The sequence below is a fragment of the Podarcis melisellensis genome (genome assembly GCF_964234715.1).
Source record: "Podarcis melisellensis genome assembly, chromosome: 13".
Classification (NCBI taxonomy): Eukaryota; Metazoa; Chordata; class Lepidosauria; order Squamata; family Lacertidae; genus Podarcis; species Podarcis melisellensis.
In genome coordinates, this window is record NC_138545.1 from 48,726,144 (window position 1) to 48,798,232 (window position 72,089).

General features: G+C 44.0%; 1 protein-coding gene across 1 annotated transcript; it reads left to right on the forward strand.

Annotated features, from left to right (window-relative positions):
* Positions 1 to 17,918: 17,918 nt before the first annotated feature.
* Positions 17,919 to 59,559, forward strand: TECRL (trans-2,3-enoyl-CoA reductase like). Its single transcript, XM_081884319.1, has 12 exons — positions 17,919 to 18,270; positions 19,820 to 19,871; positions 26,592 to 26,636; positions 29,210 to 29,313; positions 36,173 to 36,288; positions 39,037 to 39,142; positions 44,563 to 44,635; positions 48,006 to 48,049; positions 49,329 to 49,386; positions 51,170 to 51,255; positions 56,119 to 56,164; positions 59,367 to 59,559. The coding sequence occupies exons 1-12, from the start codon at positions 18,043 to 18,045 to the stop codon at positions 59,492 to 59,494; spliced, it is 1,086 nt and encodes a 361-aa protein (XP_081740445.1). The 5' UTR covers positions 17,919 to 18,042; the 3' UTR covers positions 59,495 to 59,559.
* The last annotated feature ends 12,530 nt before the right edge of the window (positions 59,560 to 72,089 follow it).

A 72,089-nucleotide genomic window follows, 5' to 3' on the forward strand; every position in this document is an offset into this window, starting at 1 on the left:
CCACCACACGATTTCTGTTCTCATCCTGAAGCAAAGTTCTCAACCCGAGGTACTATTTCTGGGTTAGCGGAGTCTGTAACCTGAAGCGTATGAAACCCGAGGAACCACTGTATCTTTAGTTTTAGATCATGGGTAGGCAAACTAAGGCCTGAGCGCCGGATCCGGCCCAAGCACCTTCTAAATCCAGCCTGCGGATGGTCGTGTTTTTACATGAGTAGGGTGTGCCCTTTTATTTAAAATGCACCTCTGAGTTATTTGTGGAGCCTGCCTGGTGTTTTTACATGAGTAGAATGTGTGCTTTTATCTAAAATGCATCTCTGGGTTATTTGTGGGACATAGGAATTCATTCATTTTTATTTATTTTTTCAAAATATAGTCCGGCCCCCCACAAGGTCTGAGGGACAGTGGACCGGCCCCCTGCTGAAAAAGTTTGCTGACCCCTGTTTTAGATCTTATGATTTATGTGGGAAATGTTTCCATTAGGTTGTGTACTTTTTGATGTGTTTTATTTATAGTTTATGACTTCTGTCATGTTTGTAATTATGTAAATCTTGTCATGTTGTAAACCGCCTTGAGCGTAGTTTCAACTATGGAACAGTAGCATACAGAAGTTGATGGCCAGCACTTGAACGTTATTTCAGATAATGGAAGTGGAATAAAGTTCAGTGGGTAGGGAGATCATTTCACATTAAGAAGGCATCTCTTTCGCTGGCTGTGGTGATATTTAAACTGTTTCCCACAAATCAGATTGTTGCCATGTATCAGCATTGCCATCTAGTGATTCCGAAAAGCTTTTGCAACTTTAAGCTGGTTAGTGAATAGAAGAGAATCATGAGTTTGCCTACTTGGTTTCAGTTTTCCGATCAATTTTATTTTTTTAATATGACCAAATGGAGAGAGATAATGCATTAAATTAATGTGATTCCTGCTTGTTGCCAGAGGTGTAGCAATAATAATATAAAATAGACCCACTACAGTGGACTAGAGTTTCTCTTGTTCCTGTGTCACCCATTGTTGGAATAGGGAACTTCAACAATAATGTGTGACAGAATGTAAATTTCCCATATTTTTCCAGGAGGCAGGACAGCAGAAATTCCTTAAAAACCTTTTATTCCAAAGTGATTGCTTTTTTTAAAAAAAAGGTCAGCCAGGATGTACTCCCTTACTAGTTGTTCTCCGCACACAGCCTTTGCATAAGAATCAAGCCTCATCCACTCATCTCATGTTCTTCTTACATTTTTAGAAATGCCAGATTTTCAGAAAGTATTGACCCGTTCCCTTCTCCCTGGCTCATGCAACTAGATAGCTCAGTCTGTTGGGCAATTTCCTACCCTCTGGTGCACCAGGTAACATTCCATGTGAATCATGTATTGCGTGTTGAGTCCCACAGTGCCACCCCCCAAAATAATTCAAACTTCACACTTCAATTTTTGTTTAAGGTTTTTGGCATAATTTTTGGCCACAACTTTAATCAAATACAAAAAAATGTGAGTGGTTGCTTAGGCATTGGTTATGACTATCTGTCCTTGCCCCCCAAGGACAGAGCTGGCCCTTCTGGACACCAGCGGAAGCTAGCGTGGGAAACAAGTATTGGGTGAGAAAATGAAGCTGGGACACAGACCCTCATCTCTCACCCTCATGTTCCGGTGGGGCTTGCACGGCCCAAGTCCGGCTCCACGGACAAGGACGAAAAGAATGGCAAGCCCCTGGATTCCTTTAACGGAATTCCCTTTCCACATCATTTGGAGGGATAGGCACTTACCCCTCCAAGCACCAATTTAACCAATGCCTAACCGCCAACCTTACAAGTTGTGACGATTTGCTACGCAGTAGGCAAAAACCAAATGGCACCAGCCAATCAGCCAAATGGAAAAATTCCTACCAGGCCCCCGCTCCAAGGCGAACGACTCCATGACATGCATAGCAAGGTCAAGTGAGCAAAACCACCCTATTAAAGGGAGGGGGTGGGTGATCCATTGCAAAACGGCCAAGAGGACGTCCCATCGTCTGGCCCCTATATTTAAAGCCTCTGACCCCTCCTCCAAATTGGCAACAATCAAAATTCCCCAGCAACCCAATTAACCTCTTAAAGGCTGGGTTCCACCAAATTTGCCTAGTCATGACAGGGTGGCCTGTTCCCCCAACCGCAACACGTGCTCTCTGTTAGGGAGAACACGCTTTGTAAACAAGTACTCAAAGTTCCCCGTCTCTTTTGAGGGAAGAGAACCTCACAATCTGGAAAGAACCTCAGGAACTGAGTGTCGATACACAAGCCAGGGGCTTTGCTGAACAGCCAGCCTAAACCCCTCTTGTTTCTTTAGGAGAAACACCATACCAAGCTGGGCAGAGGATACATCACAGTGAGCAATATTTTGGTGTTTTCATCCAGTGGTGAATTTGAGGGTTGTGGGTTTGGGCAATTTCCTCTTTTTTAAAATCATTTTTATTTTATAAATATAAATTTATAACAATCCAAATACATATCCATATATAGTGGTACCTCGGGTTACATACGCTTCAGGTTACATATGCTCAGTGGTGTAGCGTGGGGGGTGCAGGAGGGGCCGGCCGCACTGGGCGCAACATCTGGGGGTTAGGGGGCGCAAATCCACAGGTTAGGGGGCACAAATTACTTGCCTTGCCCCGGGTGCTGACAACCCACGCTACGCCACTGCATATGCTTCAGGTTACAGACTCCGCTAACCCAGAAATAGTACCTGGGGTTAAGAACCTTGCTTCAGGATGAGAACAGAAATCGTGCTCTGGTGGTGCGGCGGCAGTGGGAGGCCCCATTAGCTAAAGTGGTGCTTCAGGTTAAGAACAGTTTCAGGTTAAATCTGGACCTCCGGAACAAATTAAGTACAGTGGTACCTTGGGTTACATAAGCTTCAGGTTACAGATGCTTCAGGTTACAGACTCTGCTAACCCAGAAATAGTACCTCGGGTTAAGAACTTTGCTTCAGGATGAGAACAGAAATTGTGCAGTGGTAGTGGGAGGCCCCATTAGCTAAAGTGGTACCTCAGGTTAGGAACAGTTTCAGGTTAAGAACGGACCTCCAGAACGAATTAAGTTCTTAACCCGAGGTACCACTGTAATTTAGTATTGTTTTCTCAAAGATCTTTTTGAAATCATGTTGGGCAATTTCCTACCCTCTGATGCACCAGGTAACATTTCATGTGAATCATGTATTGTAAGGAAGTACTCAAAGTTCCCCGTCTCTTTTGAGGGAACAGAACCTCACAATCTGGAAAGAACCTCAGAAACTGAGTGTCGATACACAAGGCAGGGGCTTTGTTGAACACCTAACTTAAACCACTGTTGTTTCTTTAGAGAAACACCACACCAACCTAGGCAGAGGCTACATCACAGTGAGCAATATTTTTGTGTTTTCATCCAGTGGTGTCCAAACGTTTTTCAAAGAGGGCCAGATTTCATGAAGTGAAGGGCCGTGGGAGCTGACCAAAGGGCCGTTGTTGAGCTTTTTATTTTAGGATTTTACCCCATGGTTGTTGAGATTTTTTTAGGATTGAAGTTTAAGGTTTATAAACAGGAAGTGAACTACCACAGGGGACGGCGGGTCGGATTAGGCCCCCAAAACGGACTTTGGACATGCCTGAAAGTCTGTCAAAATTCCTAAATCCACAGCAGTACTGCATGGAACCTTACTACAGTGAGTTGACTGAGTAAATCTGGAAATTGAAAGTGCATTCAAAACAAAAGTGCTTTTGTACTGAGGAGGAAACTATTATTAGAACTATTATTATTTGGCCAGGGAAAACAATTTTTGAGGAGTCAAAATCTATTTTGTCGCTGTATTTGGCTTTTGTTCAAATTGCACGCATGTTTCACCCTTGGCAGTTCACTGAGTGTGAGCGTCCCTCATTCCTTGTCATGCCAAATCATGGATACGAGAATGAGTTCATGCAGTCCATTCTAAATGTAAACCAGGACTTAAGGTCATGGGCTTCAGAGATTCAATCAGCTGCCTATTCGGCGATATCTTGCAATCAGATAATTTAGTGGAAAGGGGACACACAAACAGCTTAATTGCTGCCCGACAGCCTGCATGGAATAAGAAAATGGCCTCGAGTGCATTAGCATTCCAAAGACCAAAACACAAAATATTATTATATATGAAGCCCTCCTAATGCACTAAGTGCAGCACAGCAATAAAATTTGTTTCTGTTTCTCAGTATGTGCATGTTTGCGTGTTTATGCGTAGAATGTGGTTAGCAGACCTCTTAATATTTGTCTGAGCCTTTGTTAACTGCATGTGAACAGAAGCAGCCCTGGATGAAATCAGTACCTTCTGTAATATTTTCCAAGTTTAATATAGATACAGCGGTACCTTGGTTCTCAAATTTAATCCGTTCCAGAAGTCTGTTCGAAAAGCTGATAAGATGAGATGAGAGTTTGTTTGCTGCAAATTAGACCTCATATAAATTAGGCTACCTAGCAAAAGAAAACTCACACCTCTTGTTGAATCTTGTTTATAATTGAATCTTGTTTATAATTATATTTTGAGAAAGATTCGTGTTCTTATGTAGCTGCATTGTTTTATACTTTCTGGAGGTCCCCTGATTATATTATAAAGCAGTTGTGTTCTATGGTATAAATCAAGCACTGCTAGGCATTGCTTCTTTTTGTTTTCCAGTGTATTTCTTATCAATAAGATACTGGTGTACTGGTGTGGCATGAACAAGTTTTTATTCTGAAAGATTAAAAAAAAGTTTGAGAACCACTAATCTAGAGTCCGGTAGGCTGAATTGGTTTGGTAGGTCTCAAGTTATTTCACATTACTATGTGAGATTTGCCCTTCTCTAGATTCCAAGCTCTGCAGAACCCTGGGCTCCCCCATCCCCACCATAGCTGTCGGCTTTTCCCTTTTCTTGCGAGGAATCCTATTCGGAATAAGGGAATTTCCCTTAAAAAAATGGAAATGGGGAGCACGTGTTGCGGTGGGGGCCGACAGGACGCTCCAAAGTTGTGGGGTGGGCTAATTGATCGTTGGCCACTGTTGTGATTGGGCTTCCCTTGTTGTTGAGAAGATGTTAATGTTGCCATTTGATGATTGACAGCCAGAAATGCTAAAACTCCCTGCACAAGGTGAAGAGATTCCTCTTTCTGCTCCGTGCATCGGATTGCCCGTCCCCCCCCCCCATATTTAGGGTTGTTCGCTTGACCTTGCTATGCCTGTAATGGGGTCGTCTGCTTTGGGGCAGGGGCCCAGTAGGAATTTTGTCCATCTGGCTGATTGGCTGGGGCCATTTGGTTTTTGCCTACGGCGTAGCAAATCGTCACAACTTGTAAGGTTGTGGTTAGGCATTGGTTTATGGTTTGGTTGGTTGAGGGGCATGGATTGGCTGTGCCTGCCCCACTAATGCTGCGGCTGCAAGGGATTCCATTAAAGGAATACAGGGGCTCACTATTGCTTTTGTCTGAACCCTGTCAAGGGGCTAGGGCCACGCAAGAGCCCCTGGTTGCATTTGGGGGAGGCTGAGGGCAGCTGCCCTGTTCCGTCGCTACCCCCAAGTGTATTCCCCTTTTCTGACTTTTGCAGGCGTGCGGAAATGTCAGTCTATGCCCCATTGGGGGGGGGCAGATAGTCACAACCAATGCCTAAGCAGCCGCTCACATTTTTGTATTTTAATAAAGTTGTGGCTAAAATTATGCCGAAAACACACAAAAATTATGTGTGAGCTGTGAGTTATTTTGAGGGGTGGCTTGGGGACCTCCACACACAACCACTGATCTAGGGTCTGGTAGGCTGAATTGGTTTGGTAGGTCTCAAGTTATTTCACATTACTATGTGAGATTTGCCCTTCTCTAGATTCCAAGCTCTGCAACACCCTGGGATCCCCCATCCCCACTGGCCAACTGCAAACTTCTGGCCTTTGCTGAATCTCTTTGCAGATTCAAAAGACATCATAAACAAATTCTTCCATGTTCAGTGGAGGGTTACTGCTGCCTTACTTTTGGCCATGTATTTACGAAGAAATAGACAGCTCTGTGCTCCTCGTTTATCGATTCTGCTTGCATAAAACAGCAGCTTTTCTCGCAAAAGCCACCTTCTTTCAGAAATTCAAAGTTACTGGGTGGGTTTGAGTTCCATGAGAGCATAATCACACAGCCTTCATTTTTCAAGCCCTATTTATTTGGGGAAATGGAACCAACCATCCAGCATTTGTGTTGCTTTGAGGCAGCAAAGAAAAGAAGAAGAACTGTCTGACTTCCAAAAAGTTCAATATTCAAACTGTCAGAGTTTACAGTAATTTTCGGCACGTGATAAACACAAGTTAATGTGCACCATAAAATATTTTGATTCAACAATTATCACAAAAATGTTATAAAGTGATGGGAGCAGGACATCACTGTAATTTGAATGAATAAACCAATGAATCCTCCCCCCCCCCTTAATGGCAGTACTATATTGCTGTGTATGGCTGTTCTATTGGCTTTGTTTGTTTAGTGGTTTTATTTTACGATTTTGACACATATTTTAATGCAAATTGTATTTGTTCGAATTGTGACATTCTTGTAACATACGCTGAGACCATTTGGTGAAGGGTGGGCTAGAAGCACAAATAATAAAGGAAATAAATAAGTTTTGCTTAAAAGGTAAAGGTAAAGGTACCCCTGACCTTTAGGTCCAGTCACAGACGACACTGGGGTTGCGGTGCTCATCTCACTTTACTGGGTACAGCTTCCAGGTCATGTGGCCAGCATGAGTAAGCCACTTCTGGCGAACCAGAACTGTTTACCCACCTACCTATTTGGCCTCCCACCGATCCGGACGAAATAGCCAAGCTAATAGCGCAGCTGAAACCGGGTAAAGCCCCAGGGCCCGATCTGATCCCTGCTGAAGCCATTAAACTACACCCAAAATGGTGGGCTGGCATCTTGGCCAAAACCTTTGATGCAATCAACGCTTCTGGCCTCATCCCCAAAATATGGAAGGAGGCCATTATAGTACCAATTCACAAAAAAGGTTCTCCAATGGAGCCGGAAAACTACCGTAACATCAGCCTCCTTTCGATCATAGGGAAAATTTATGCCAGCTTTTTGCTGACTAAACTATTGCGATGGGTAGATGAGACTAATCAGATTGGCCACGAACAAGCAGGGTTCAGAATTAAACGCTCTACAACCGATCATGCGATAGTTCTTTACCATCTGGCACGAAAGTACTCCTCTCCCCCCCGGGGCTACCTCTGTGCTGCCTTCTTAGACCTAAAGGCAGCCTTTGACAGCGTTCCTAGAAATATTCTATGGGAGAAACTTGCGAAACAGGGCATCGATAGAAGACTCCTATGGCTTATAAGTCAGCTCCATGAAGGCACCCTTGCTAGAGTGAGACTTACCCCTGCGGGCGATCTCACAAATTCGATACCAATAAACAAGGGAGTGCGCCAAGGATGCATATTGGCTCCCTGTCTATTCAACCTATTCATCAGCGACATGCGAGCACCCCTAGTTAACTCATCTCCAAGTACACACACGCCTAGACTTGCGGACTATCGCTGCCCACTCCTTTTATATGCGGACGACGCGGTAATTCTATCCTATACACGTGTTGGACTAACCAGAGCTTTGAAGATCTTTGCCACGTATTGTCAACTCAACCAATTAACCATCAACCATGCTAAATCCAAGATTCTGATTTTCTCCAGAAGCCGGAGATTATACGAATGGAAGCTTGGTGGAGCAAAAATAGAGCAAGTCCTAAAATTTCAATACCTAGGAGTTATTTTTCAACACAACTTGGGGTGGAAAGCTCAAATTCAACACCTACTTAACAAGGCCAAAACTTTGTCATATGCGCTCCTCCGATTCTTTTTTTCGGATGGAGCTTTGCATGTTCCCTCGGCCCTAAAGGTGTTCAAGGCAAAAGTGGTCGCCGTGCTAGCTTATGCTGCCCCACTTTGGGCCGTGATGACAGATCTTGCTCCTCTTGAGACACTGCAAAATCAATTCCTGCTGCGGCTCCTAATGCTCCCCCTGTGCGTAAGCAACGCAGCCATGCGACTAGAACTGAAGATCGCATCCTTAGAAACTTGCCTGTGGAAGCAAGTCTTCAATTATTGGTTATCATTGTGGCATAGATTACCAAACCACTACCTTGTCCAGTGCTTATGGCGAGATGAATTCGCTAGCCTTTGGACTAGTAGAATTCATGCCAAACTCCTGAGCTATGGAATCTCTCCTTCAGATTCCCTAAAACTAGACCAAATTACTGCTCAAAGACTGATCCGCCAAAGACTGGATGACATCGATCTACAGCGAAATTATATGCTGGGGGGAGGTGTTTGTTCGCCCCAGAACATTGGTATCACTTTAACTTACTGCGTTCCATCATACCTCTCCTCCCTCTCGACTGTTGCCCATAGACTGGCCTTCACCAAAGCGAGGTTCAACGTTTTCCCCTCCAACGTCCTGAGACATAGATTCTCAAAGGGCCAAGCCCCCGCCACGTGTGAATGTGATAAGGAGACGCCGGAGTCGCTCCAGCACATCATGTTCACTTGCCCCCTGTTCAATGTGCCACGGGTAAATCTGTTGGGATCAATCATACAGAAACTAGAGGGTACCCCACCAAAATTCCACCTTGCTCAAATTTTGCAGGATAAGGATACCCATACGACCCTGAATGTGGCTAGGTTCCTGGTCGCTGTCCTTACCCAAAAGCGACGCCAAGGAGCACTACAAACTAACTAAGGCGTAGTATGCCATTCCATTTTATAGTATTTTATTGTTACTGTGGTGTTTTAGCGACTGTTTTTTTTTTGTTTTTTTCCCATGTGCACAAGCTGTTATTTATGTGTTGTTTTTACCTGTATGGGCCTATGGCTGTAATAAATATTGTTGTTGTTGTTGCTCCAGACTTCTGGCGAACCAGAGCAGTGCATGGAAACACCGTTTACCTTCCCACTGGAGCGGTACTGATTTATCCACTTGCACTTTGCCGTGCTTTTGAACTGCTAGGTGGGCAGGAGCTGGGATTGAACAACGGGAGCTCACCCTGTTGTGGGGATTTGAACCACCAACCTTCCGATTGGCAAGCCCTAGGTTATGTGGTTTAGAACACAGCGCCACCCATGTCCCATGTCGTGCAATGGAGCTGTAATCCAAAATCTGTTTTGCTTTCTCTCTTTCTTTTCTAGGGTTGTCATGCAGCGAGTTTGTGCAAATCACGTGGCCGTCTCAAATCCCTTTGAAAGTCATGTGCATTGCGGGGAGTTCTTCAGTTTCAGTTTGAACTGTGGAGGTGGTGAGTGAGTGATAGTCAGCCACCCGAATGTTTAGAGTGATGAGTAGTCTCTATTGGCAGTGTGAGATTGCATCCATTTCCTGCCAAGTTTTTAGTCTCTCTAGCAGCCGTGGTTTGCCTTGCCACATGCTCACCCAAATCAACTAGGAGAGGCACGTCCAACTCCCAAGAGATTGCAGTCTACTCCCAGTATAAAAAATACTGGCTGTGATCTACCCATTGTCATTGGAGAGAGAAGGAGCATGTGTGGGTTGGGTGGATTGCCCAGAGTTGTTGAGCCCATAGTTGTTGAACTTTTTTTGGGTAGGATTGAACTTTATTTAATCCCACGATCGATAAAGGTCCTGCGATCTACCAGGATCAGCCGGGGATCTACCGGTAGATTGCATGGTTGCATGGTTGGACATGCCTGAACTAGGAGACTCCTTTCTCCTTTGTGTGAATGGCCATCTTCTTTGCTAGATGCTTCCTCACTCTTTCTATAATACAAATTGTTTCCAGAACAAAGCTTTGTATCATAATTGTTCTGCGTCCTGTAAACAGATCAAGGAAGTGGGTGGTTGGCAGACAGACATTAATAAAGGCCAGATTTTATATTGTGCTGCCCTGGTTGTAGTATAATTTCTATATCTTTTAAAATTGCAGTATACAGTGATACCTTGGTTTTCGAACGTCTCAAAAGTTGAACGTTTTAGTTTTCGAGCGCCAAAAACCTGGAAGTAACTGCTTCAGTTTTCGAACGCTTTCTGGAAGTCGAACGTGCCATGTTGCTTCTGTATTGAGTTTTCCGGAAGTAAATGCTTCGGTTTTCAAACGTTTTGGAAGTTGGACGGTCTTCCAGAACGGATTACATTCAAAAAACCGAGGTACCACTATATTGAGCTTATGCTTAAATAGATATAGCAGCAGTTTGACTAATTGAATAAAAGTTATTGCTCAGGGACATATTTGCTACATATCTTCACCTATCTCTGTATATAATGTGGGTGAAATGATTACAAAGTCACCTGCTTGGGTTTTTGAATGGTGAGCATGCCACTTCACAGCAAGATTGCAACATTTGGCCTCAATTGCCCTCTCCTAGCCATGCTGGATAGCTCAGTCTGTAAAGCATGAGACAGTTAGGGTCATGGCTTCAAGCCCCACATTGGGCAAAGGATCCCTGCATTGCCTAGATAACACTTGTGATCCCTTCCAACTCTAGAATTCTATGATCCTGTGATTCGACACATGCTTCTCACAAGTGTGTTGCAAAGTGGCACAACATCCCTCATTTAAGAAGGATTGAAGAGTGCAACACAAACTGTGCGCAACTTGTGTGACCCGCCAGGCCACAAGGCAGCCCTACAGTCATGAATGGCACATAAAGAGGCTGTGGTTGCTGTTTGTCAGGAACTGCAAAAACAGGAATGTTGTCAAGGTATTGGAAGCCCACACTACAATGGCTAATGGGATGCAGCAAAGTTGGTGGATCAAAAGGTTTCAGGCCTGGTGTAATATTATCATCAAATGTAACATAGACATTGCTGGAGGCTGACACTAACTTTTTGAATGTTCAGGAATAACTTAATGCCTTTCCACTTTCCACATGTTTCTCAGTCATAAGATTACAGTGCAGGGTGGGGGGAATGGCATCCAAATTTCTGACTCTTTAGAAATTCTACAATTACATTGACCTGGATTATTCCCAGGCAGAGCCACAGAAAATCTTGCCTCCAAACTCTGGGGACAAAGGTTGCATCCCTACACACACTTTCTTAGGCAACGAAACTTAACTTCCGAGTAGGGGTGCAAGAGAAATTCACCCAGCACTTTCATAAAACTTAGGGAAGTGCTGGGTGAGATCCCATGGACAGTAATACTAAAAGGAAAGGGAGTTCATGATGGCTGGGAGTTTGTTAAGAGGGAGATAATAAAAGCACAACTTCAGGCAATACCAATGAGACGGAAACATGGAAGGTGCCTAAAGAAGCCAGGGTGGCTATCTAAAGAACTTTTAACTGAGTTAAGATTTAAAAAGGATGTGTACAAAAAATGGAAAAGGGGGGAAGCCACCAAAGAGGAATACAAACAAATAGCCAGCACGTGTAGACACAAAGTCAGAAAAGCTAAAGCACAGAATGAACTCAGGCTTGCTAGAGAGGTTAAAAGCAACAAAAAAGGCTTTTATGGGTATGTTCGTAGCAAGAGGAAGAACAAAGAAACAGTGGGGTCACTCAGAGGAGAAGATGGTGAAATGCAAACAGGGGACACGGAAAGGGCTGAACTCAATGCCTTCTTTGCCTCAGTCTTCTCCGATAAAGAAAACAATGCCCGACCTGAAGAATTTGGAGCAAATGATTCAGCAAACACAGCCCATAATAACTAAGGAGATAGTACAAGAATACTTGGCTAGTTTAGATGTATTCAAGTCTCCAGGGCCAGATGAACTGCATCCAAGAGTATTAAAAGAACTGGCAGATGTGATCTCAGAACCACTGGCAGTCATCTTTGAGAATTCCTGGAGAACAGGCGAAGTCCCGGCAGACTGGAGGAGGGCAAATGTTGTCCCTATTTTCAAAAAGGGGAAAAGAGAGGACCCAAATAATTACCGCCCAGTCAGTCAGACATCAATATCAGGGAAGATTCTGGAGCAGATCATTAAGCAAACAGTCTGTGAGCACCTAGAAAGGAATGCTGTGATCACCAATAGTCAGCATGGATTTCTGAAAAATAAGTCATGTCAGACTAACCTGATCTCGTTTTTTGACAGAATTACAACCCTGGTAGATGAAGGGAACGCAGTGGATGTAGCCTACCTTGATTTCAGCAAGGCATTTGACAAGGTGCCCCATGATATTCTTGTAAAGAAGCTGGTAAAATGCGGTCTTGACTATGCTACCACTCAGTGGATTTGTAACTGGCTGACTGACCAAACCCAAAGGATGCTCATCAATGGTTCCTCTTCATCCTGGAGAAGAGTGACTAGTGGGGTGCCACAGGGTTCTGTCTTGGGCCCGGTCTTATTCAACATCTTTATCAACGACTTGGATGATGGACTCAAGGGCATCCTGATCAAATTTGCAGATGACACCAAACTGGGAGGGGTGGCTAACACCCCAGAGGACAGGATCACACTTCAAAACGACCTTGACAGATTAGAGAACTGGGCCAAAACAAACAAGATGAATTTTAACAGGGAGAAATGTAAAGTATTGCACATGGGCAAAAAAAATGAGAGGCACAAATACAAGATGGGTGACACCTGGCTTGAGAGCAGTACATGTGAAAAGGATCTAGGAGTCTTGGTTGACCACAAACTTGACATGAGCCAACAGTGTGACGCGGCAGCTAAAAAAGCCAATGCAATTCTGGGCTGCATCAATAGGAGTATAGCATCTAGAGCAAGGGAAGTAATAGTGCCACTGTATTCTGCTCTGGTCAGACCTCACCTGGAGTATTGTGTCCAGTTCTGGGCACCACAGTTCAAGAAGGACACTGACAAACTGGAATGTGTCCAGAGGAGGGCAAGCAAAATGGTCAAAGGCCTGGAAACGATGCCTTATGAGGAACGGCTAAGGGAGCTGGGCATGTTTAGCCTGGAGAAGAGGAGGTTAAGGGGTGATATGATAGCCATGTTTAAATATATAAAAGGATGTCACATGGAGGAGGGAGAAAGGTTGTTTTCTGCTGCTCCAGAGAAGTGAACATGGAGCAATGGATCCAAACTACAAGAAAGAAGATTCCACCTAAACATTAGGAAGAACTTCCTGACAGTAAGAGCTGTTCGACAGTGGAATTTGCTGCCAAGGAGTGTGGTGGAGTCTCCTTCTTTGGAGGTCTTTAAGCAGAGGCTTGACAACCATATGTCAGGAGTGCTCTGATGGTGTTTCCTGCTTGGCAGGGGGTTGGTCTCGATGGCCCTTGTGGTCTCTTCCAACTCTATGATTCTATGATTCACTTAAGTTTGCATTTAAAAGCAAATCACCTAATTCATGCTTTCTGAAACAGAAAACCAAAGCACAGCCATCCTTCGAAATTCGTGCTTTTCCAATTTTTTCAATGCATCTAAGTAACGTGTCATCACCTTGCCAACAAAGGTCAGTATAGTTAAAGCTATGGTTTTCCCAGTAGTGATGTATGGAAGTGAAAGCTGGACCATAAAGAAGGCTGATCGCCAAAGCATTGATGCTTTTGAATTATGGTGCTGGAGGGGACTCTGGAGAGTCCCATGGACTGCAAGAAGATCAAACCTATCCATTCTGAAGGGAATCAGCCCTGAATGTTCACTGGAAGGACAGATCCTGAAGCTGAGGCTCAAATACTATGGCCACCTCATGAGAAGAGAAGAGAAGACTCCCTGGAAAAGACCCTGATGTTGGGAAAGATGGAGGGCACAAAGAGAAGGGGACGACAGAGGACGAGATGGTTGGATAGTGTTCTCGAAGCTACCAGCATGAGTTTGACCAAACTGTGGGAGGCAGTGGAAGACAGGAGTGCCTGATGTGCTCTGGTCCATGGTGTCACAAAGAGTCGGACATGACTCAACGACTAAACAACAACAACAAAAAGCAATGTGTAAGGGACTTGGGTGGTACTGTGGTTTATCACTTCAGCGAGAACTGGAGCTTCCAATCGACATCATCATGTCTTGTAATTAAGACATGCCAGAATTTATTGCTCTTAATAATCACTCACTTTTAGCAAGCCACAGTGATAGCCATATCAGCACATTATTTAAAGATCAATGGAAATGCTTCAGTGAGCTTACTCCTACTCATGCCAAAAAACAGATCTGAGGACAAGCGCATGACCCAGCTATTAAAATGCAAGAAGTAAATTAATTTCTCAAAATTATTAAACATTAGAGCTACCCTTGGGGACAACCAGGGGGCTTGGGCATGCCTTGTGTGAATTTTGACTTTCCCTCTTCTAGTGAAAATCTTCCTGATGATACCATGGAGAGCTATTGTTTGAGAAAAAAACACAAATCCCCCTTGGAGCACATGGAACCAGTTGTGTTGTTCACTGAATCCTGCTCATGTCTTTCTTCTTCCATAGGCACAATTTCTATAGCAAACGATTCGTCCCAAATGCATGATCAACAGCAGTTGCTTGGACTCCCCACCTCTGAAACTGGACATCTACTCAGGTGCCTAAATATGTCGCAAAAGTGTTTAACTGTGGACTAATCCACACTTAAACCCTGGATCAGTCATAATAGATCTATTTCCCAGCATGAGAAGGCAGCATTCATTCAGTGATTTCCTCTATCAGAGCTTCTGCACAGTAGGAAGCAATCTGTTTCCAAGAAGAAGCTTGGAATGTGTGGGGTACATAGTGATGGGTGATGTGCCACTGACAGGAGCAGTGAATGACAAGGCAAGTCCAAAGTGCCACGGATCAAAAGCAGAACAGGCATTTATCCTAAAAAAGGAAAGAGAGAAAGGAATTTACGCTATGCTATGCTACACAGCAGTAGGCAAAAGGAGACAGTGCTGATTGCTATCCACCCTGAGATTGCTATACAAAGAGGTGTTCGGAACTCATTTTCATATGGCACTAAACTTTTTAACATATTTTCTAGGGTGGAGTGAAAATGGCCTCTCAAAACTATCCATCTGTATTCCTGGTTAGCAAAATGGGAAGTGATGAAGTGGAGGGATTTTGCTGACTATTCTTGAGTGGGAAAAAATTCTTAAGGGAAGGGGAGAAAAACTATCATAAAATCAACATAACTCAGGTGGTCAGAAAGGCCCAACAGAGACTCCATTTCCTCAGGGAAATGCGGCAGAATAATGTTAAACAACAAATGATGAACTCATTTTACTGGTCCAGAATAGAAAGCGTCCTTTCATATTTTATCACAATGTGGTATGCTGGCCTGACAGCCACGGACAGAAAGTCTCTACAGAGGGTGGTGAATACAGCACATGATATCATGGGCTGTCCCCTGAGCCTGCTAGATGACATCGCAAGGGATCGTTGCCTTAGGAGAGGGAGAAAAATTCTCAGGGATGACTCACACCCTGGCCATCACCTCTTTAATCTTCTACCCTCAGGCAGGAGATATAGAAGTATAATCAGCCATACCAACAGGCCAAAAAATAGCTTCTATCCATGAGCTGTTAGGCTGTTCAATGAAAAATAACATAGTGAAATTGACTTCCGAGGTGGTGTGTTGTTTGATAAGAGAATGAGTGTTGGGGGGACGGAGGCTCGTTTAATTTCATTGTACACAGGTTGTACAATGACAGTAAATGTATTATTATTATTATTATTATTATTATTATTATTATTATTATTATCTACTACTACTAATAATAATTTATTATTTATACCCTGCCCATCCCCAGCCACTCTGGGTGGCTCCCAATCGAGTGTTAAAAACAATACAGCATAATAATAATAATTTATTTGGGGTCAATTAATACTGAAATAAACTAATTCATTCCTATTTGCTGCAACTGCATTGATGTCAGAGTTGGAGTCCGGTGTAGGTCAGCAACAAAACAATACATCGCCCAAGGACAGTGAAGTTAACTATTCACAGAACCAATCCACAGCTCAGGCCTAGTGGTCTCAACAAATCTTTTTAGGAGGTCTTGCCCCAATGAAGTGGTTGTGAGGACTGAAGGCTCCTGCCTTCCTGTGCTCATTAGGACTCCTCATCTCCAGGGTCTTTCCCATGCAGCCCCACGTTGTATATGTCTGTGTATAACCATCCTCACTGCCTGTTCATGTCTCGTTGTGTTCTAGGAGACCAGAGGGAGGGGAGCTGGTCACAGGAGGAGGGGAGGATTCCCTGGATTCTTCAGCAGGCCAGTCTCTCTGTCTCCTGGCCCCACTCCTCTCCAGACCCATTTGCGTGTTCAGACCCAGAGACCTCCCCCCTAAATAAAGACACATTTGACTCAAATTTTAGTTTGGGTTTTTGGCAGAATTTAGGCCACAAATTTATTGATTACAGAAAGTGACTGGTTGCATAGGCTCTGGTTTGATTAGCTCCCTACATCCTTGCAGGTAGCGCTGACCCAGAGCTCTATCATAGGTCAGAGAAGGCTGAACACCTGAGGAAGGTTAAAAGCCTGGGAGCAGACTTTGTTCACTCCCCAGATGCTCCCCTGGACTCAGGCACGGGCACAAACCCCTTTCGGGGGTTGACCAAACCAAGTTGAGCCCCTGGATTCCTTTAACGGAATATGCTTCACATAGGGATGGCGAGACCAGTCTCCCATCCCTATCACCTGAACCAGAGCCTTTCCGCAACCTTACAAGTTGTGACGAATTGCTTCACTGCAGGCAAAACCCAAATGGCAACAACAATCAGCCAAGTGGGAAAATCCCTGCCGTGCCCCTGTCCCAACGACAGACAACACACAACGGCATAGCAAGGTCAACCGCAAAATGCCCTAAAATTAGGGAGGGGTGGGTGGGTGGGCATGAGCTGAAAGAGGAAGCTCTGGGACACGTGCATGGGTTTATATAGGTCCCTTGATCCATTTGGAATGCACCCCATTGGCCAGATTAAACCCAGCAACGACGGACCTACCAATCAGGTGTTGTGGCTATCCAATAGACCTACCCACAACCAGGAGGTCAGTCTCCAGGTCTCACCGCAACACGTGCCCTCTTTTAGGGAGGACACGATTTCTGCCTCAGAGTCTGAACTGTGCTCTGCCGCAACCTCTTCCTGTTCACTAAACCCTGTTACCTCTTCAGCTTCCTCCTCCTCTCATTCTGCTCCTTCTTCTCCCTCTAACCATTCATCGTTGTCCCACCACCAATCCCCTGGCCATGAGTCTTCTCCTGGAAAGGGGGAAGGATTCCCTAGGGAGTTCCCTGGCTGGTGCCTGGGAACCAGCCAGTCCGGCAATGGAGCTTTCATTTATTTGAATGTGTTCTTAATACTACTAAGGTGCTCAGGTTTGTACTGTGCTTTGGCTCGGGGAACTCTTCTCTGAACTATGTGTCAGTTCAGGGCACTGATGCCAGCAGCAAGAAGCAATAACGCCATATTCTCTGGGTCACGACCAGGCCATTACCCAAGGCCATGAATGTGACAGCCTCTAGCCTGATGTCTGAACTGGGGTGCTTAATCCTAGGTGAAATGTGTGAGAGCATGCAGGAGTCTGTGTGCATGTCTGTATCTCGATTCCTGCAAGGCTGGGAATCAGGAAGCCTCCGCTCCTTCGCTTTTGCTATCGGATGACAGCACGGCGCAATTAAAAATGGAAAGCCACCACCTACACAATCCCTCATGGAACGTTTGGCAGTCATTTGACAATATTTGACCGGTTAATTGATCGGCATGCCAAGCTTAGTATAGACGTGCTCTGCATTAAGAAACATCTCCCACGCGGATGACATTTGACTTGCATTTTCATAAATGGACCTGTTTACACACCCGGCTTCTATAGATAATGATGACATTCCATTGCATATCACTTCTGGTTCCTTTATAGCTCTGGCTTTTTTTCTTTAAACGGACTGGCTTGTAATTATTAGCAAATGAAGATAAGGAACTGAACAGGACATGTTGTTTCAAACATTGTGTTTAAAATAAAAAAAAAGGTAACACAGCACATTACAATAGCCCGCTAAATATAGTCACGGATTAGAGAGCCATTGTTTCCAATCCTGCTATATAAAACTAAGACTCTCCAAATGGAATGTCACTTGACCTTTCGTGTTCCACTGGCCTGTGCTTGTATTTAACTGATGCCGGGACAACAGATTTCTCCTCAGAGGTGTCCAGCGTTGACATGACAGGCCTTAGTGTTTTGTCCCCGCCATGTTCAGGAGACATAAGCCCAGCTCTTCGGAGCACAAAAGAGACCTTGCCATCCCTGGACCTGCACTGCCCCATAATGACATGAGAAGTTTCTTCAGCTTGTCTCAGCTTGTCCTCTCTGCTGGCCACCTGAAACCGCCTCCAGTCTTAAGGCACTCCAAAACAACTTACTTTGAAGTGGAGATCCTTGATGTCCACAGCAAAAAACAGATCTGTGTAGTGGACAAGGTGAGTCGATGTGGTGTGTATGGTTTTTCTCACATGCTACCTATCCCAGCACGCTGTGGAATGTGTGATCTTAAATGCATGACTTGCCCTGCAAGCATAAGTCCACTGGCTTGGGAGTAAGCCCCACTGAATTCAATAGGACTTACTGCTGAGTAGACATGGTCAGGAGTATTCTGAGTCTTGCTTTCCTGCATATATATATATATGGCTACATGCAATAATTTTTAACCTCCTTCCTGGCCAAATTGTAAATGCATCTAACTCATTCTACAGCTTGACAGGAAGAATCAAATTGTGTTATTTTTCTGTGATGTTCATATTGCAGCTTATATTTAACTTTCCATAGGAAAGGATAGATTTCCCTTTTGTTTGTTTTTTTACCCTGTGGCACTGATGAAACCCTGTAACTTTCAAACAGGGCAGAGACTCAAACAGACCTAAGTGCAGAACTAGGCTTTGGAAAAATGGGATGCATTTATTTGTAAATCTCAAATTCTGCTTTTCTGCCTATTCCCCCCCCCCCCACCCTCCACTATAAATGAAGGCTCTTTTAATTTTCTAGGCTAGATTCTTTTCATAGTATTTGACTCCTACTTAGCAACTGCTATAGATTCATCTGCAGGAAGACAGAACAAGTTTGCACTCGTAATGTCCTTTACTGCGGATTTCAACATTAAAATAGTACTGAATATTCAGAGTCTTGCTGTTCATTGCCAGTGTTTGATATCTGATATTTAACATTGGATATTATGGTAGCAGATTATATTTGACATGTGATAGTATTTTAATGTTTGATTTTCAGGATGTGCAATCCTATGCCTATTTACTCAGAAAGTAAATCAGTAAGACTTAGTCCTAGATAACCCTGCATACATCTATATCTATCTATATTTGTTATATATCATCTAGATTTACTACTTTAATTTGATAGGAGGTATTCAGTTTCCGTAATAGTCTGCATTTTACATTCTCATTTGAAACCAGTGTGCACTCGTGCCATTTTTGTGGTAGAGGGATAATAATAACATATTTGCATTATACTTTAGAAGGTGCAAAAGTCCTTCACCTATAATCCTTAAAGCAACCCCGTATTGTAGCTCGGTATGTTATAAAGGATTGACAGAATTGCTGGCCTAAAGGAATCTTGTGCCTGCATAATAGAGGTGAAATTTGAACTTACTGACTCATAGCTCAGTCATTCGGCTGCTCTGACACCAGCTCATGGGTTCACAGGAACTGAACATCTATCTACATGCATGCCTTAATGTGCATGATGTTACATCATTTACATGAGCCTGCATTTGTGAGATGTGTGTCCTTTAAAATAATAATAATAATAAAATGAGAACAATGGAACTTAAAGTGCTCGACTTTGGTTTAGTTGTGCCCAGGGAGCATGGCACAGTTCCGACTGAAAGGGAAATGTTTTAATTTTCTTAAATACCTCTTTGGGGTCTGTCAGAAATATAAAAGCAAAGCAGAGTGAAAAACAAACAAACAGACAAGACAAAGCCAAGTACAACATATTTTCTTCCCCTCCCATTTTCAGATACCACCATCAGCAACGCTTCTTGATGTAAAACATAAGTTTCACAAAGTATGTAAGTACCTGGCGGGGCCTTTTGCATAGGGGAAAAGCTGTCTCCTATCACCAAGAACTCAGAATAAACTGTATGTGTGTGTGAGAGAGAGTGACAGGCCCAGATTGAAGAGGTAGGCAAAAGGGGGCTTGTGCCCCAGGTGGCAGACCAAGAGGCAGCAAACAACATACTGTATTTTTCTGTGTATAAGACTAGGTTTTCCCCCTAAAAAATAATGTCAAAAATTAGGGGCGTCTTATACATGGGGACATCTATCCCCCCCCCCATTTTCTTAAAACTGAGTCCCCCGAAATTGGGGGCCGTCTTATACTTGGGGGCGTCTTATAGACGGAGAAATAAGGCAATTTTTCATCCTTGCCACAGCCTGAAGCAATACTTTTTTATAGGGTTTGTTCTCCACTGGTGGGGATGGAAACAGCCACTTAGGAAATGAAGGCATGGGAGAAGAGATGGATAGCGAGGGTGAAAATGGTAGGGAAGAGCAGCAAAAGGAAGAGGAACCAGCAAGGTAACCGGGGAGGAACTGGTTGAAAAAGCCTGCCATCATAAGCAGGTCTACTCAGAAGTAAAATGTAAAGATAAAGGGACCCCTGATGATTAGGTCCAGTCATGACTGACTCTGCGGTTGCAGCGCTCATCTTGCTTTACTGGCCGAGGGAGCCGGCGTACAGCTTCCAGGTCATGTGGCCAGCATGACTAAACCACTTCTGGCGAACCAGAGCAACACGCGGAAACAGCGTTTACCTTCCTGCTGGAGCGGTACCTATTGATCTACTTGCACTTTGACGTGCTTTCGAACTGCTACGTTGGGAGGAGCAGGGATCGAGCAACGGGAGCTCACCCCGTCGTGGGCATTCGAACCACCGACCTTCTGATCGGCAAGTCCTAGGCTCTGTGGTTTAACCCACAACGCCACCCAAGTCCCTTACTCAGAAGTACGCCCTATTAAATTCAATGGAGCTTACTGCCAGGTGGATGGAGTTAGTAACGGAGGCATTTGGTCTCCTCTTTTTGTGTGGTGGTGGGGAATGGTCTATAATATGGTGCTTTGCTGCATTGTGCGCAACCTCAAGGCAAGTTATAGGAACTGTTGAAATTTGCTGCAATTTATTATGTGGGATTGTCAAGCAGGCACATACCTGTAGGAGATAAATTCTGCCTGATGAGCAACAAGTTTTCCACGAGCCCATAGATATTTAGAGACAGCTGAGTGCCTTCTAGTGCTGGTGTTCATTCTATCTAGAGCTCATCCACATGGGAATTCAGAGACAAAAAAGCCCTCATGTGACTTATGAAGATGCAGAATGTTTATTCTCTGAATCAGAAAGTGTTTCTCTTTCCTCCCACCACAGGGCAATCATTCACAGATACTATTAGACTGGCAAGTTCTTAGAGAAATCCCAGTTGTAAAAGTATTGCATTTAAGGACTTAGTGCTTTAATGCAATTGCCTTAAAAATATCTCTTTTTTATTTTAAGTGTTTAATTATATAGCTGTCAGTTTAATTCTAAAACTGAAAGGAACAGATTTTTAATTTACATCCAGGGCCAAACCAAAAGTGGAGATCTTATGTTTGCTTTTTTTTAAAAAAGTTAATACAGTGGTACCTTAGGTTACATACGCTTCAGGTTACAGACTTCGCTAACCCAGAAATAGTACCTCGGGTTAAGAACTTTGCTTCGGGATGAGAATAGCGGCAGCAGGAGGCCCCATTAGCTGGTGCTTCAGGTTAAGTGGTGCTTCAGGTTAAGAATAGTTTCAGGTTAAGCACAGACCTCTGGAATGAATTAAGTACTTAACCCGAGGTACCACTGTACCGTCAGCAGCAGACCTGAATCAGGTCAGGAGACCCATCCCACTTTCTGCCCCCTTAAAAAAAAAAAAAAGCCAAGCACATAAAACTGAATGTTAAATTCTTGTAAATTGCGGGTCTACTGTATTTGCTAAACTTTAACCAGCCTATGGGACGCGGGTGTCGCTGTGGGTAAAACCTCAGTGCCTAGGACTTGCCAATCGTATGGTCGGCGGTTCGAATCCCTGCGGCGGGGTGAGCTCCCGTCTTTCGGTCCCAGCTCCTGCCCACCTAGCAGTTCGAAAGCACCCCAAGTGCAAGTAGATAAATAGGGACCGCTTTCTAGCGGGAAGGTAAACGGCGTTTCCGTGTGCTGAGCTGCTGCTGGCTCACCAGAGCAGCGATGTCACACTGGCCACATGACCCGGAAGTGTCTGCGGACAGCGCTGGCTCCCGGCCTCTTAAGTGAGATGAGTGCACAACCCTAGAGTCTGTCAAGACTGGCCCGTACAGGCAGGGGTACCTTTACCAGTGTGAGTGTAGTGGTTAAGAGTGGTGGACTCGTAATCTGGTGAACCAGGTTCGCTTCCCCACTCCTCCACATGCAGCTGCTGGGTGAGCTTGGGCTAGTCACACTTCTCTGAAGTCTCTCAGCCTCACTCACCTCACAGAGTGTTTCTTGTGGGGGAGGAAGGGAAAGGAGAATGTTAGCTGCTTTGAGACTCCTTCAGGTAGTGATAAAGCGGGATATCAAATCCAAACTCTTTACCTTTTTAACCAGCCTTTCTTCAAAGGAAGCTTGGGCTAGGTTTCCTCTATGTATTTGATGCAGACTTGTTTAATTTGATTAAAAGGTTTAGGATAATCCACCCTGTTCATGGCTGTTCTTTAAAACTTGTTAAAGTGAACCCAACTACTATAAAAGGCTTTCTGTAGGAATATTTACTTTATTTACTTTAAGACTGCAAGCTTCCCGCTTGAAGTTCACAACTGGGGAGAGGGGAGTAGCAGCAGTACAGACTCCCTGCGACAGCAGCGCGGGAGAAACACATTGGCATATTGCGTGAGCACTTTAGGCAGAAAGTGCAAATATTGGAACATAAGGACATGTTGGCCCATTCTCCCCATCAGCGGTGATATACTTGCATCAGCATAATCCAGTGCCACACGTTTTATTAATCAGAGAAAATGTGGCTTAATCAGCTATATGCAATGTTGAAATAGAAATGTGTGCAGCTGCTATCCCAATATTATGGAGGCGGTGCAGAAAAAATAGCTTTAATCACCACTCTTTCATACATAAAGCTCAGCCTTGATTGATTCCTGATTTGGTTGATAACTAAGAGGGAGCTAAAAATAAGCCACCACAATGCTGTGGAAAGTGGTCCTCTTCAGTGTTACAGCCAACCAGCCACGCCACCTTTCAGGAAGCGCCATTCCCCTGCCCAGGGGTGTAGGAAGGGGGGTGCAGGGGGTGCAGTCCGCCCCGGGTGCCATCCTGGAGGGGGGGGTGACAAAATGGCAAACCGCAGGGGCGGCACTTACCGTGGTGCCTGGTCTTCAGCATGCCCGAGCCACACATCTCTCCTGGGAGTGACACGGTGACTTGGGACCCCATGCTGTCTGAAATGGCTGTGTGGGGCTTGCGACCCCCAGGTGGACTCCGTGCGCAGATCACCACGCTGTCCCGTTGCATGGATCGCTGCCCCACCCCTGTGGGTGGATCACCCCGCCCCTGCCGCTCTGGGTGCTGGAGCAGCTAGCTACGCCCCTGCCCTCCTGGTTTTCATTCTCCCACCCCCATAACAGACACCCAACATTATTCTGCGCATACTGAGCATGCTTAGTCTGCATTAGTCTGGGGTGTGTGGTTTTGGGTTGCTTTTTAATTTTTTTTGCTTAGAAAATTTATTTCTTTACAGTGGTACCTCTAGTTATGAACTAAATTCGTTCTGGAGGTCTGTTCTTAACCTGAAACTGTTCTTAACTAGAGGTGTGCTTCTGCTAATGGGGCCTCTTGCTGCCGCTGTGCCGCTGGCACACGATTTCCGTTCTCATCCTGGGGCAAAGTTCTCAACTCGAGGGAACTCTTTCAGGTTAGCGGAGTTTGTAAGCTGAAGCGTTTGTAACCTGAGGCGTTTGTAACTTAAGATACCACTGTATATATATATTTATTAGAGAAAGAGAGAATTGAAATACTTTATTGTCACTTATACAACTTGTATACAGTGAGATTACACGAGCACCCCCCACTCAGCTCTCTTAGTCTTAATTCCCCTCGTTTGCTGATGCACACCCACCAAATCCGAAAGTCAATTGCCCTGTTGTTATCTTTTCATTCAGCAGCCTAACAGCCCACAGATAGAAGCTGTTCTTTACCCTGTTGGTGCGACTAATCATGCTTCTATATATTCTGCCTGAGGGCAGGAGATCAAGGAAGTGCTGGACAGGGTGTGAATCATCCCTGAGAATTTTCCTCACTCGCCTGAGGCAACGTTCTTCCACTATTTCATCCAGTGGATTCACGGGACAGCCCATAATATCTTGTGCTGTATTCACCACCCTCTGTAGACACTTCCTATCAGTTGATGTCAAATCAGCGTACCACACCGTGATGCAGTATGAAAGGACACTTTCTATTGTGGACCAATAGAAAGAGATCACCAAATGTTGATTGACATCGTTCTTTTGCAAAACGTGTCCTCCTTCATGGAGAGCACGTGTTGCGGTGGGGTCTGCTGAGCCACCCCTCTGTTACCAGGCAGGGTCTCTAAAGATGGCCTGGGGCAGTGATTGGTTCACTGGGTTGCTGGGGTAAAAGTTATGTTGCAATTTTGGTGGGAGGGGTAAAATGTTTAAATATTCTGCACGCAGCCTGGAGCTTTCCCGCCCACCCGCCCTTGAGTAAGGGGTTGTTGCATTGACCTTGCTATGCCTGTCATGGGATCGTCTGCTTTGGAGCGGGGGCCTGGTAGGAATTTTGTCCATCTGGCTGATTGGCTGGGCCATTTGGTTTTTGCCTACTGCGTAACAAATCGTCACAACTTGTAAGGTTGCGATTAGGCATTGGTTATAAATTGGTGGAGGAGGGGTTAGGATGGGCTGGGCCTGCCCCTCCATGGTTGCTGCGGAAAGGGAATTCCGTTAAAGGAATCCTGGGGCTTGCCATCTTTTCGTCCAATCCCTGGAATGGGACTAGGGCCGGCAAGCCTTCGGGGAGCATGCGGATGAGAATTGAGGGTCTGTGACTCAGCTCCATTTCTCCCCGACTTGCTTTCCCCCGCACTGTCTTTCGGTGGTGCCCGGAAGTCAGTTCTGTCCCCAGGCGGGGGGACAGATAGTCTTAACCAATGTCTAAACAACCACTCACGGTTTTGTATTTAAATAAAGTTGTGGCCAAAATTATGCCAAAAACCTTAAACAAAAATTAAGTGTGCGTTATGAGTTATTTGGGGGGTGGCTTGGGGACCTCGACATGCAATACTCTGAGGAGATGGAGTATATATTTGTACTTCTTTAAACATTTGGGTTTCCTCAAGCCTGTTGACATCTCGTCTTGTGTTTTGGCTATGTAAAGATTAACACTCAGAGAACCGATGCCACAATTAGGATTATACATGGGGCCTGCAACAAAATATTACAGTAAGAAGCTTCTTCTGTTCAGGGATTCATCTAGTCACTAGATCCATCCACACAGCCCTATCCCAGATTCCCTGCCTGAATTCCTTCTTAAATGAGCATGCTTAGTTGGAAGAGGGACTTCCCCTTGGAGAGGTGTTTATTATTATTATTGCTAAAGCGCTAAAGCTCTCCATCTCTTTGTATTTCTGCAAACCTGAGATTTTCCTCCAGCCTGCCGAGAACACAATGTCAGTTGGATCTTCTCTGTTTATATACGGTACTTGCTGACATTCTCAAAGAACTCTAAATCTTATGGGAGACAGTACTTACCCTTGCAGAAGCTATGCTGGTTCTGCCTCAGCAAGGCTTGTTTTTCTATATGCTTGGAAATTACATATTTAACAAAGCTTTCCACCAGGTTCCATGCGACAGATGTTAAGCTATCCAGCCTATAATTTTCAGCATCCTCCCACATAGCCAAACCAAAGTAGCCTCAGTATATAAATAGGTGTGTATTTCATCCTTACCCCATCAGTTAAAATTGGTTGAGGTCAATCAACTAAATTTTTAGTTGATTAATCTACCAATTTATAAGGTAGAACTCCTAGCTATTAAAATACTAAATAAATCCACTGTATTCCATTGCAGCGCGGCCAGATAATTTCTGGGGAGAAAACAAATATGTTTTCCTTTTGCTTTCACATCTAAACTCCCTGGTGTCTTGCTCATATTTTTTCATATTTTATAAACTTTTAACAGTGACAGTACTTCAGTTCCTCTACTATGAGCAGCACAAATTTTAACAGGACTGTCCAGCCAAAGTGAAGCAAGCTCCCGATATATATATATTTATTTTCAGATAGAAAGTCTTCTAGGTGGTATAGTTCCTTTCCCGGAGCGTTTTCCAGTCTGGGGGAGAATGAAACACAGGGTTGTCAAAATGATATCTTTATCTCTCTGCAGTTACATCGAAGTGTTCTTGAGAATTCTCAGACACTTGATTCCCATTCACCTTAAATGACATTTATGATGACCTTTGCTATTTAAGGCCTGGACAACCTAGACATCAAAATTGATGCATTTCACGTTCACAGAAAATATGTGCCCTGGTTGATATGGAAGACACATAAAGTAGGGGATTTAAATATCTTTCTATTAGGTTAGCTGAGGTCTTTAAATCTCTACTCTGTTTTTGCACTGTGCTCTCATTTTTTGAGACACTGTTCTTTCTAAGAGCAACCTTCTTATTCTTTTTTTTAAAAAATGTTTCAGAGTGAAAGGTACATTTTTCACTTATTTGAATGCAGGTCCCCAGTGGTCGCCATCTCGCATAGGCCTGCGACTTGAACGCAGTAAGTATTCATTTTTCTGCCAAGGTACTCCTGAGCTGGGTTTTCCAAACTTGGGTCTCTCTCCAGCTGTTTTGGACTACAACTCCCATCATCCATAGCTATCAGGACCAGTGGTCATGGATGATGGGGATTGTAGTCCTCAAACAGCTATAGGCCCAAGTTTGAGAAGCCCTGCTCCAGAGCTTGTATTCTGAATGAATTTCCACATTACCTTTTGTACATGAGAATGAGCTTCCCAATGTTTATAGTATGGATAGACAAACCAGAAATAAATCTTTTGCTATATTGACTGTGCTAGTTTAGATTTCCCCCAATATTTTCACAGATTTGCAAATGTGAATATTGTCTTATATTTTATGTATGCATTGCCAACTTCAGTTGCTAGTCTTGCCAGAAGATCCTTGGGAAGCGAAGAAGGGGTGGTAGCCCCAAAGGTCAACTTCCTTTCTGACCAGCACAAACATGGTGTGTGTCGCTAGCACTGATCCATCTTTGTTGTTCTGTTCCTTTCATGCTGGCCAGAAAGGAGACTGCTTGCCTGTCCTCCCTACTGGCTAGAACAGGGGTCCCCAAACTAAGGCCCGTGGGCTGGATAAGGTCTGAGGGACTCATTTATCTGGCCCGCGGCGACGCCCGCTGCCGATGCCCACTCTTACCGGTGCTGCGCTGCGCGGCTGCCCACTTCCGGGTCAGAGGAGCACCGGAAATAGCTAGTGCGCATACACAAGCATTATTTGCCCATGCACAAGCATTATTTCCGGTGCACCTCCAGGTTGGAGGAGGCCCGTGAACATGCGCAAAAGCTATTTCCAGGGCTCTTCTGACCTGGAAGTGCGCTGGAGATAGCATGTGCGCACGCGTATGGGCACATGCTCCCCCACCCTCTGGCCCACCATGTGATCGGCGCTGGAGACATCGGCCCGAGGCACGGTAAGTTTGCTGACCCCTGGGCTAGAAGCGTGGATTGGAGCCATGAGGAACTCACGCTTTGCAAGTCCACCATTTGAACAACATGAGCAAATAAATAAGACTTGGGACAATGTTCTCATGCTACATCCTTAAATCAATGTCAAGTGATTTCTCTGTGAAGGTATTGCATCAAATGCTGACCACGTAATGTTTGGTCACTGTGGTATATACTCCAGTTGTAGCATCCTGCTTGTGGTTAACGCTTAGCTGGAATGAAATATTCAACGCAGCAATAGAGAAATTAAAATAATAATTTATTTGTCAGACAAATAAATGAGAGGCACAGTGGTATATGGTTACCAAGCTCTGGCCTGGCCTCCTGCCATTATGGCCAGCACTTATATTCCCTCAGCCCAGCCTCCTTGCTCCTCCTTTGGCTGCCTCTGTCCAATCAGCCTGGTTGAAATTCCCATTGGCTGTTTGCTAGAACCAATCACAAAAGATACACCCATTTCATATTACCTTTTATGGGAGACAAAAGCTATATATTCTTCTATCTATAAATGACAAATAAGTAGTCATTTATCTTACATTTATCTCAACAAGGAACCTTAATTACCAGCTCACCTCTTGCCCTCCTTGCCCTATTGCCTTCCAAAACAGATGGTTTAATAATTTTAAATTTTTATCTTAAACAGATGTCAAGGATGTTGAGTTCACATTCTCATGCATCATCAATGAAAGATCTCCTTTTGGAGGTCTTTAAACAAAAAGCCTGACAACTATATATCAGGAGTGCTCGATGGCGTCTCCTGTCTGGCAGGGGGCTGGGCTCGTTTGCCCCTCTGGTCTCCTACAGCCATGATTCTATGAAATAAGAATTTAACATAAGCTTTTAACATTTCTTAGTTTCTAAATCCTTTACATAATTACATTTAAGCCAATATATTTCATACATTATCATAAATAACCTTTTGAAAGGAAAAGAAATCTTAAAAGGATCTCAGTTTAAGAAAGAAACAACTTTAGAAAAAGACTTCCCAAAATACTCTCTCCCTTTCTGCCAGCTAGATGCTTTCTTTTCCATTTGCTCTTGGCCTTTTTAACCTTAGGAAGAAGATATGGCTCAAGTTTAATGGGAGGCACATGGTTTTATTTTACTATTTATCAATGCTTAATCTGTAGGGTCAGTGTAACCTTGCTCTTAGCCTGTAATTCCCTTTTTTACGACTTTGAGAATTGTTTTCTGCTATAAATCAGGGGGCCCCCTTGTCCAGGAGAATAAACATCTTGCCAAGGTTCTTAGGCAGCTGGTTTGCCTGGCATGAAACATTTGAAAATCTTTAGGCTCATTTTAAAATACAGATCCTGATTAATATATAAGCTTTGATAAAAATGCAGGCTGTGATTAGATGCCTCACAGTGACTTGTCCTGCAGCTGTTGTAGACGTGGTGTAATCTTGTTCTCCCATTCAAAAGTGATTTGTGGACTGGCAGGAAGCAAATGTGGTATGAGGCCATTTAAACGCTACCTGAACAGATTTGGCATTTCAGTGGCTATCTGTTAGTAGGACATCTCATGGAATTGGGCCGAGCATGTAACATATAAGCAGTGTTTGAGTTCAGACTTCATGTCACCTCCTTCTGTTTCTTTGTTACCATAGATGGCTCTTACTTGAGAGACTCCATCAACATAAAGGCCCTTGCAGCTTCTTCTATCATTACGCTGTATTTCACGGACATGGGTCAGCAAGTCACCTGGACAACAGTAAGTTTAACTTTTGGTAAAATGCACACAGCAGAGTTGTGCATTAGCTTGAGTTGCTACATGCTTTGTTGGTCAGTTTGTCTTTATCATTTTCTTTTTAATTTTTTTTTTAAATTTATTTTCCATTTAATGCTATACATTCACATCATGATTGTTCACTATACCACCCTGGCTCTTTGGCGCCTATTGACTTCCTTCCCTCCTGCCTCATGGCTTTCGAAATTAATCTTTATATCATTGCAATTTATACATTTTCCAGTTCTAATTAGACTTGTTACAGAATGTCTCAAAATTTAAATAAATATAGAAAGATAGAAAATTTCTCATTACAAGTCATCGGACAACCCTGCTAGCGATGTTAATTGCTTACAACAATCTTTCAATTATCATATAAATTTACCCCAATCCTTTTGGAATACTTGATCATGCTGGTTTTGGATTTTTTCTGTCAGCTTCACCAGTTCTGCAAAGTCTATCATCTTCATCTGCCACTCTTCTTTCGTTGGTACTTCTTGCTGTTTCCAATTTTTGGGCTAAAAGAATTCTTGTCGTGGTTGTTGCATACATAAACAGTCTTTTATCTTCCCTTGGTATCTCTTCACCTACTATACCCAGCAAAAAGACCTCTGGTTTTTAAATAAAAGTATTTTTAAACATTTTCTTTAACTCATTATATACCATTTCCCAGAAAGCCTTTACCTCTTTACAAGTCCACCACAGGTGGTAAAAGATACCTTCCACTTTAGCCAATTTAGCTGGTGTTAAATACCATCTGTACATCATTTTCATAACATTTTCTTTAAGTGCACTGCATGCAGTAAAATTAATACCTTCCTTCCACAACCTGTCTTTATCATTTTCTAATGAAACTTCCACAAGTGCTTCCACCATACTAGGCTTTATTGTACATTCCTGGAGCTCCTTTGGACAGAGGTTTCAGTAGATTGGAATTGGCTTATCAAAAGAACCCATAATAGCTAAAAACCTGACTACAAGTCAAGAAGCACCTGTTTCAAATTTCAACTCTGCAATGACCTTACTAGGCAACTCACTTTCCCTCAGCAATATGGGGAGAATTCTACTGCTCTTCCTTATAAGGTTGTTGTGAGGGTTATAGCAATTCTCTGTTTCGTGCTGCCTTTTGAATATACAAAAGTGCTATATAAATTCAACTTGATCCACCTCGTAGTCAGTGCATGCAGCACAGTCCCTGGTCTGCTGCAGCTCAGCCGCTGCAAAAAGCTACATGATTCATCTCTGTCCACCACGGTGAAACATTATGTCATTAATTATTATGCCACACCATTTCAGTGCAGAGGAAACATAATGCAAATTGGAAAAAGAACTTCTTCAATTATGTATCATTGCACATCGTTCTCAGACTGAAAACAACAGCAAATGCCAATTGTATTTGCTGGATTAATTCCCATTCCAAACATGGGACAAATAAGTGAGCACCAGCAATTTTCTGCTGCCATTTTCATTGGAATTCTCTGACATCCCTAATCTGAGAAATGCAAATTTGGTCAGTTCATGGAAAAACACAGATCAAACTACATCCTACAACTTCTCTAGCGACCACCCGGGTTGCGTGGCAAGTTCCCGCCTCCCCCCATAGAAATAAAGACACAGGACACAAGAATTCAGGTTAATGGGTCAAACTAGGCCACAACTTTATTGATTACAGGAATTGAGCGGTATTGGCTTAGGCACTGGTCCTTCCACTAACTGGCCTGGCCGGTGAGGGTTAACCACCAGTGGGAGGGGTCCTGCTGAGGCACATCAACCTGGGGTCACCGTGTGGGGGTGTGCCGTGGGCCCACACCTCCATAGGCTTAGGACAAGGCCACCCCCCTGGAATCCTTTACCGGACTACCCTTTATTTGGTAGAAGGTGATGGCGCTCCTACTCCCCCTTCATCTGCATAACAATAGACTGTACCCCCACCAATGCCTACCGCCCATAGTGTGGAGTTGTCACGGTTTGCTACGAGGTAGGCGAAAACCAAATGGCTGGAGCCAATCTGCCAAATGGAAAAATTCCTACCAGGCCCCTTGACGGCGACCAACCAGAGTTCATAGCAACATCAGAGAACCTAGCCTAATGGGTGCGAGGGAAAGCTGCAGCGTGGGAAAGAGGGCGGTCCTCAGCTGCGCCAGACCTAAGTAGGCGAGGCCACCCCCCCCTGCGCCAGCCGATTTGCTGGAGCCAGCCCCCGCGAGTGTGGGGAGGGGCGTGAAGCCCGCAACCCCACCTCCTCCCTAGCTCGGAAGTGGATATGTAAGAATTGGTATATGGCACACAAGGTAAGCAGCTTTCAAACATTACTCCTACCATGTTGTGCAGTACCATGGTGAAAAGGTATTTGTTGGTCTGAATGCAGAGCTTTCATGCTTAAACTGACAAATGGAGGAAGCCACATTAGCCTTGCTAATGTGCATAGATATTACTAGCCTGTGAAAAACTTTACTGGCCCATTTGTTTCGTGTATCTATGTGGCTCAATAACCTGGAAGGAAATGAAAAAAAGCAACTGTTTGCAAATGCTTCCTAGCCAGGTCACCTAGACCAGTTGATCAATTTTTTTTATCACCAACAGTATCACCAAGTAGCATTTGCATCACCAAGTAGCAAGAGAAGAGATGCTATAAGAAAGAGCTATTCTCGATTAGTTAACCAGAACACAGGATGTGCCTTTAATACATGGTGGTGATTCAGAAATGCTGTGTCACCACCATCACTGTAAGGTGAGTTTATCTAATTAATGATCTAGGCAGATGATGCTTATGGTCTGAATTGAAAATTCTCTCTGGCATTCATGGAATCAGGAATTAACGGAAACATCCACCCCTTCTCTTCTGCCACATATAAATAGATGACACACAGAAGCATACTAAGCATTCAGTACATTTTGTTTCAGTTGGTCTGGACTCTTTTTGTGAATACGCATCCTGCTCCAATTTCAGCAGGCAAGAAACTAAAGCCAGCGCTTTAGATAATCTATAGTGCAGCTGCTTTTATCATTGTTGCTACTAATTTCTCCCCTCAATGTATTCTCCTCCCCCCCCCCCAAAGTCAATAAGCAACTTTAATAGTTTTCTGTTCTTGACATCCCAGTGCCTCGGCTGTGCCAGCTGACTGATGCCAAAGATGCCCAGTCACATTGCCAAGCTCGACTTAATTCATGCTTTCTTAGAAAAGGCTAAGGAATAAACCCCACACAAGTCCCTAAGAAGGTTGGATAGCATCTTGTATGTCTCCTTCTGGCAACTCCTGCGGCCAACCTGGTGCCACATGTATGGCTCTGCTTTCCTTTGGACCACACCAGCAAGGCTGAGAAGGGGGTCTTGTTGTCTGGGTAGCCCAGGACCTCCACACACACTGCCCAGGCTTGTGCCCCAGAAAGGTCACTTTGGTGCTTTGAAGGCAGAAATTATGAGAGTTCGACTTCATCCCCCAAAGGTGTACTCTCCCATTGTATTCCAAGATAGACAGGTGCCAACTGCAACAGCATGTGTTTTTTTTTTAAAAAATAGTATTTATTGAAGTTTTAAGGTTACAAAAAGAAAGTAGAAGGAACACCAAATTAAACAAAAGCAAAACAACACATCACAATAAAAAAAGAAAAATAGAAACAATTAAAAAAAACAACAAATTGAACCTTTCCATAACTTGTCTTTCATTTGCTTGTTTCCCTGACTTCCTCACACCTCCCTTTTTTGTATTCTAAGCCAATTATCCATTTCAGCAAATCCTTTCCCTCTCTTCAAATTTTTATCCTGAAAATTTATCTTAATATTAATATAAGTTTACTTTCCCTCCTTTCACCAATTAACAATCTATTTTTCTTAAATCTTTGTTACATTTTTGCTAGAATCACATAAATTCATTCCAACATCATTCCAACATTCATTAATTTTACAATGTTTCTGTAAATAGTCTTTAAATTTCTTCCAATCTTCTTCCACCGACTCTTCTCCCTGGTCTTGGATTCTGCCAGTCATTTCTGCCAGTTTCATATAGTCCATCACCTTCATCTGCCATTCTTCCTGGGTGGGTAAATCTTGTGTCTTCCAGTACTTTGCAATAAGTATTCTTGCTGCTGTTGTTGCATACACAAAGCAAGTTCTATCCTTCTTTGGCACCAATTGGCCAACCATGCCCAGGAGAAAGGCCTCTGGTTTCTTCAGTTCTTATTGAGTATAATAGAGGGTGAAATACCCAAGAAAGCACTTAGTGTCTTTCTCAACACAACGGCACTGGCCAGAATAATTTACGCTCAAAGGTGGAAGGACCAGGGTCGTCTTTACCCAGGGGTGCAAGGGGTGCGGGGCACCTGGGCGCCGAATTCTGGGGGGCGCCCACTGCTGAAGCCGCCTAAGCTCTTAACTATCTATACCTGTTATGAAATAATAAATCATTTTAATCAAGCTAGAAAAACAAAATATATACCTAGGTATTACCTAAATGTATACCTACTGTTTCACTAAAGGACTTTCAGCTTTGTGCTCTCATTTACCTAAGACTTGTCATTCACAACGGCGCCGTGCACGCGAAATTAACTCTTACATCAAAATATTATGTTACGTATTGTATTGAGGTGCTATGCGGCAGCTGGGTTAGCGGCACCTTTGACATGACTGATGTTTCCCCTAAGTAGGTGCCTAAGCAATACTTATAAGTTTAAGTGTGGTGTTGTTGCATACTTAAGTAGAAGTGTATTGTATATAAATGAGCAAATAAAAAAAATGTTTCTTTTCCCTCCCTTCTTTCATAAACAAGAGATAAGGCGTAAGCGTGGTGTCTGACATAAGCATAATAAAAGTTAATTTATGGGGGGCTAAACTAAATTTGGGGGCACTAGGCAGATCTTTGCACCCCGGCAGCGCATATGCTAAAGAGTGCGCTGGGATGGACCAAAATAGTCCTACGAAAGTAGACTGGCAGAATAAGCTAATAGAATTTGTGGAATTAGCCATGTTGACTGCATAGATAAAGAAATCAGGATGAGTCTGCTATAGAAGAGGAGTGGGAATACTTTGGAGAATACTTAAAGAAAGAAATAACCATAAAAATTTCCAGGTAGGGCCAGATACGTGAGCAGTAGGGCAAATCAGGAAAGGGGGGACGTAATCAAGGAGATGCAGCTCAACAAGGGTTGAATCAGATCCCATGGAGGAATGTGTGGAGAAGCCAAAGAGTGTAGGATAAAGGATGATAACTGTATAATGGGTGTATTGTTATGTATAATGCATCAATAAACAAACATGTTCTTACTGCAGTATTTATTTTTATTTATATATTTGACAAAATTCAATTACGACCTAATCAGCAAAACCCTGTAAGCAATTTATATATAACACCACAGAATATTAAGCAAAATAGCAATAAAATAAACTGTTTCAAACTAATTGACATGGAAATAGAAATAAATGCCGTTTTAAAAACAGATATACGTCAATCCCTGGAATAAATCAGTCAGTAGAGCACAAGACTCTCAGGTTAGAGCCCCACATTGGGCAAAAGCTTCCGGCATTGCAAGGGGTTGGACTCGGTGACCCTCATTATCCCTTCCAACTATACAGTTATGATTCTATATACCGTATTTTTTGCCCTATAGGACACACTTTTTCCCCTCCAAAAATGAAGGGGAAATGTGTGTGCGTCCTATGGGGCGAGTGCAGGCTTTCACTGAAGCCTGGAGAGCGAGAGGGGTCGGTGCGCACCGACCTCTCTTGCTCTCCAGGCTTCAGCAGAGCCGCAGCGCCAGCCCCACAAGGTCGGGGGACAGTGGGGAGGTGGAACGCCGCCATCCCGCTGTCTCCCGATGTGGTTTGGAGGCTTCTCCCGCCACCAGCCCCGCAAGCTCCGGGGACAGTGGGGAGGCGCAGCGCTTCTTCGCGCTGTCCCCGGACCTGGTCTGCAGGCGGGCAGAAGAGCGCTTCTCTCCGCTGCCGGCCCCACAAGCGCCTGGGGGGGGAAAATAATTCTTTTTTCTTTATTTCCCCCCCAAAAAACCTTGGTGCGTCCTATGGGCCGGTGCGTCCTATGGGCCGAAAAATACAGTAATTCCATGTTAAAATTCTGTGTTAAAACTATGTATCTGGGTAGGCTTGCCTAAACAAAAAAGGTTGTTAGCAGGCCCTGAAAACTTCAAAGAGCCAAAGCAGAGGACTGATACCTTGTAAATATGGAATGGAAGGGGCACTATTCATTCTGAATAATATCAGCACAAACTGAAGTAGTTGATTGGGTACATAAGGAGTAAGGCAATGAGTAAGGAGTAAGGCTCGCTCACAGGTGCTTATAATATCAGTGGAAACAGTTGGTAACCGCCTTTAATTTTAACCTGAAGATTGCCACTTGTCCAGTTTTAATTTTAATTTGTTTGAATTAATTGTGGGATGTATCTTAATTTATTGATCGCTTGTTCTTATGCATTGTCTTACTTGCATGATGTTAGCTGCTTTGAGCCCGGCTTTGGCCGAGGAGGCTGGGATATAAATAAAAATATTTTTTATTATTATTATTATTATTATTATTATTATTATTATTATTATTATTATTATAGTAAACTGGTTCAAGGGCTTTATATACTAATAGCAACACCTTGAATTTACCCAACTAAAGGTGAACTTAAACAGACTTGTTGATTTTGAATGCATGCATACCTTCCAATGAAAATAGGGACATCCCATTCCATAATAATAATAATACAGTAATAATAATAATAATAATAATGCTATTATTTATACCCTAGCCATTTGGCATTTACCAGATGCTATTAAGGCTGCACAGGAAAATATCACTCTATGATCGCATTGGCTTCAGATGCCCTTTTTTCTATCTTCTTCTTCCAGGTTTTCCTAACCGAATATACTGGGCCTCTTCTAATCTATCTGCTCTTTTACCTTCGCCTCTCAAGTATTTACGATGCAAAGGAGAGCGCAAGAAGTCTACGCCATCCTGTAGTTCAGTGAGTAAGAATGGTCTGTGCTCAAGGATGATATGATGTGATGATGCCCTCTTAGAGCAAAGACAGACAAACATGTGAGTTAATCAGGTTTAGTGGAGGTGGTATACCATGGTTGCCTCAATCTGATTCATCCAGTGCTTTTTCCCCCTGGGGGTACGCAGGGGTACGCATACCCCTCAACATTTATGAATCTAATGGGTAAGGGTAAAGGTAAAGGGACCCCTGACCATTAGGTCCAGCCGTGACCGACTCTGGGCTTGCGGCGCTCATCTCCCTTTACTGGCTGAGGGAGCCGGTGTACAGCTTCCAGGTCATGTGGCCAGCATGACTAAGCCGCTTCCGGCGAACCAGAGCAGTGCACGGAAACGCCGTTTACCTCCCCACCGGAGTGGTATCTATTTATCTACTTGCACTTTGATGTGCTTTCGAACTGCTAGGTGGGAAGGAGCAGGGATCGAACAACGGGAGCTCACCTTATCATGGAGATTCGAACTGCCGACCTTCTGATCGGCAAGTCCTAGGCTCTGTGGTTCAACCCACAGCGCCACCCGCGTCCCTTTTAGGAAATATTTAAAGGTAAAGGTAAAGGTACCCCTGCCCGTATGGGCCAGTCTTGACAGACTCTAGGGTTGTGCGCTCATCTCACTCTATAGGCCGGGAGCCAGCGCTGTCCGCAGACACTTCCGGGTCACGTGGCCAGCGTGACGAAGCTGCTCCGGCGAACCGGCACCAGAGCAGCACAGAGCAGCACACAGAACGCCGTTTACCTTCCCGCTAGAAAGCGGTACCTATTTATCTACTTGCACTTTGATGTACTTTCGAACTGCTAGGTGGGCAGGAGCAGGGACTGAGCAACGGGAGCTCACCTTGTCGTGGGGATTCGAACCGCCGACCTTCTGATCGGCAATTCCTAGGCTCTGTGGTTTAACCCACAGCGCCACCTGTGTCCCTTTTAGGAAATATTTAGGGGACGCCAAATTTTGTCCTTACTCGGGGTACCAAATTACCAAAGTTCACCCTGGATATGGTCACTTGAATTTCTACCCCAGACAGACAGAATGTTGGGAGGATTATCATAGGTAAGCAATTATAAACAAACTACAGACCTGATTGGTTTTGATGGACTAATGCAACATTGATAAAATGATTCCCTTCTGATCAGCAAGTCCTAGGCTCTGTGGTTTAACCCACAGTCCCACCTGCGTCCCGAATCTAACAGGAGAACTAAAAAAATCAAAATTTTAATTTCTTCTCTAGCATGGTGAATCATCAGTTGTGTTTAAGAGCACGGTGATTCGGCATTTCCGTTGCTGCAACCCCCGATGGCGGCCTCATTTCCTGTCAGGTGTATCCTGAGACTCAGACGGAATGAGAATACCCCTAAACATTTTTTTTTAAAAAAAGCACTGGATTCATGGATGGGTTAGCCATGTCATTTACAAACACACCCACCCTTCAAATCTGTATTTATTTATGAATTTTATGCTGGGTAATATGTGTAAAGGAAAAACTTGAGCCCATAAGCTTATGCAAGATTTTTAGACCCCCCCCCTTTAAACATAGGCATATAATTGCAAACAAAAATCAAGCTAAAAGTAATCACAAAAACAGTCATAAAAGCAAGAAGAATAAAAACTACAAGATAATGAAAATATATTCCATGGTGGAAAACAAGGTTCACATTTATACCAAACATATCAAATAATCATGAATGTTGGCAAATGAACGCATATTTAGTGGGAATGTGCCAACGATGAGATTGTTTGGTCATATAAATCATAAATGTCCCCCAAGCAGTAGCAAAGTCTGAGGGGTTCCCATCACCCATGGCAACATGTATGAATCAGTTTTTTGGAAATGGCAATGAACATGACTTTCCATGGATCTACAGAATAACAAGATGCCGCCTTCTACCCTGGAAGGATCACAAAAGCCAATATGTTCCTCGTACATGCCTTACAACCCTAACACCATAAGGGGAAACCAGACTTTATGATATGAAGTTTCTAGTGCATATTCTTTCCCTTTTAGAGAGGTTCAAGGAGGGTGAGGTCTTGACTGGTGGACTTTTTAGATCTTGAGGAATATTTAACCTATACAGTGGTACCTCTGGTTGCGAACGGGATCCGTTCTGGAGCCCTGTTCACAACCTGAAAGGAACACAACCTGTGTCTGCATGTCTGCACACATGTGGGTCATGATTCGCCACATCTGCACATGCACAAGTGGTGAAACCCAGAAGTAACCCTTATGTGCTGCCGGACATAACCTGAAAAAACGTATCATGAAGCAAACATAACAAGAGGTATGACTGTACCAGGCATGTCCAACAGGTCAATCGCAATTTACCGGTCGATCGCGGGGTGTCAGTGGTAGATCATGGTCGATTGCGGGTCTGTTTGCAAAAGTCCCGCCACCCCCAAAAAAGAAAAACGTCCACAACTGATTTGTCTCCCCTTAAAAAAAGTTCAACAACTTTGGCTGGCAATGACCATCTGTAGATCGCTGCCAGTATTTTAATACTTTGAGTAGATCGCTGTCTCTTGGGAGTTGGACATACCTGACCTATACAATGCAGATTGTGGATGGCTTCTCTAAGATAACCTATTGAGTTAATGGGAGAAAGCAAGCCTCTTAACCAGTTCAGGGTAGTAGGTGAGATTTAAAGATGGCTACATCAAACATTGCAATGAATTTTTTGCTTGGATTTTTTTAACCTTTACTCCCTTCTCTTTCTAATTTCTGCAGCCTGGCCTGCTTCTGTCATTGTTTACACTATGCCAGGCATCTACTGGAGACACTCTTTGTGCATAAGATTTCGGAAGGGCACACTCCCCTGAAAAATATGATCAAGGTGATTTTCATATGTAACATATTATACCGTAGAACTGATTGAGAAAAGCCACTCTGAGAACTTTGTTGCAGAGCAGCCTATACAGTAAATATTGCAGACAAATGAATGAATGGTGAATATGTGCTACGTGATAAGTGAATATGTGCTACGACTAATGTCACTCACCTGGTTGTCGGAGCCGGGTAGGAATTTTTCCGCTTGGCAAATTGGCACCAGCCTTTTGGTTTTCGCCTACCCAGTAGCAATCGTCACAACTTTGTAAGGTTGGGCATTGGGTAAGCCTTGTCATGGGAGGGGCATCCCGTTAAAGGGATCCGGGGGTGTGGTTCCTGTCTGAAGGCTGGTTGTGGGCTAGGGCCATGCCATGACCCCAACGGTGATCCTGGGGGTGCTCTTAATTGATGTATATCATAGGGCTCTCCCTATTGTGGTTGACCCTTGAGACTTCCTGCAGACAGGCAGGAGTCAGGATATAGTCTTCCTTCACCCAGTTGCCTAAGCCAACCCTCTCACATCTATAATCGATAAAGTTGTGGCCTAATTTATCCCATTAACCCAACATATTCTTGTCTGTGCGTTTGTTTCTGGGGAAACTGCGCGGCCCGGCACCTTGCCACGCAACTCACCTGCCTGGTGTTGATGCCCTCAGGCCTCTCTCTTCTTTCCCAGTCAGTCTGCTGCCACTCCACTGCTTTAGGAACATTATCTCGGTGATGGTTACAACAACCCCAAAAGTCAGGCCACTACTCCTATTCCCATATTACGGTTGGGAGAGATGATTCACGTAAGATCCTCCCTCTATTGTGTGGGCAGGTAATCCCTCCCCTACCTGGCCTGGTCTCCTTGGCAACTCTTCCCCCAGGTGGGATTGGACAACTGACTGAGGTAGGCAGAGACCTCCAGGTATCCCACCTGAGGGAAGGCAAAGCCGAGCCTATGCTGTTGGGGCCGCTCCAGATCTAGGGGCTGCACGCGTCCACGCAAAGGGTGCCCCCCGTTTTAAGTGGGGAGCGGTCATTCTGAAAAAGTTGCCTTTCCTTCACCAGTAACTGCAACCAGTCTCCAGACACTTATAAGAGCAGGGATTCCAGGTTAGGAGATGTTTTCCATTGGGGGGCGGGGCGGGGGGTGAGAATCACTAGCTTTTTTTCTTTCTTTTTGGTAAATTCAATATCTTTTGTGCTGGGCACCTTTAACTATTATTTTTTTAAATAGTTTTTCGTGTTTTAAAATTTTACAATCAATTATCCAACAATCAACATAAAAACAAGATTCCAAGGAATCTCCTGAACTTCCTTCCTCCCCTTTGTGGGTCCTTATATTAACCCTTTCCTCCTGCATCTTTTATATCAATCCAAATCTTTTACATCTCCATTATATCCAAAATTCAACATTAAACCACAAGTGTTATTCCAATCCTACCAATGATTTTAGTTATTTATAATGGTTTTTAAGGTAAATTATGTATTTTCCCAATTCCTTATTAAAATTTTGAACTTCCAGGTTTCTGATTCTTCCAGTCATTTTTGCCATTTCGGCATAATCCATCAACTCAATCTGCCGTTCTTCTTAGGTAGGGACTTTATCTTCTTTCCATCTCTGGGCCAATAATATCCAAGACATAAATAGTCTTTCCCTGACAGATAAATCTGGTAATATCTTTTTGCCATTCTCTGAAGTGACCTGCATCAAGGGTATAGATTCAAACAAAAACAACATTTTTGGCAATATATTAATTATAATGACCGATATCCTTCCCAAGAATGATAGTTCATCCCTCCCCACACCTCTAATTTTTTCTTTATTGTAGAGTTATCCTTAGAAATATTTCACTAGCTAAATTGATGCAGTGCTTGAGGCTTGTCTAGTACCTTCTTGGGTCCCAGCTGAAGTGCCCTCCGAGAGGATGTTTTCTCCCATTAGGGTTGAGCCAGCAAATGGAACGAGCTTCAATCCATACTCTGGGGAGTACATAGATGCCTTCATGTCCTCCTCCTGTATATCCTTGCCTTGCAGCCCAGGGAGTTTCCTCCTACAATATAGGTTGCACTCTAGACTACGTACCTTCCAAGGACTCTCCTTTCACTCAGATCTAGGGACCCCTCTCCTTGGATTCTGTGCTCTGCCTTCTGCTCTTCACCACTTCATCCCCTTTTGAGGTGGCCTGGGAGATGGAGAAAGATGCTGTCTCCATTCCCCACCAAAACGAGGACTGCAAGCTTCTCACCCTCAAAAGGTCTGCTGTGCCAGCTGTCATAGCAAGGTTGTTATGGCTTGCAGAAAAGTGACAGGTGACTTGATAAGGAGTGATATAGTGAAAGCCCAGCTCAGTAAAAGTGGTAGGAGAAACAGAGTCTTCATTTTCCTCTCATCTGTAAAAGGCATCATCTTGTTCACTTGAAGAGCCTGGTGGGGTTTTGTGGCACAACAGGTGACAGCAGCGTTATCAAAGAGATTGCACATCCAACTGAATAGCTGGGACCAGCAGAGACTGAGTTGGCTGCAAAGCATTATGACATCACAATGGGGACTGTTTCTCAGCCTCTGCTGTTGCTAGGCAAACTTTAAAAGTGCATTTTCTTGAAAAGGAGAATAGTTACAACAATTCTTGCTCCTCTGTTGAGTATTTTATCTACTTGGCAAAATTTAAATACTACCAGATTATAATAAAACTCCTGAGTGGTTTACAAAACACAACATTAAAATTATCAATATGACCATTAAAAACATGTAAAAACATTAAAAAGATAATTAAAACCAACAGTATATTATTATTGTTGTTGTTGTTGTTGTTGTTATACCCCACCTTTTCCCCTGACAGGGACTCAAGGCAGTTTAAAGATTAAAACAAAAATAGCTAAAAACTTAGGGGGGAAGGTAAAAGGTAAAGGTACCCCTGCCCGTACGGGCCAGTCTTGCCAGACTCTGGGGTTGTGCGCCCATCTCACTTAAGAGGCCAGGGGCCAGCGCTGTCCGGAGACACTTCCGGGTCACATGGCCAGTGTGACATCGCTGCTCTGGTGAGCCAGAGCTGCACACGGAAACGCCGTTTACCTTCCCGCTAGAAAGCGGTCCCTATTTATCTACTTGCACCCGGAGGTGCTTTCGAACTGCTAGGTTGGCAGGCGCTGGGACCGAGCAGCGGGAGCGCACCCCGCCACAGGGATTCGAACCGCCGACCTTTCGATCAGCAAGTCCTAGGCGCTGAGGCTTTAACCCACAGCGCCACCTGTGTCCCATTTAGGGGGGAAACCAATGACTAAAAAACAATTAAACATGGATACAATTAAAACTGTATATATGCACATAATATATATATATTAAGACCATACAAATAATTATAATAAAAACAGCATGGCGCCTGCCCCTTCATTAAAAGCAGTGAGTTCTCAAAATCCTGGTGGAACAAGAAAGTCTTCACCTTCCATCAGAAAGACAGCAGTCCAACTTCTCTAGTGACTGAGTTTCAAAGTCTGGGAGCATCCACAAGGATGGCCCTCTTTCACCTAAACTAAAACGCCTAAAAAGATTAAAACACATGCCAACCTTTGACGTGCCTGGGCAGCCTTTTACTAAACCAAAAGTGTAGGTGCTGCCATACTAAAATATTGATTTCTTACAAGTGCGGAGCAAGTATTATGTGGCACATGTAACAGGGAAAGTTCTGGGGATCTAAGTGGTCAAGTGAGCATGTATGGGGTATGGAACTTAATGGACATTATGGGACAGAGTCTGGAATCTGAGAGTTCAGAGAGCAGCCCATACTGGAGAAGACCCCAGGGGTTTATCTCTGATATTGCTTGAGGGAGCCAAAGAAGAACAGGAAAACCCGAGGGGAATCTCAGCAGCAATGTGATTGAGTAGAGGGAAAATTCAGGGAGACTTGGGTTGAGTAAGAATAAGGCAGGTTTCCCCAACCTGGTGCCCTCCATGTGTTGTTGGGCTACAGCTCCCAATTGGCCATGCTGGGTGGTGCTGATGAAATTTGCTGTCCAAAACATTTGGAGCACTGTAGGTTAGGGAGGATTGAACTAGTGAATAGGCAAGTGCTAGGAGTGCTCACTGGAAGGACAGATCCTGAAGCTGAGGCTGCAATACTTTGACCACCTCATGAGAAGAGAAGACTCTCTGGAGAAAACTCTGATGTTGGGAAAGATGGAGGACACAAGGAGTAGGGGATGACAGAGGACAAGATGGTTGGGCAGTGTTCTCGAAGCTACCAACATGAGTTTGACCAAACTGTTGGAGCCAGTGGAAGACAGGAGTGCCTGGCGTCCTCTGGTCCATGGGGTCATGAAGAGTCAGACACGACTAAATGATTAAACAACAGCAACCCTTGCTTTTTCCTGTAGGACTAATTGCAGGCATTAACAGTCATCAGCAGGTTTTTCATACCCATTGAGTCAATCACCCATCTCCTACTACCCTTCTGAGAAAAACCTTACCACACCCTCCCACTATATATAAGGGTCTGTTGACTTCTGTTTCAGTGTATTTGAAGAAGTGTGCATGACCAAACTGCGGGAGGCAGTGAAAAACAGGAGTGCCTGACATGCTCTTGTCCATGGGGTCACAAAGAGTCGGACACGACTAAATGACTAAACAACAAGGAGCCAGGAGAAGCCCTCTCTACTGGAAAGGACTTGTCACAAAGTCAGGGCAGCAGAGTGAGGAAGGACTACCAGTGTCAGGCTTCAGGGAATCTGCTCTCCCTCCCTCATGGCAGGCTGCCAGTAATGGAAAAACAAGAAGCTCTTACCAAGGTCTTTTATTCCATATTCACACAGAGAGACGTAGACATCTCTTGGGTAATGGCATTACTCCAAGTAATCTCCTCCCCCCCCTTCACTTCTCAGTCATCAACAGCCCCCAGCCCCCTTACGGTGTCTGCATACGGACAATTGCCTCTGGGCTCTCTGCTCTCCTACTTTCATTGACCACTTGGTTCTGGGTGAAGGGAGGTCTGGAATGCTCTCTAGTGATAATGTGTCAGCCAGCTGTTCCTGCTCTCCTTTTCCCATTATTTCCCAGCTTTGCCCCTCTTCTATCTCTGAGGTGTGACCCTCTGCAAACCACCATTGTAAATCTATACCAGGCTTCCTCAACCTCAACCCTCCAGATGTTTTGAGACTACAATTCCCATCATCCCTGACCACTGGTCCTGCTAGCTAGGGATCATGGGAGTTGTAGGCCAAAAACATCTGGAGAGCCGCGGTTGAGGAAGCCTGATCTATACTATCCTCCTCTTCTCAGGAAGATTCAGGAGAAGGGGGGGGGTGTCTCCACAATTCCTCCTCTGATGTCCAGTCCCTGACAACCAGTTACCAGAGCATCAGCATCCAATAAACAGATGTGTGTATCTGTGGAGACAGTAGTTCATTTTGGTATATCCTTTCATCATCTCTATGTTCTCATTACAGGGTTGCACTTTTTACTGGGGGTTCACGTCTTGGCTTGCTTACTACATCAATCACCCGCAGTACACTCCTCCATGTAAGTAATGCAAAGGGCACGTGTTGCACTAGAAACTTGTCTCGCGCTACAAGAATTGGCCTCTAGAGTTTGAGGCCTAGGACCCTCGTACTTATGGGACCGCCTCTCCTGGTATGTCATGCAGAGGACCCTAAGGTCCATGAATAATAATAGCTTAAAGGTCCCAGGCCCTAAGGAAGCCAGGCTATTCTCTACCAGGGCCAGGGCTTTTTCAGTGACGGCTCCAACCTGGTGGAATGCTCTGTCCCACAAGACTAGGGCCCTGCAGGACTTGATCTCCTTCTGCAGGGCCTGTAAGACAGAGCGATTCCGCCTGGCCTTCAATTTGCATTAGCCTGATCCTCTATTCCCTTTTCCCTTTCCTCTTCTATGAAGAATCCCTTTCTGGGACTACACATTTAAATTCTTCCCTGGTCTCCTTGCTGGCCCTAAGAGGACTTGGCCAGTTAGCCCTGGTGATCATTAGATGTCTACTGACTGGGTTCTCCCCCCCCCCCCCAAAAAAATGACCCCCTGAATATTTGAATTTTATTGATATTGATGCTGCATTTTATGTTATATTTTATGCTGTTTTAAAGTCACATTTTAATCAATGTTTTATATTTGCTGTTAGCCACCCTGAGCCAAGTTTTTAAAGCGGGAAGGGCAGGGTATAATTATAATTATTATAATAATAATTATTATTATTATTAGGGGCTGTTTTTCCTTTTTTCAAGTCAGGATTTCAGAATTCCACACCAAAACAGGATGGAAATTTCTAGCAACGTTTCAGATATTAGATGGGAAAGGAGGGAAGGAATGCAGAGGTCTAGCTTTAGAATCCAACCCAGTGAAGGGTCAGTAAAAAATACTGTCCCCGTGCTGAGGAGAGAATCGGAGTGGATAACATTCCCCACTCTAGAGAATTGACAGAGGATGAATTCAGACCATATTGTAGTTGGGGTGTAACTTTCCCTCATCCCAACAAGCCCACAAGGGTAAAATTAGTTGTGAATTAGGAGACCTTATACATGGAAATCAATATATTTTCATAAGATGCTGACAGCATTTTCTGTCTCTTGGAGCAAAACATGCAGGAGCCATGCAGAGACATGGAGAGAGATTGCATTGATATCCCACAAATTCTGGATTGTACCACTTTATTATAAAAGCGGGAGGCTGTTCATATGCCTTGCATATTATAATAAACTAATACACGGGGGGGGGGGGGAGGTTAAACTAGCCCCCTCTCTGACATTCTAGTTTTAAAACTATTCAGATTCTCAGTCAGATCCAGATTAGACCCTCCTAAGATGTGCTAAGGACAGTATTTCACCACAGCTTCTGACGAAACTAGAAATGAAGAGAACTCAGCTCTGCTAAAAACTGCATTGAGTGTATATCATTGCATTCAGAGCTTTGTTGTAGCATCTCAGACTTCAGTCTCTGTCATGGAATTGTTTGGACCCCTCTCCATTTCTTAAGTTGCATGATTGAGGAAGGGCAGTTTTGGTGAGGGTTCAAAGGCACCAAAGGCACCGCCAGGCCCTGGCATGTTATTATTAATAATAATAATTTATTATTTATACCCCACCCATCTGGCTGGGTTTCCCCAGCCACTCTGGGCAGCTTCCAACAAAACACAAAAATACAATAACTTATTAAACATTAAAAGCTTCCCTAAACAGGGCTGCCTTCAGATGTCTTCTAAAAGTTTGGTAGTTATTTTTCTCTTTGATATCTGGTGGGAGGGCATTCCACAGGGCGGGTGCCACTACCAAGAAGGCCCTCTGCCTGATTCCCTGTAACTTGGCTTCTCGAAGTGAGGGAACCACCAGAAGGCCCTTGGTACTGAACCTCAGTGTCCGGGCAGAACGATGGGGATGGAGACGCTTCTTCAGGTATACTGGACCGATGTCATCACTATGGGATGCTATAGGGATGCCATCACTGTGATTCAGGGTCTGCAGGACATGATCCAATCTGGAGTTTAATTTAAATTCTGGGGTGACTGTCAGATTTCTAAAAAATTAATATTTTTGCTCCAAAATAGTTTTTCTGAAATATGCAACCTTCTTTTGGAAACCTGTGGCAGTATAATAGTCTTCTCTATAAAGAGACATAGCAATAGAAGTTTCATAGTTAGGCAACATGTGAAATGAATTTGGTTCTGTGATGGTTATAGGGGTTGCTCGTGCGTAAGTTGCTGCCACTCCTGGCTAGGTTGCCTGGTTAAACCTTTTCTGTCTGGACAGCCCTTCACTTCGTGGCTGTTTCAGTCGCTAGCAGAATCCGTCAGTGGGCGTTTCTTGAACCTCTTCCAGCAAAGAAGTTCTTTGATGCCAAGTCTCCGCCTACTCTCCCTGCGCGGAAGTCTTCTGCGCAGGGAGGGTGTGGGCAGCGGAGGACCCGTGCTCTCCCCGCTGGTCTCTGGCGAGGAGTCCTGGAGCCCCCTCGCCGATTCCCCCATCTGCCCCCCTTTATCCCTGGTGTTACGCTGATTTCCTTCCCCAGCCGATGAGCTGCCTCTCTCCCTGCTGGGCCCTTCTCCAGCATCACTTTGGAGCCTTGCCTCCACCTCTAGCTCCGATGGCAGTTCCCTGACAGGTTCCTGCCTGAGTTTGCGAGGCATTGCTTCATAAGGAGAGGCACACGTGAAAAAACTCCAGAGATGTCTAAAGATGAGGCTTCTAAGGCGAACAAGGCCTATTCACTACACAGTTTTACCTGTACTTATGTATCCCTCCGGATACGTAAACTTTGGGCTGCAAACACAGCAAACCGGAAGTTTATACTTCCGGGTTTCGCCACATGCGCAAGAGCAGAAGCACCCTGCACACCTCACACATACACACAAGCAGTGCCTCCAGATACGGACTTTTCAGGTTGCAGACAGACCCCTGGAACGAATTAAGTTCGTATCTGGAGGGTCGACTGTATAACCAAAGAAAGGCTTAAGTGGACTTCACATTACAGTGGTAGCTCTGGTTGCGAACCGGATCCGTTCCGGAGCTCCAGTCCGATCCCGAGGAATTCACAACTGGAAGGTGCCGCTTCTGTGCATGCATGAGGTGCATAGACTGCTTCTGTGCATGTGTGCGCAGCGAAACCCGGAAAAATACTTCCGGGTTTGCCACGTACTTATCCCAAAGGATACGTAACCGGAGATGAACGTAAGTAGAGATAGCACTGTATATGTAAGACTAAGGTGGGATCTAGACACATAGAAAACATTGTGAAAATGCTTTTATTAAAAAAAAAAAACTTTGAAAAATATATTGAATTTGCCATACCATTGCCATCTTGTATAATGCACCTTACAACACACTTGAAAGGTTTTAATTGCCGCTGTATATCTGAGTCCTAATTATGTTTTCATTCTGTTTTCTAGCGTTTGGGAACAAGCAAGTTACTATTTCTGCCCTTGTGTTTCTGGTATGTATGGGCAGGAAGTTGAATGTGGCGCACACACACAAACACACACACACGCACACACGCACACACACACACACAGACTTTTACATATACTCTCCCAAGACAGGTGAACTAAGAAGGGAGACACTTTCATTTTTTGTGCTGTTTCCTTGGTGAATATGTATTTGCACTTGCAAAAACAGCCTGATGCTCCTTTGTTAGTGCATGTACAGAATCTCCTTTTGCATTGCGAGCCAGATCAGAACTTTCTTCTTCTTTTTACCCTTTTTCATTTTGCCATTCTGACTTTTATTAATTAAATTCATAAATGTCATTACAGATTTAACTTCACACACACACACACACACACACACACACACATTCTTAAATTAGTTTAACTTAGAATGTAAATTTGACCTAATTCCACTCAGATTTCAGCTAAGCTAAAATCATATATCACTTATAATTATTACCTTTAATATACTTTCTAATACTTTCTTACAACCTAGCGTGCCAATTTTCCTTTATTTCTTAATATTTTATGTACACAAGGGTACATTCCAAATGAGACAATTGTGAACCTGGGCAACAAGTCTGCCTGCAAAAAGATGACAAAACTCTCCGTACCTTCACTATTAAAATACATCTTCCATGATTCCTCTCTGGATCAGGCTTGCACAATGTATGACCATCAAAGCCAAATATAGTCCGCTAGTGATGGATAGCAGTGTATTCAAGACTTCGTAAATCTCTTGGCTCTGCTGCCTGCCTAAGACTGTAAAAATTGTGTATGTGTGTGAAGCATCTGGCAGGGAACAGATATTGGCTGGTGGCTTGTACGTAGGCTGGGTAGTCCGACATTCTTGAAAGTAAATGCCATTGATATCTAAGGGTTATACTTCAAAGTAAATTCTCTGAGGACTGGGACATCGATTCAAGAAATGGATGAGGTCATTTGCGCAAGTCACCTTGTTGTTGATGTTACCAGGGCTCTGCAATGTGTGAGCAGTATATTTTCCTTTCTTGATGCCCATGTTCTTTCAAATCGTGAAAGCTCTGTGTGGGTCCTCCTATCTCTCCCAGTGGGTGTGAATGGAAAATTTGATGCGATTCTCCCTGGCTGATCTTATTTTATATTTAGGCATTCTTCTAGACTGCCTTTCTTCTCAAGGGATCTCAGAGTGGTGCATAAAGCACCTTCATCTTCCCCATCATTGTGGGGACAAGCTAAATTTATGATTCTACAGTTAAAGCCTGAAAATCTAATGCTTTTTTATTTTTGCATTATTATTTTTTTCAGTTGTGTGAAGCTGGGAATCATTTTATCAATGTTGCATTAGTCCATCAAAACCAATCAGGTCTGTAGTCTGTTTCCAATTGCTTACCTATGATAATCCTCCTAACGTTCTGTCTGTCTGGGGTAGAAATTCAAGTGACCATATCCAGGGGTGAACTTGTCAGCATCGCCCTTGAGCCAGTGTACCAACTGGACTCATGCACTACAGCCCCGACAGGGCTAGGCGAGCTGGGTAGCACTGCTGGAGACCTCCTTTCCCACAGGAACTGGTCACAGTGCTGTGGACTCACAGCTTGGAGCTGAGAGCACCGGATTCACTGTCTCAATAATGCAGTCATTGCGCAGCAGCGTTTCGCAGAGTCTTGCAGAGTATAAACCACTCAGAGAGCAGCTCTGTAAAGTATCTTCTTTTATTCTATAACTACAGCTATAATACAAACTATATACAGAGTTAAATATTCTGAGCATACATCAATGCTACTCTGAGTGCCTGCAGCTGCTCTTAGCAGCAATCTTATCTCCAAATACTATCTCTTGCACTCACTCTCCGACACACTGACTCTCTCTCTCACACACAGAGACTCACTCACTTGACTAATTAAGTAGAGAGCAGTACATTGCTCCTCCTCTCTGTAGAGTCAGCAGAGACCTCAGGAGATGATCAGGAGATTCTTGGGTATGGGAGGGGTGAAATCTCCTCAGAACTTTGTTAATTTGGCACCCTGAGCAAGGACAAGATTTGGTGCCCCTTAAATATTTCCTAATTTTCACAATAATTCATTTGGGGGCAAGTCTGTGAACATTCATCATGTGTCCTTATTTACATATGTATACGATTACATAAGAACACTCAAAGTACGCATATCCCAATACAATGGCCTTTAACCTAGAGTCATACTTTGGCCCAGTAGAAATTTAAATTTCCAGGAAAGGGACTAGGCAGCAAGAGGACAAGCCAGAGTTTAGCATACTTGGAAACATAATTTATTACAGATATATAGGAATGGAGGACAAATGTGATTCACTACTCATTTAAAACAAAATCTATCAAATTCATACTGGTATGTGAACCGAAACACATCTATTTTTGAAATTTTCACCAGTCTGAATTTTGTTTTGAAGTTCTTTAACCACACAATGTTTACAAAAAACCATTAAGGGAAATTGCTTGCAAAAAACAAACAAACAGCATATTAAAATGTGTTTATTCGGAGAAATTCATGCAAAAATGTTGATTGATTCTTTTTTTAATTGCAAATTGCTGCAAAATATTGACAACCGAATTTAACATTGGGACACTGAGAAACTGTGAGAGATTTGACAGGTCCCTCGATCCCTACATTCAACCACGTTCAGCTCAAAGCAGACCCATTGAAATCAATGGACCCAAGTTAATAGTGTCTATTAATTTCAGTGGGTCTACTCTGATTTAGAATTCCCACATCAGATTTGACAAGCTCTTACAGCAGCAATACCATGTGCTGCTCTTTAGTAGGAAATACGCTATGCTAGAATTATTTTGCTGCCAGTTCCCTATGGTGGGAGTACCGCATTCTGCATCTACGCCACACGATTTAAAACACTTTGCAATTTGTTTAAAATAGTCCTTCCCCCCAACCACTCAAATCCTGGTAACTAAGATTGTGAATGTGAGAAGAATCCTTTTGTTAGTCCTTTCCATATCAGGGATCCTTGGTTCAGAAGCTGTCACAGTTAAAATGTGTTTGAAGCTGATTTCTATCTGTAGTGTGGTCAGTAGACGATAGAAATTCATAGGCTGGAATTGACTTCTCATTCCTCAAACTGTTATAATGAAATATTGGTCTTTTTTCTTTTCCTTATAGGCAATAAAGGCTCTTTCCCAAGCCCATCAATCAATCCTTTCACATGGTTGTTTCTGTTTGTTTCCTGCCCAAACTATACATATGAGGTATTATTATTATTATTATTATTATTATTATTATTATTATTATTTTATTTTCCCCCTTCTTGCCTTGCATCTGTGCCAGCTAGCTAAGCAAAAACTGTAAGTACTTTTAATTCACTTACAGATATCTCACTAGAATACCTAACTGTGAAGATACATAGAATTAAAGAGTTTAGGTTCAGTGAGAGAGAGGAGAATTGGTTTGAGAAGATATTGAATAATTTGGGCAGGTTTGAACAATTTGGGGCAATTAAAATGTTAAAAGTTAAATAAACCTTGTGGAGGGAGGAGTGTTAAGGTATATAGAAGTGTGCATATGGTTGATTTGAATATTTTATTATTGAATATTATTGGATATGTATATTATTGAATATGTATCCTCAATGTATCAGCCGCCTGGAGGGTTTCACTGTTTGTGTTTTGGTGGTTGGTAAAAATAAAATATTTAAAAAACTAAAAAAAACCCAAAACACCTTACAGATATCTCACAGTGAGTTCTGCTTTGATCCAGGTCGCTCACGGCTTCCAGAGGAGCTGTCTTTGAAAAAGGTGTTGGCTTATAAAATGAGCTTGTTTTACAAAAAAATAAAAATAAAATAAAAATGGTGTGGCGACCACACAGCGTCCCTGAACGTTTCACCATCTATTGATCCCTGTGCCACCACTTTATTTCTCGCTGCCACCACCCAGACCCTACCTGGTACAATACTGAGTCCAGTCAGGGTTAAATTGGAACATAAACCTCTGTTTATTTATTGCAGTTTAACAAGCGTGTGGTTTCATAAATGGTATCGGTCAATTACAGTCATGGGGTGCCTATCCAGACCTATAACTTCCGCTACCTGCTCTCCCTCACTAAACCACCTCTCAGATATTTCCTTGTCTTCCTAGCCCCTAACTGTTCCTGACTCAGCTTATTTCGCTACACTAACTCAACCTACCCATAGACTCTTTCTCAATTCACTCCCACTCCAACCAACCACCCAACTCCCAATGAACTCCCCCTTTTGCCCCTCCCAGAGCTGGTTTTATAGTCCCTCTGACTCTACCCCCTGGGTTCCAATTGGGTAACCTGTTTAACTATTTCACCTCCAGCACTCTCTCATATATGTTAACGTCACAGATGGTTTGTCCTGAATCTGTTGGAAGATTCAGGGCAGATAAAGCAAAGTACTTCTTCACACAGCATATGGGTAAACTATGGAACTCACTTCCCCCAGGGGGCCAAGGATGGCCACTGTCAGGGGCTCAGGAGCAGAGGCGCAGGGAAGAGAGGAGATGGAGAGCGAAGGGGAAGAATCCGAGGGGAGCGTAGGAGAAGATGACAGTGGCCCGAGAGATTCCATGAGCCTCTCCAGCGAATCGGAAGATTCACAGAAGGAGGCGCCTATGGCCAGGGCAAGGGGGGCCCCAAGAGGGACGCTCCAGGAGCAAGGGGCCAGCGGGGACTCCCAGAGCAGCAGTTGGAGATCAGGACCAGCTTCCCCACCAGAGCGTAGTGGGGGGGAAGAGTCCCAGGTAGCGGGGCCAGCGTATTCCCCGCCAGGGAGAGAAGATGAGTCAGGGCTGGCCACGCCTCCATCGGAGAGTCAGGCAAAGGAGGGGAGGTCAAGTCCAGCGAGCCTCCTGGAAGAGGGAAGCAGTGACAGGAGCAGTATAACGGTCAGGAGGAAGGTCACTGGGTTGGCGCGAGAGACAAGTTCAAATGTACAGGAGCGCGGGACAACAGAGAATGAGGATTGGGAACCAGGTCCTAAAGCCCGCCGGAGGCAGGGGGAGGAGTCAGGTGACTCAGCGTCAGAAGAGTCCAGAAAGGGGAATGCCACAGCGGGCAGGAGGACCCAGAGGAGGAGAGAGCAACGGAAGAGGTGGAGCAGGGCTAGGATCTTAAACTGGTGTCAGGGGGGAGGAGATTCAGACGGGACTTCGACGGTCTAGGTTTAAGACGTAGAGCTGCGCGCCGCGGCTTTGGAATGGAAGCTGAACTTCAATAAAGACTTTTGTACATAACGACGACCTGGCGTTGGTCCTCTGTGAGCTGGGACCTAGGGGCAGCTCTGACAGCCACCAACTTTGATGGCTTTAAAAGAGTATTAGACAAATTCATGGAGGAGACGGCTATCAATGGCTACAAGCCAGGATGGCTATACTCTTCTTCCACAGATGGAGGCAGCAAAGCTTTTGAATTCCACTTGCTTTAAACCACAGGAGAAGCAAATGTTCTTGTGCTCAGGTCCTGCGTTTTGGTTTCCCATAAGCATGTGTTTAGCTACTGTAAGAACATAATCTACGGGACAGCCTCTCCTGTCATGCCCCGCAGAGGACCTTAAGGTCCATGAATAACCATAGTTTTTCAGTGATGGCTCCGACCTGGTGGAATGCTCTGTTGCATGAGACCAGGGCCCTTCATAATTTAACCTCCTTCCATCAGCCCTGTAAGACAGAACTATTCTGCCTAGCCTTTAATTTGAATTCAGCCTGATCTTTTATTTCCCTTCTCTTCCTTCCCCCTCCCCTTTTATGAAGATTACTCACTCTGAGACCCCACAGCTAATTCTCCCATGGCTTCCTCGCTGGCCCAAGTAGGACCAATTCAGTCAGTTAGCCCTGGGGATTATCTACCGTATTTTTCGCTCTGTAGGACGCACCGGACCATAGGACAGGGAGAACAGGAGAGAAAAAAATCTCCCCCTCTCTGCTCAGCGCCCCTTCAGTGAAGCAGCAGGAGAAACAGAGCCCCTTCCATTTCTCCTCTTGCTTCGCTGAAGGGGCGCTGCGAAGAGAGGGAAAACTGTGCAGCGCCTCTCCAGAGAAGTGAAGCATGGAGAGCAAGATGGATCGTTGTGCACCAACCCCTCTCGCTCTCCAGGCTTCAGGCAGCTATCCGCAAGCCTTCGGAGAACAGCGGGAACTCCTGCTGCGCTCCAAAGGCTTGCGGATAGCTGCCTGAAGCCTCCGGAGCTCAGCGGGAGTTCCCGCTGCACTCTGCGGGCTTCAGGTGGCTTCAGCGAAAGCTACGTGAAGCCTCTGGAGCACGGAGGGAGCTCTCCCTCTGCGCTTCGGAGGCTTCCCGTAGCTATCGCTGAAGACAAGGAGCCTGCATTCGCTCCATAAGATGCACACACATTTCCCCTTAATTTTTGAAGGGGGAAAAGTGTGTCTTATAGGGCGAAAAATACGGCAATTGATTTTTTATTTTTGAATTTTGTTGTTATTCATTTTTTATACTGTATTTCATGCTGGTTTTATAATTATGTGTTTTAAAGTGTTTTAAATTAGTTGTTAGCCGCCCTGAGCCCAGTTTTTGAACCGGGAAGGGCGGGGTATAAATATTTTTTTTTTTTTTATTATTATTATTATTATTATTATTATTATTATTATTATTGTATTAGATGGGTCATTGGCCTGATCCAGCGAGCTCTGTTGAAGCTCTTTGGTAATGTGCATGGTTTGCCTTCATAAGGCAACAGCTAATTTGTGGTTCCAGCAAGGATGCTAAGGAGAACAGCAACCTGGTTTCTTGAGTGAAGCTTTGAAATCCATTTTCACAAACTGGACCCTTAACCTTCCTGGGTCTGCCTTTGTAACAATAGTTCTAGTAGAATCCAGCTCCACTCCAAATCTCCTCCCACCTGTGATGCATTATCATCATCCTTTTTATTCGACCGTCAGTCAGAAAAAAGTACGTTTGTCAATACACAGTTAAAACATCCAGGAAGATTTTAGAACTTAGCCAACACTAAAATGGGCTAAACAGATAGCCCCATATCAATACAGTCAGTTATAGTCTTGCAACGCTTAAAAGCTAAAAAAAGAAATTTGGCCAACAAGGAAGGTATAGCTCTAGTGACATTATTCAGCAAGTGTAAAACCTGATTTTCTCCGGGTAGGAAGCTAAATTGACATAGGAGTGGGTCTATAAAATTTTGTCTAAGCTCTGCATAAGAAGGGCAAGTGAAGAGAATGTGTTCGGTGGACTCAGCCACACCCATGGCACAATGACAGGTTCTCTGGGCGTATGGTACTCCCCTGTACCTTCCCCACAATATCGCAGAGTCAAGGACATTTAATCTAGCCGCTGTAAGAAGTCTGCGGTATTCCACATAGTGGATTTCTGCAAGGTAGGGGGCTGGTATGGTCCAATAAATCTGGTCCCCATGGAACATCCCTGGTTTTACCTGGGCTATGTCCTCTTGTTTGGCAATGTCACTCAGTCTCCGGGAGATCACAGCTCTAGCTTGATTGTACGTCATAGACTCACAGACCTGTGATGCATATTTTGTCACCTTTATGTCCACTCACCTACCAGTGCTTTGCTACTTGGGGGAAATTGCTACTTGGGACGTGGGTGGCACAGTGGTCTAAACCACTGAGCCTCTTAGGCTTGCCGATCAGAAGGTTGGCAATTCGAATCCCCATGACAAGGTGAGCCCCCGTTGCTCTGTCCCAGCTTCTGCCAACCTAGCAATTCGAAAGCACACCAGTGCAAGTAGAGAAATAGGTACCACTGCAGCAGGAAGGTAAACAGCATTTCCATGCGCCTTGGTTTCCGTCACATGTTCCATTGTGCCAGAAGTGGTTTAATCCACATGACCTGGAAAGCTGTCTGTGGACAAACGCCGGCTCCCTCGGCCTGAAAGCGAGATGAGCTCCGCAACCCCATAGTCGCCTTTGACTGGACTTAACCATCCAGGGGTCATTTACCTTTTTACCTTTATATATATATATATTTTACTTGGGGGAATTACCAATGTATTCAAAATGGAAGGGCTGGCACTGCTGGAGTCAGGGGTTGGCAAGACTTTGTATAAGAGAGACAGCTGTTTATCGTTAAGTGAACTGTGATTTTTTTTTCATTTGCAACAGATTGGCTCTTGGATGAGCTTTACAGTGATGACACAAACATTGCCAGGTAAGAGCAGAAATAGTTTCCAGCTGGGATCTTTGAATAAGCTTGTTCCCCATCACCCAGAAAACATTCTAGATGAGAAAAATGATCAGCGTGGCTTAGAATTAACTTCTGCAATTGAAGTAGAAATTATAAGTATTACATATCCTAACTGAGTCAACTATTTGTGGTTGATCATCTTTTCAATAATGAATTTAAATATAATGTATATTATCAATATACATTTACCGTATTTTTCGCCCTACAGGACGCACTTTTTCCCCTCCGAAAATGAAGGGGAAATGTGTGTGCGTCCTATGGGGTGAATACAGGCTTTCGGTGAAGCCTGGAGAGCGAGAGGGGTCAGTGCACACCGACCACTCTCGCTCTCCAGGCTTTGCGGACCTCTCCACAAGCAGCGGGAGCGCTGCCGCTGCTTGCGGAGAGTGGCCTGCATGCTGAAGCCTGCGCGCACTGAGCTCAGCGCGTCCAGGCTTTGCGGACCTCTCCGCAAGCAGCGGGAGCCAGCACTGGGCTCCCACGGCTTGCAGAGAGCTGCCTGTTTGGGGGCTGGGGTCGGGGGAAGCTCGGGCGGGCCTCCCCTGCCCCAGCCCCGTGCCTGGGGGAAAAATAATTTTTCCCCTTTATCCCCCCCCCAAAAAAAACTAGGTGCGCCTTATGGGACGGTGCGTCCTATAGGGCGAAAAATACGGTAAGTGTGATGGAAGTGCACTGCATTTAAGCACATTTGTTTACAGGCTTGGTGTGCGTCCACCTCACTTCTACCATGCTTAAAAAAGCATGTCTCTGTTTAACCTTTGAGACATTGGAAGGAAGATCATGCAGCATAACTTGAACTGTAATGGACAGAACTTTTCAAATGTTGTACGAAGGAATGGAAATCTGTAATGTTTTCCTTTTCTTTCCCGACCATGATTGTGAAACAGAAAGCAAAAGAAACAAACTTTTAGCCCTGCTGATTAAAATTGGCACCACTAACCAATCAGCTAAACCATAGGTAGGCAAGCTAAGGCCCAGTGGCCGGATCTGGCCCAATCGCCTTCTAAATCCAGCTCGCGGACAGTCCAGGAATCAGCGTGTTTTTACATGAGTAGAATGTGTCCTTTTGTTTAAAATGCATCTCTGGGTTATTTGTGGTCTGAGGGACAGTGGACTGGCCTCCTGCTGAAAAAAATTGCTGACCCCTGAGCTAAATCTTTGTTGATAAACCTATCAAATTCATTAAAAAAGCCCATACCCCTTTTATGAAATATATATTTTTTCCACTGTGTATTTCTGCTTGCCCCTGCTAACACTGGAATTCAAAATATGCCCCTCTAGTTTCCTTGTGCTAAGATTGCGCTTGCAGCACTGATAATGTACCTGAACCAGATGATTAAGAACCTTTATTAACTTCAGTTGTAGAGAACTAGGAATGAACTCCCAGTGAAATAAGTGGGAGAGGAGCATGTTTACCTTTGACTGGATTATATTCATCTTGCTTGGATGATGCCCACTATCCATATGTAAATCAGTGGTAGTCAACGTGTTGCCTTCCCATCTTCCCTGACCATTGGCCATGTTGACTGAGGCTGATGGGAATTGGAGTCCACATTGCATTGAAGGGCATTACAGTGGCTACCCCTTGTGTAAATTAATTTTAGAGATGGGTGGAAGCCACAAGTTTTGTTCTGCCACATTTTTGGTGGATAGAACAGGATGAACATTTCCTTGGAAGAACTCCATAGCTGACCCCAGCACATTTTTTAGGAGCAAGCAAAGTTGGCATATCCTAGTGGGCACCCCAGTGTGCCTCCCTGGAAGATACCCTACCCAAGACTGGTTACACCTTGGCTCTAGAGATTCTGCTATAACCCCAAGGAGCTGAGGTGGCCATGAGCCTGAACTGAATCCCAAACAGAACAAGGGAGATCATGTCTGACAGCATGAGTCTTACTCCCATCTCTAAACCTCACTCATGAGGAAGAAGGAAGAAAAGCTGCAGCTGCTGGACTCAATTAAAAAAAAAAGGTCTTACAATCCCTCCAGAAGCTATTCCCGCACAGATAGGGTAGGTTCAGGTAGGGGGCTGTGTTGGTCTGACGCAGCCGAAATAAATTAAAAAATTAAAATATTGTCCAGTAGTCCCTTAGAGACCAACTAAATTTGTTCTGAGTATAAGCTTTCGTGTGCACTCACACTTCTTCAGATGCACTGAAACAGAAGTCACCAGACCCTTATTATATAGTGGGAGGGTGGGTTTTTTTCTCAGAAGGGTAGTAGGAGATGGGAAATTGACTCAATGGGTATGGTAAACCGGTTAACAACTGTTAACGACTGCAATTAGTCCTACAGGAAAAAGCAAGGGATGATGATGATGTTGTTGTTGTTTAGTCATTTAGTTGTGTCCGACTCTTCGTGACCCCATGGACCAGAGCATGCCAGGCACTCCTGCCTCGCATTTCTCCCACAGTTTGGTCAAACTCATGTTAGTAGCTTCGAGAACACTGTCCAACCATCTTGTCCTCTGTCGTCCCCTTCTCCTTGTGCCCTCAATCTTTCCCAACATCAGGGTCTTTTCCAGGGAGTCTTTCCCTCTCATGAGATGGCCAAAGTATTGGAGCCACAGCTTCAGGATCTGTCCTTCCAGTGAGCACTCAGGGCTGATTTCCTTCAGAATGGATGGGTTGGACCTTCTTGCAGTCCATGGGACTCTCAATAATCTTCTCCAGCACCATAATTCAAAAGCATAATAAAGCATTAAACATTTTTTAAAATCCCTATACAGAGCTGCCTTCAGATGTCTTCTTCACCCAAGCTGTTCCTTCACATGCCCAGGTTCAGCATTTTCCCTAATGTCTCAACCAAGAAGTTGTGCTTAAGGACTCCCCTCAAAGTAGGATATGACCTGAATTGAATCTCAAACAGAACAAGGGAGATCATGACTGGCAGCATGAGTCTTCCTCCCATCTCTAAACCTCACTCATGAGGAAGAAGGAAGATAATCTGCAGCTGCTGGACTCAATTAAAAAAAGAAGAACTTTTATACCCCCTCCAGAAGCTATTCCTGCACAGATAGAGAAGGGCAAGACTTGGTCATATGCTTTAAACAAGTATGTTATGTTTTGTGTCTTCTTCATTATGTGGTTAGGTAGGAAATGATTCTTCTGACATGCCACTGTCGATACCTGGAGATCAGCAGTCTTTTTCTTCCCTCTCTCTTCAGTTGGAGTTTTTGCGTTACTAATGGCTATCCAGATGGCTCAATGGGCCCGAAAGAAGCATCAACTTTACCTAAAGAAGTGTGCTACATACAGGTGGAGAAAAAGAGCCATGATTCCATTTATACTGTAAATGCAAGCAGAAACGGCCTGTGAAGATCCAGCATAAAAAGTAAAACAACAACAACAGAAATTTGATTTGTTTAGTTATGGAATAGGATGCTTTCACACACACCTACATTTAAGTTTTTTGTTTAAGTGAAATGCAAATATTGGGTCCAGGATCCAAAGCACTATTTTAAGTTAACAGCGAGCATGTGCTATACATACAAAATGTCACATGGTCCGTCTTTGCCATCTCCAGCTCCAAAGAGGTATCGGGAGCAGGTTAGACTGTTTCTGCCCCTGGAGCCACTGCTAGTAGGAATTTGGTCCCCCTGTGGACCTCCCCCTATCTGCAGGTGCCGTGTTGGACTAATAATAATAATAATAATAATAATAATAATAATAATAATAATAATAATAATAAATTTATACCCTGCCCGTCTGACCAGGCCTCCCCAGCTACTCTGGGCGGCTCCCAACAGATTAAAAACAGAATAAAACATCAAACATTAAAAACTTCCCTAAACAGGGCTGCCTTCAGATGTCTTCTAAAAGTCAGAGAGTTGTTTATTTCCTTGACATCTGATGGGAGGGCGTTCCACAGGGCGGGTGCCACTGCCGAGAAGGCCCTCTGCCTGGTTCCTTGTAACCTCACTGCTCGCAATGAGGGAACCGCCAGAAGGCCCTCGGTCTGGGTCGAATGATGGGGGTGGAGATGCTCCTTCAGGTACACTGGACCAAAGCTGTTAGGGCTTTAAAGGTCAGCACCAACACTTTGAATTGTTCTTGGAAACGCACTGGAAGCCAATGTAGTTCTTTCAAGTCCGGTGTTATGTGGATACAATCTCACATGCAGACCAGGTTCTAGTTTTTTGTTTCAAACAAATCATAGGCACAAATCTAGAAATAAACCAAGAACACAGGCAGATTTGTATGACACACCCAAAATCAGGTTTTAGTTTGCTTGTGTAGTGCATGGCACTAGGCCTGCACAGGGCTTTTTGATACCCAGTGTAATAACTCTTCAGCTTAAACCAACAAAGCTAAGGGTAGAATTTGATATCACCCTGCTTAGGAGATAAATCCCATTGCACTCTCTTGAACTTACTTGTAACATGCTTTAGGTCAGGATACATGTTGCTTTAAAACATAGTCACTGAGCTTCACAGCTGCAAATACATATTTTTTTCATGTTCTAAACACGGCAATGCGTCCATGCAATTATTTTGTTTACTGTCCACCAGAAACAAGCTAAGGTTCATATAAGAACCTTGATTGAATGGATTACAAGCTTCTTATTCTTTCGGGGTTTGGAATTAATTTGCCTCTTCTGATTAGGTAACTCTTGAATGAATAAGCAGATACAAAAGCCATTGTCAGAATTAGTAATTAAATGGTAATTGTGATTAAATATGCTTCTGTTCCTAGGTTATTACGGAATTAGATGACAGGAAATGGATGGATTAAATTAGTTTAAACTTAGCAGACTAAGTAAAACTTTTTTATTTTCAAATGTATCGAGACTCGATCTAATATAGTTCAATTGTATCAATAACATATTCATTATTTTCTTTATTACAGTACTTTAAATTGTACGGGAGTTTTAAATAAAAAATGCTATTTTTTGAAAGCCGTGTGCAACATGCATTCTTAAATATTTTGACATGCATGGAAGACATCCCTCAGTATCTGCGTTCCTCTCCCAAAAGTGTTACGCATGATGAGTTGTCAAAATGACTTCAACTGGATACAAGTCAATGTTCTTGCTTATGGAAAATGTTATTTCTAGAGCTATTATTATTATTATTATATACCCCGCCCATCTGGCTGAGTTTCCCCAGCCACTCTGGGCAGCTCCCAATCAAGTGTTAAAAACAATACAGCATTAAATATTAAAAACTTCCCTAAACAGTGACTTCCTAGACTGAATAGCTGAGAAAACATTCGTAGTCATGGAGAGATGTCATACGAGTCAAGAGGTTTGGCTTTCAGCACCCGAAAGCAGCAGCAAACGGTTCTCTATGAAGAGAACAACAGACTGCCAGCCTCTTAGATCATCCTATTGGAGGGCAGGAGAGATCATGCAGTTCCCAGACCTTCTGAGATCTAGAAATGCTGCTGCTGTCTGAGTTCATTATTTTAATCTGTTCTGCTGTTATTGCACTTTGAAAGAAAGAAAGAAAGAAAGAAAGAAAGAAAGAAAGAAAGAAAGGTAACAACAGTTTAAAAACCTAAATAACTTCCATTCCAACTGAAAGACAAGTAAGTTAACAGTACCCTCTAGTGGCTAAAATTTATACACTACACACACACACACACACACACAAACAAACAAAAAACCACTTTTACAGTGGTACCTCGAGTTAAGTACTTAATTCGTTCCGGAGCTCCGTTCTTAACCTGAAACTGTTCTTAACCTGAAGCACTACTTTAGCTAATGAGGCTTCCTGCTGCTGCCGTGCTGCCATAGCATGATTTCTGTTCTCATCCTGAAGCAAAGTTCTTAACCTGAAGCACTATTTCTGGGTTAGCGGAGTCTGTAACCTGAGGCGTATGTAACCTGAAGCATATGTAACCTGAGGTACCACTGTATTTCAATGGATAGGATGAACAAAATCTGTTTACAAAAACTAATTCCTTCCTAACCTTGTGCACAATGTGAATCCACACAGATCTGTATTACATTGCACACCTCCCTGATATTTCACGTTACAGTACTATTGATATGCTTTTATAAATAATAAATGAACAGATAACACTGCAACTGATCCACCTGTCTGTCTGTCTACCTGCCACACACCTGCCACTACATTGTGGCATCAGGTGTGTGTGTGGAAGGGCAGCTGAGCGTGGTTTGTGGAAAACGGCCTTGTGGGCCCAATTGAAACTGGTGCCAAAAGTCCAATATATTTCCAGTATAAAATGGCATACAATCTGACATAACATAAGTCTGATTTGTACTGGATCAGCTGCACACACTTAATTAATTAATTAAATCCATCTATTTCATGGAATAAATACACTGCTTGAATGTAAAACACCGTGAGGAAACCCGATCTTTACTGTCGAATCGGAACAAACGTCAGACAGGTTTTCTCTGGATTGACTTTTGCTCTGATTTATCACTGAAGAGCGGATTTTCCCAGGAAAAGCCGAGGGGCAAGGATCAGACTGCTTGGACCCATGTCTAGAAATTGAGAGACAAGCAGGAAACCACTCAGACCTGTGAAGCGCAAGTCTGGGTGAGATCCCAACCCAACTCTCTCCTTCTAGTGATATATACATATAGACCAGGGGCAGAGGAAGGGGTGTGTGATGGGGCCGGGCCTCCCCAGGTGTCACCACTGAGGGGAGTGTGGTGTAGTGATTAAGAGCAGTGGACTTGTAATCTGGTGAACCGGGTTCACTTCCTCGTTCCTCCACATGCAGCTGCTGGGTGACTTTGGGCCGGTCACACTTCTTTGAAGTCTCTCGGCCCCATTCACCTCATAGAGTGTTTGTTGTGGGGCAGGAAGGGAAAGGAGATTGTTAGAAGAGAAGAAGACGAGAAGAGTTTGGATTTGATATCCCGCTTTATCACTACCCAAAGGAGTCTCAAAGCGGCTAACAATCTCCTTTCCCTTCCTCCCTCACAACAAACACTCTGTGAGGTGAGTGGGGCTGAGAGACTTCAGAGAAGTGTGACTAGCCCAAGGTCACCCAGCAGCTGCATGTGGAGGAGTGGAGACGCGAACCCGGTTCCCCAGATTACGAGTCTACCACTCTTAACCACTACACCACACTGGCTTTGAGACTCCTTTGGGTAGTGATAAAGCAGGATATCAAATACAAACTCTTCTTCTTCTTCTTCTGAGCCACACGTCTCTCCTGGGACTGACGGAGTGGCTTGGGCACCCGCAGGCTCCACGCTGCCCCAAACGATCTGCCTGCTGCCTCCCCCCCCAGCTGTAGGGCGGCTGAGTGGGAGGAGGCAGGCAGACGCCTTGGAAGCCCTGGGGCGCATCCTGCCCCGCCCGGATTGCCCAGCCCCGCCAGTGACTGGCCCCGCCCCTGCGGGCAGCTGGTCCCACCCCTGGGCACAGGGCACATATGCCGCCCCCGGCGCCCTATCAGCTTGCTCCGCTGCTGATATAGACAACAGGGTTGCAGCCCCTTTAAAGTTATTTTTAGAGAGCAGGAGTGACCATAGGCTCAAGATGTTTCTATGGAGTGGCCTATTTTTGCTTTGGTAACATTTACTTGGGCTATGTTGCATATTGGGTAACCTTTGGACACTGTTCAAAAACTATATTAACAACTTTTGTTAAAAAAAACAACCCATGAAGACTTTATTACAGATTTTGTTGTTTAGTCGTTTAGTCGTATCTGACTCTTCGTGACCCCATGGACCAGAGAACGCCAGGCACCTCTGTCCTCCACTGCCTCCCGCAGTTTGGTCAAACTCATGCTGGTAACCTCGAAAACACTATCCAACCATCTCGTCCTCCATCGCCCCCTTCTCCTTGTGCCCTCCATCTTTCCCAACATCAGGGTCTTCTCCAGGGAGTCTTCTCTTCTCATGAGGTGGCCAAAGTACTGGAGCCTCAGCTTCACAATCTGTCCTTCCAGTGAGCACTCAGGGCTGATTTCCTTAAGAATGGAGAAGTTTGATCTTCTTGCAGTCCATGGGACTCTCAAGAGTCTCCTCCAGCACCATAATTCAAAAGCATCAATTCTTCGGCGATCAGCCTTCTTTATGGTCCAGCTCTCACTTCCATACATCACTACTGGTTATTACAGATATACGTATGCTATTAGCCCAGAGACAGAAGGAAGAAATAACTCCAGCCAGAGCAGAATGGCAAACCAGGTTGATGGACTACGCTGAAATGGCAAAATTAACTGGGAAGCTCAGAAATCAAGAAGACAAGTACTTTAAGAAAAGAATGGGAAAAGTTGATAATTTATTTACAAGACCCATTGTAAGCAGGTGAAAACATCAGCAGGATTTTAATCACACTTGTAAAGCAATGGAAAGTGTAGATAATTTGGAAGGATAAACATTGATACAGTGATACCTCAGGTTAAGAACTTAGTAATTCATTCTGGAGGTCCGTTCTTAACCTGAAACTGTTCTTAACCTGAGGTACCACTTTAGCTAATGGGGCCTCCCACTGCCGCCACCGCACGATTTCTGTTTTCATCCTGAAGCAAGGTTCTTAACCTGAGGTACTATTTCTGGGTTAGTGGAGTCTGTAACCTGAAGCGCCTGTAACCTGAAATGTCTGTAACCCGTGGTACCACTGTATGCAGTTGTAAATATTATCAGTAGGACCCATGGAAGGGATGCGGGGGGGGGGATCAGGAGATTCAGAGTAATTTCAATATTTGCATCTTGGATTGCTTTTTGTTGTATGTTTATTATTATTTTTTAAATAAAAAAAACAAACAAACTACATTTAGCTCAAACTACAGCTGGCAGGCTGTTAACTGGGACCATAGAATCATAGAATAGAATCATAGAATCATAGAATCATAGAGTTGGAAGAGACCACAAGGGCCATCGAGTCCAACCCCCTGCCAAGCAGGAGACACCATCAGAGCACTCCTGACATATGGTTGTCAAGCCTCTGCTTAAAGACCTCCAAAGAAGGAGACTCCACCACACTCCTTGGCAGCAAATTCCATTGTCAAACAGCTCTTACTGTCAGGAAGTTCTTCCTCATGTTTAGGTGGAATCTTCTTTCTTGTAGTTTGGATCCATTGCTCCATGTCCGCTTCTCTGGAGCAGCAGAAAACAACCTTTCTCCCTCCTCTATGTGACATCCTTTTATATATTTGAACATGGCTATCATATCACCCCTTAACCTCCTCTTCTCCAGGCTAAACATGCCCAGCTCCCTTAGCCGTTCCTCATAAGGCATCGTTTCCAGGCCTTTGACCATTTTGGTTGCCCTCCTCTGGACACGTTCCAGTTTGTCAGTGTCCTTCTTGAACCAGTCACCAGGAACACCTGCTACCTTCATAGCCATGTATGGCTGGGGACCTGGGCACCTGAAGGAATGCCTATTTCCATTCCAATGTCAGTTCAGGTGAGTTTTGGCATGCCTTCTCCAGGTGCCCTCATCATCTGTGGTGAAGCAGGTAACAACTGCAGGGTGTAGTTTCTTGGTTGTCATGCTGGTTTGTGAATGCCCTGCTCAGGGAAACATACCTGGTGCCAGGTGCAGCAATGAAAACTGCCAGCACATTTGCAAAGCTAAGCAGGGTCCACTATGGTTTCAAACTGGAGGGGGACCCATTTACTGAGATTCCTGAATTGCAGGGGGTTGGACTAGATGGCATTCAGAGTCCCTTCTACAATTCTATGATTCTGTGAGGTCCTGCCCTCTCATGTACTGAAGCAAGGATCGCAAGTGGGTACTCGCTTGGTGTCAAAATAAGGATCAGGCAGACTCAGCAACGGAGAATATGAAGGTGAAGTTTATTGCCAGGCAATAAGGACCCAGTTTGGAATCTCTTCCAAAAGGAACTGGGACCCCAATTGACAGAAATCCAGAGGTCTTATACCTGAGCAGATCACAGCAAATCATAGGTCATGAGACAATCAGGAGGGACTCACAATATTGTCAGCGAGAATCAGCCAATCAGCAAGCTCTTGTCACGCTACCTGACCCTGGTCAAGCACTGGCCAAGCACAGGGTTCTAGTTCTGCTTTCCAATGCTTCCAGTGACGCTCTGTCTAACCTTTCCCCTAGTTATGACAGGACAGGGAGCTTGGAGATTTTGCGGTTTTGCTCTTCCTGTTCTGCGGATTAATTTAGCCTGTATCTGAGGGGATTTTGTACCAGAATCTCTGATTCATGTCTTCCCCTTGTCCAGGGTACACAGATGTTTGTGGGGGAAAGGTCGGCTCCTAACTTGCTGTTTCAAGCAGTTTGCAATTAGCTAAGGCACAGCTTCCCTTTGATTCAAAATGGATTATAAAATACTGTAAGCCCTGATTATGTGCAAACATATATGGATATATAATGAATATATTGATTACTGATAACTGCTATACGGATAGCATAGGGGTAGCCCTTCTTCCTGGCCTCATTACCAGATGAATAACTTTCTTCCTCCTATTTTTAAAACAATTTTAACTCCTATTGTGTTTTTATGCTGCTATCTGCTGTTTTATTCTCTGTTGTCTAGTTATTATTTTGCTGTTTGGTTTTATTGCTTTATTCCAACGGTCTGGGATATAGATGGCTTGACAGGTAAAATATAAAAGTGTAAAACACTAAATAATAACTAAATGACAGAATGGAGGTACTATTCCCCCTGGCAAGTCCTATATGTTGCAATTACATGCGATATTAATGATGACAAACATTTAGCTAGGTTGCCTTGAGAGGAAATTGGATGCATTAAGATGGAACTCAATAAATTAGATCTATGTTTAAGTGTCATAGAAGCTGGCAGCCACTGGATGTCACTCTCTGAACATAGTTGTGGTAGAGGAAAACCTTGCAAGATTTTAAAAGGGGAGGAAGTAACCGATGACATTCCTGCATAAGTTCTCTCCTGGAAATACTGATGTACAGATCAATGAAGGTACTTATTTATTATGCTAATGCCAAGTAGGCAAAAAAAAAAAGAAGGAAAAAAGTTGAGGTCAGGAGGACAAACTGAAAGAAGATATTTTATTGCAATCGTATAACATCTTCGGAAGTGCATTTAATTTGCTGGTATGTTTTAAGATGGGACGTGGGTGGCGCTGTGGGTTAAACCACAGAGCCTAGGATTTGCCGATCAGAAGGTCAGCGGTTTGAATCCCAACAATGGGGTGAGCTCCCGTTGCTCAGTCCCTGCTCCTGCCAACCTAGCAGTTCGAAAGCACGTCAAAGTGCAAGTAGATAAATAGGTACTGCTCCAGCAGGAAGGTAAATGGCATTTCCGTGCACTGCTCTGGTTGGCCAGAAGCTGCTTAGTCATGCTGGCCACATGACCCGGAAAAACGGTCTGGGGGAAAACGTCGGCTCCCTCAGCCAGTAAAGCGAGATGAGCACCACAGCCCCAGAGTCGTTCCGACTGGGCTTAACTGTCAGGGGTCCCTTTACCTTTACCTATGTTTTAAGATAAAGAGTATAAATATTTGGCAAAACCAAGTATCCCCTAAAAGCACTTGTAATCTTTATGTCATGAAGCCATCAGAGGAGGGTTGAACTTGATCTTGTTCAGAACATCGTGGCTGTTGGCATCTGTGTGTCTCAGGAGACAATAGAGGACAGCACGTTTTGGGGGAAAGTCAAACTGTTAGAAGCTTGCAGTGCCGGCTGCGGCTGTAGAGACTGATACGGGTGAGATGTGTTTGGGGGCAGGTGAAGGCGTCCAGTTGTGTTGCAGCAGATGCACCATGACATTTATTCTCTCTGCATTCCTCCCAGCAATGACACTGGAGCCAGTGTGGTGTAGTGGTTAAGAGCGGTAGTCACGTAATCTGGGGAACCGGGTTCGCGTCTCCGCTCCTCCACATGCAGCTGCTGGGTGACCTTGGGCCAGTCACACTTCTTTGAAGTCTCTCAGCCCCACTCACCTCACAGAATGTTTGTTGTGGGGGAGGAAGGGAAAGGAGATTGTTAGCCGCTTTGAGACTCCTGAAGGGGAGTCTCAAATCCAAACTCTTCTTCTTCTTCTTCTTCTTCTTCTTCTTCTTCTTCTTCTCTGGTCACTGCTATTTCTGCACAACCTGTCTGTGTCTGTCTCCAGGCATTGCTGTCATCTGCAAGGGATTCCCACACGGCAGGGTTATTGTTGCCAGCCTTCATGTCTCAATAATAATAATAATAATAATAATAATAATAATAATAATAATAATTTATTATTTATACCCCGCCCATCACGGAGATGAGTGTCCTAGTTTTGCCACCTTGTCAATTTTCTCATCATCACCCTACGTGGATGAGAGGATATCTCTGAAGCGAGAGGACCCCTGAACTCCTGGAGGGGGGGGCGTCATTTGTCACAAAGGGCAAATGAAGCCTGTGAAGATCAAGAAAAAGCAACAATATTTGCCCTCCCTTCCCCACAGGTGGGCGGGGTTTGCGGCACCAAGCGGGGCTCACCTGGGCAGGTGCCACCCACCTGCTTGAGCCGGCCTTTAACCCGCCCTCGGCCAGGGAGGACAATGGATGGCCGGCTGGGAGTGGGCCTAAGGCCAAAAGAAAAGCGGATGACTCCGTTGCTCAAGCCTCTATTGCTGTTCTTCCTTCCAGGATCACCCACCCACCGTCCCTCAAATTAATAATTTCTTGCCTCCATAATTTCATCCTAGGTCAGCGATCTTCAATTTAGTAATTCTTTCCTTACAAAGAAACTGCAGATAAAAAATCATATAATATATTCTGAAACCGAGATGAAGGGAAGTCAATCAGTGCTGTGTGTTATTTAGTAAATGTAAGTTAATTTGTTGGTATCTTATGTTAGGAGATTTTTTTTCTTTTCTTTTCGTTATTATTATTTCTCTTTTTTATGTATTTCTTTTTTTTGTGTATGTGTTATGTATGTTTCTTTTGTTTTAATGTTTGATGTAGCAAATTGAATTAAAATCAATAAAAAAACAAAAAACAAAAATAAATAAATAAACCAAGCACCAAGGAAAAAATAATAATAACAATAATTCTTTCCTTACAGGCTAATATTTTACATTCCAGGTCAGCAGGCGCTGCTGCGGTCGTAAGATGGTCGTAAGACGGGAGGGATTTTTCCCTGCATTGGCAGGTTTCGCCTTCCCCATAGCATTTCGTCACAACTTTGGTCGTTTTTAGGTCTTGGCAAGGTATCCTTTAGTTTAACCTCAAGTTGGGGGGGGGGATGCATTCATGCTCCTTCCCCATGTGGCAGCGCTTGGTGGGCCCATTACAGGCAAAAACCAGGAGTTCTTGGCCCTAGAGCAGCGGCATGTAGGTCAAACTCCCGGGACGAGGTCAGTGGAAGGGCATGCTGTGTAAGTTTGTGCTTTGCAGTCCCCTCTCACTGGACCTCATCTGCCTGCATATCCTCAGCCAGGCGGGCTGAGAGGGTTACATGCCAAGGCCTGTGCCACGTTTCCCACTTCTGAAGTTCAATAAAGTTGTGGCCAATTTGAACCCATACTCTGGTCTCTCGTCTCATCATTTGAGGTAAAGGGGTAGGCACCACAGACAGGGTTTAGCACGTGTGCCTGCAATGCATATTTATTCAGGCATTGCTAAAGAATCACCGAAAGGGAGAGAACTTTCAGCTCATCTTTAGTTCCTTTTCTTTGACTTTATAAGAAATTTGTTGGCACAGTCCTCTCCTTCACCCCTCAACCCTCCCATGTCTGATCTTCCTTTTAAATCTGCTTGTTGATTGCCAAAGCTGTAACCCCAGACTTTGCTTCCTGAAGAGTAGAAGTGTGAATCTGTATCCTTTTTGCTACCTGCTGCGCTTAGCACATCTCCAGACTTAATGATTGCTATTTTTGCTCAATTGCTTTTTGCTTGTGTACTTTGTGGAAATAGTTGCAAAGTGATTTTAAATATTTAAAGAAGCAGAATAGCAGCATGTTGCTCTCAACAAAATTACTGTGTCTGCTGGAACAGCTGCAATTTCATTACACCGGAAACTGCAAACACTGGAGAATCCCATGTTCAGGGGTTGTTGTTTTTTCAAAGCATTTGGAAAGCTTACATTTACATTATAATTAATGATTTTTTTCCTTTTTCTTTTTAAAACCCCCAGAAGATTAAAAGCAATATATAATTGGAAAGTGCCGTAGGCTCTGAGAAACAAAAAAACCCCATTAGGTTAGAGATTAAAAGTCAGTTTACAGAAAAGAAGGTAATGAAAGAGAAATTGAAACAACATTAATAAATCAGGGGAAGGCTTGGTAATGAAACAATGAACTATCCCCAGAGAGAAAGCAGAGATCAGAAAGTAAAAGAAAATCAGTAGGTCAAAGACAGAAGCCACAATTCACTTTAAAAAAATCAACACAACAAATAGTACCATTGGCAACTTTGGGAGTGCATAAAAGTAACTTGGAATGAAAGAATTATAGCGTAGAATTGGAAGCCCAACCCAATGCAATGGGGACATCTACACTAGCCAGGAAAAAAAACCAATTGCAAATGGATTGATTTGGAATCCTCAGTTCATGGTCCTCTCTGAACCCTTGGATTTTGATCTAAAGATGAAGAAGAAGACCCAGAGGGTGCTTCTTCTCAACCTGTGGGAGATGAGGAAGGGGTTTGGGTTGCAGCCTGCTGTGACAGAGCAAAGGATTTCTGAGAAGGAGGCAGGCCTTGCAAACTCCTCCAGGGAGAGGTGGTGGAACCAGGGAAGGGAGAAGACATGTCCTCTTTGAAGCAGTGCCAGCCCCTGGGCAACAAATGCTCACAAGAACAGGAATTTTCCTGGGTAGTTGAGCCTTGTCTGAACCCAACCCCAGACCAAATTGAAAATGGGGCAAGACTGGCTTTTCCTAGAAATGGCCACATTTCAAGATGAAACTGGAGAAAAACATTATTGGCCGCAGCTGCCACCTATGTATCCAGGAATAAACCTTGGTCCAGGTACAATCCCAAATTCTTCAAGGAGAAGACAGTGGAACCTTGGTTCTCGAACTTAATCCATTCGACTTCCGAAACCATTCGAAAACCAAGGTGCGGCTTCTGATTGGCTGCAGGAGCTTCCTGCACTCAATTGGAAGCCATGTTGGATGTTCGGCTACTGAAAAACGTTCAAAAACCGGGACAATTACTTCCAGTCAAAGTGTTTGGGAGCCAATTTGTTTGTCAACTAAGCCGTTTGAGAACCAAGCCTTGACTGTACAATCCACTGAGAACAGCTTGAACACCACTGTTCAGATCTGCCTTCTCTGTTTTCCTCACTACTTCTATCTTGTCGGCGTGATTCTTCATTTTGTCTTTGCCAACACGTTCATCCTCCCGAGTCACTTGACTATGTAAGTTTACCCACGAAAGCAGTCCTTACAGCAGCTTTTTGTCATTTGAGTTTATAAGAAAAAGCACACCCAAGGGGTTAATTCTGTAGTGTTATTGTATCGCAAATTCTCCCAGCAGAATGAACAGATGGTTGCAGAGTTAGGCTTGTCCTTTTATTGTGTCTTTCTAACGTCTCACAATTGATTTGAGCTGGCATTCGATAATGACAACAATGCATGTGGGAAGGACTTCTTGTGTCTTATCTGTCATGAGACAGAGAAAGCTTGCCAGCCTTTAGTGCCAAAGAAATTTGTGCCAAGATGAATAAGATAAATATGGTGTCCTTCACATCTGTCCCTCTTTACATACATGTAATCATCAAGGGTAGCACTGAATTCCACTCGGCTGAAATCCATACTGCAGTTCTGGTGCTGTTCACGGAGAAGGCGTTTCAAAAAATAACCACCCAGAGCAAAGTAAGGTGCGTGCTTTCATCTTTGTTTTAGCAAAGGCATGCAAGATGGGGTCTTTGCATGGCCTGGAAATAATAATAATAATAATAATAATAATAATAATAATAATAATAATTTATTACTTATACCCCATCCATCTGGCTGGGCCTCCCCAGCCACTCTGGGCAGCTTCCAAAAAATGTATTAAAATACTGTAATACATCAAACATTAAAAGCT

What these genes read in the sequence shown, in the direction of transcription:
- TECRL (XM_081884319.1), top strand. Translation starts at nt 18,043, where the DNA reads ATGTTCAGGAGACATAAGCCCAGCTCTTCGGAGCACAAAAGAGACCTT. An exon ending in AGATCTGTGTAGTGGACAAG is followed by an intron (nt 18,271 to 19,819) that starts GTGAGTCGATGT and finishes TCCCATTTTCAG; the next exon opens with ATACCACCATCAGCAACGCT. An exon ending in GCCCAAACTATACATATGAG is followed by an intron (nt 51,256 to 56,118) that starts GTATTATTATTA and finishes CATTTGCAACAG; the next exon opens with ATTGGCTCTTGGATGAGCTT.